Source organism: Rhamphochromis sp. 'chilingali', assembly GCF_963969265.1.
Source record: "Rhamphochromis sp. 'chilingali' genome assembly, chromosome: 2".
Classification (NCBI taxonomy): domain Eukaryota; kingdom Metazoa; phylum Chordata; class Actinopteri; order Cichliformes; family Cichlidae; genus Rhamphochromis; species Rhamphochromis sp. 'chilingali'.
This window is the reverse complement of record NC_137930.1, coordinates 5,487,085-5,548,944: the sequence shown is the minus strand read 5'-3', so window position 1 is coordinate 5,548,944 and position 61,860 is coordinate 5,487,085. Positions and strand designations below refer to the sequence as shown.

Genomic DNA, 61,860 nt, shown 5'->3' with positions numbered 1-61,860 from the left:
TTTTGCCTGTCCCGTTTGGCTCTTTTGCCATCAGAATTGTTGTCTAAAGGCAAAGAAAGATGCCCAACGGATTTACTTTACCAAATTGACCATCCCAGCCTTGCCATAATGGTCCATTTGATTCACCTTTTATTGTTTATTTTATTTTCACTTACTGAACATGGGACAGACTTGACTGGGGGAAAGAAGGGGAGAAAGAAAGAGGGAAAGAGAAACAGCTGAGAAGAGGGACGGGGGAGAAGGGCAAAAACCAAAAACCAACAGAATGAGCAGAAAAAGAAAAAAAAGAAGAAAAAAAGAAAAAAATGCATATATCAATCACCTGGGTCACCTGCTGAGAAAGAAAAAAGAAAACAAGCAGAAGAGAACAAGAGTAATAGAATAAACAACATCACAATGATATATGGGAATATGACAGTAAATACTAAATATTAAACATTATTGTGCAGCACATAAGATCAACAGAACACAGTGTGCTTTGAGGTAGGAGCCAAAAAGGGTGTAGTTTGTGGGTGTGATCAACCGTGTGTACACCTGTGAGCATGGACGCACTTGTTTTTTGTTTTTTAAAAGGTTCCTTCATGTAATGATCTGCTAGAGGGTGTGGGGGGGCCACAGCCCCATCCTCCAGGGCATGAAGCAGGTATGGAGCTGATCAAAACTCCAGACATCCAGAGGCCCCCAGAACACAAGAGACCAAGGAAGACCAACAGAGGGGCAGCCGCGCCACTGTCCCAGAAAGAGCTGAGGAGAGTCCCAGATGAGGGCTCACTCAGCAGCTGCGGAGCAGAAGCCAGGGGGAGTTGCAGTGACGCGCCAAATTAAGTCCAAATTTAGAAGAAAGTACACCAACTGACAATTTTAAGATTTTGCATATCAGGAAATGTTAAATAATAATAATAATAATAATAATAATAATAATAATAATAATAATAATAATAATCCTCACCAGGTCTTACAACTGCAGGAGAACATCAACACATGACTTACTACACAATATCATTATTTATTTACCCCAGAAACAATGTCAGAAGCAGCTTGTAAAAACGCGCCATCGTTCACAGTTCATAGATTCACCTTTAGCATTAATAACTTGGAGAAATAACTTTGCGTATAACTTCTGTCTGTCACGTGGTTGTGGGAGATTTCAGCCCACTCTTCTTTACAGTGTTGCTTCATTTCATTGAGGTTTGTGGGCATTTATTTATGCACACCTCTCATAACGTCCCACCATAGAATTTGAGGTTGAGGTCTGGACTTGGCCATTGAAACACCTTGATTCTTTTCCTTTCCCCCCCCAGTCATCCTGTTATATACTTGCTGCTGTGTTTGGGGTCATTGTCCTGTCGTATGACCCAGTTGGGCCTTTGGGCTTCACATTTGACTCTGAGTTTATGGTCGACTGTGTGGCTGGTAGGAGCCCAGGCCCCCATGGCTGGAAAATAAGCCCAAATCATCACTCCTCCATCACCCTGCTTAATACTTGGCAGGAGGTGTTTGTGCCTAGAAGCTGAATTTGGTTTTCTCCAATTTCTCCAAATTCCACTGTACACCGTTCACTTTGGTCTCATCAGTCCAGAGGAAATTCATCCAGAGGTTTTGTGGTGTTTTTAGATGCAAATTTGGAAATTATTTACAAAACTACTTTCGGCTGCTCCGTTGTTCACAAGGTGGTCGTCACAGTGGGTAGCTCTGCATGTTGGATTTGGCAGATGTTATAAGGATTTGTCCTTCCTGATGGAGCTCTGAAGGGATTTGTGTCTCTACCTGAGATCAAACAAGGTATCTTTCACTTGTTAGGCGAATTTGTAAACCACTACATGCCAGAGCCATTAAAAAAAGGATTATTTGATATTGAAAAAATCAGGATTTTCAAGTGAATTTTAAACAATTTTAAAACAACCCAGGGTGTTTAATGTCAAAACTGTGAGATTTTAAGTCACATTTTGACTGAGGATGTCGATATGTTGTATTTTAACTGGTTTTAAGTTACATTTTTATTTTATTTTGAATGAACTAATATTAACAATAATAATATTCATGACAAATAATTAAATAATAAATAACCAAGAATTAAAAAAAAGTTTTACTTTTTAAAATCCAAATTTAGTTACCAGTCATTTGCAGTCTAATTTCTGACTTACTAGGTCAAAATTACAGCTTAAGTTTGTGTGAGAGAAACATCTGACAAAAAATTCAAAATTTTACTAGAAGTACAGAATATAAGATAGTTAATATTTTCACTTTGAAAAGTCCAAAGTCAGTTTTCAGTTATTGTTTGGGAGCATTTGGAGCCAATATGAAAGATAAAAATATTTAAATTAATTGCATGAATTATGTAAATATAAAAAAAATATAAGCCACTGAAGACAAAACTTGTAAAACAGTTTAAACTTGTCATGATAATAAAGGTGTCCTGAAACCCAGAGCCTTCATTAGGTGGACCACATACTTGAACGCTTTTATTCTGAAAGTATAATCACCCACCTTCCTCTTTTAGTCCCCATAAAGCAGCTTGGACTCATGCGGCTTGTCAGAGTAAACTCAGAGCTGGATGACAGGCACACGCAGCCAATGGACACGTAGACCTGTAGATTATTTATTCATGATGGCAGAGGCGGGGAGTCCATAAAGCCATTATGGATCCACTGAGTAGTGGGGACAAAGCCTTCTTAAGTTCACTCACTGCGGTGACTCTATTAATGGATCCTGCTGCCTAATGTCTACTTTGATAGTCCCAGTACTACCTCACATAGTCAGATAGCCGTAACTACAGGAGCAAAAATATAGCTAAGTTATATAAACTCCAACACCAATAAATAATATGCATCAAAACCTGATATATGTTTTTATTTATATTTGATTAATAAAATACAGGAATGTCTCTCTGTTCACTATGAATGTGGCATGGGTGTTGATGCCAGAGATTTTTCCACTTCACCATCTCTGGAGTTTACAGAGAATGGTCTAAAAAAGAGAAAATATCCAGTGAGCAGCAGTTCACGTTGATGCCAGAGGTCAGAGGAGAATGTCCACACAGGAAGGCAACAGTGAGTCAAATAACTACTTGTTACAACCAAGGTATGCAGAAGAGCATCCCCGAAGACACAACATGTCAAACCTTGATAGGAGATGGCTACAGAAACAGAAGACCACACCAGGTTCCTCTCCTGTCAGCTGAGAACAGGAAACTGAGGCTACGGTTCCCACAGATTCAGAATACTTTATTAATCCATTAATTTAATTATTTTTTAAAAAGCACTCTGTTTATTATTATTAAAATTAGACTGTGGTAAGATCATCATTTTATCTTGATAGCTACTTTTGTCATTTATAATCTGCTGTTTTATCCGTAATCTGAACCAAAGTGGGTTCCACATTAGAGCATCATTAGTTTCCATTATAAAGACATTTTTAATGCGCTGTGGAGGAAAAACCTTTTGTTCCTCATGTTCCATATCCACATCACTTGTGATCACAGTATGATAAGTCATCATTATTATTTTAACTGTTCTCATTATTGCCCTCTGGCCTGATGGAGATCAGTGATAGTATGACAGGATTCTTAACGTTTGTACATTAAAGACATTTTCCTTTTACAGCAGCTAATCCGGTTACTGTAATCAGATGTTCCTGGTTATTAAGATAATCACAAATTACATGAGGTTTCCCAGTTGTTAGCAGAGGCTGGACTAAGTGTAGGTAAATACAAAAATATTTGTGTTGGTGAGACCTACAGTGTCACAACATGACTTCTCCACCCTTGTGTCTGTGCTCTTTGCCACCGGCAGAGTCACATCTGTGACTTGATTTACCTTCATCAATTTTGAATGAAAGAAGCTCAGCTGCTACATCAGTCATGTTTCCATAGATCTTTCTGTGTGTAGATAAAACAACAATACGCTCGCTTTCAAAAAAGGGTTCAACATTATAACCGTCATGAAGGCAGGGTTTATTGTAGGACTGCTGCACCGACCGCCTTCAGGCATGTTATTCTATTCAAGTGAGATCTCCGCAGTTAGCAGGTGGGTTGTTCAGCGGTTCCAGTCTTTAAGTAATACTAAAGTTGTTAATTTGAATTTTGGATTTACTTTTGTCTTACATAGAAAATGTTTTCTGGTAAGGTTTTTAGAGCTTCGAGTCTCTGCAACTTTCCCGAGACACTCCACCTGTGGACTGAAGGTTTGAAGGTGAAGTCCCAGGTTGTCCAATCCCAAAGCTGGATCCAAACCATGCCAGAACAATCCTCCCACAGCATGACAGTCACCGGATCTGGCCTGTGCTGTCCTCAGGAAGTACACCTCACATGCACTTGCCCGCTTGTTTAGAATATAGCGAAGGATAACTCAGCTGACTCTGTCAGTTTTTCCACATCTGTAAAGAGCAGTGATTGTTCTACAGCATCTGAGGAAGAGCCGCCCATCTGTTTTCCCTTACATGTTCCAAGCTGGAGCGTCAAAGTCGTGAAACAAGCTGTTTCCTCATTTCTGTCCCATAGATCCACACGGCCGTGTCACATTATTCACATTGTCCTATTGAAACCGCATCAAACTGCTTCACCCGTCCTCTGTTACCCCAACAGTGATTCTTCTGCCACAATTCCAGCTTTTCCTCGTGACTTCTGAGAGAATAATCAGACAAATGCACTGCAGTCTGAGAGTTGGTGCACTTTAAGGCCAGCATTTACATGTATGTACTGTAAACAGCTGAGCATCATGAGCAGGTGAAAGAAAACTGTGAGAAAAAATGGAAAACTACCTGCCACAATGGAACCCTTATTTTTTTTCTTTCCTTTGTAGCTGGCATTTGTTTGTTGTAGAGTTTAACTTTGGAGCACATCTGCCAGCCAGTCTGCCTGCATCTGCGCTGGTTTCTTCCCACAGTCTCAAAACACTCATGGTGTGGATGTGACTGTGAATGGATTGAAGTGGATGACCGGTTAGATAAATTGATACTTAAGTATTATCAAAGTAACTCCATCCATGTGACGTTTACTGCTTTACAGGGACATGTTCAGGTCACATGACAGGACGGTGAAGTTGCTCACACGATTTCTGTGATTCTGTGATCTTTATTAATTCCTCAGAGTAGCAATTTTAGTCCACTAAATGGGTTCAAATTAAATTTCTTGAAAGCACTACTTGAACATAAAAGGGTTAGTTCACACTGACGATGTGTGTTTGGATGCGTTTACAAGCTGGTGATGCAGTCCTGAGTACCTGCACCTCAGCAGAGTGTGTGTATTCTCTCTATTACATAAATGTAGTGTGTATCTGTGGTCCCACTCATTTATTCAGAATCTTCCGTTAACTTGTAGTGAAATAATCTCTACCTGCCTGCTTATTCCTTTCACGTACTGCATTAGAACCACAGATGTGTCAATTTTTAATTTTTTAAAGTATAAATGATCCGTCAACAAGGTCTTTTACCCACCTGCTGCTCAAGAACAGGCACTTTACTCCTGAATTATGAAGCAGCGTGTTGTGTTTATTCGTGAAGCTCGGGTCTACTGAACACGTCAAACAGAAAAACTCGGAGCTGGTCGTGTTTGTCGTTAGATTTTATTGCAGCCGAGGTTTTCTTAGTGTTTACAAAACCAGAGCAGATTGCAAGCGTCCACGGGGAGTGAAGGGGGGCGGGAGTTTCACATGAGCATCGTCACGCTGCGTCAGTTAAGGGTGCAGCCTGCAGCTTCACCCCGTTACATTCACAGTGTCGCCGCTGTCGAAGCCTCATCCAGCTGGAACGGGAACTTTTTGGATGATTATACATAAACGCTGAGGGTCGTGTACAAGCTTTAAATTTACAATTCTGTTTCTCTAAGTTACATTCAAAACAAAAAACAAGGCAACCACAGAGCGCTAAAATGAGATGCTGACTCTCTGCTGTGCAGCTTTCAACCTCACCTCCACCCTCTCTCTTTTCTCTTACAGCACCCCCCTCCCCCCGGCACTCTCCCGATCTGCCCTCTCCTCAGTCTGCAGCTGTGAGCGTCGGGGAGTGTCGTAGTGCTGTTGATAAGGCAGAAACAGAGAGAGCTACTCACTCAAACCTTAAAAGGTCAAGAGCTCTGTGCATGTGTGCATTTGTGATGGGTAAGATAAGGAAGATAATGCAGCTGTGTGACGGGTGAGGCGGTGGTGTGTTGGAGTCTCTAGTTTCTTACTAAAAAGGCTCGAGATACAGCCCGAGAAAATTTGTTTTTTAAGCTTTATATATCATAGCACAACCATTCAACCCAGTAATATTTAAAGAACCTTGAAGCACCTCACTGGATCGAGTGTTCTCATTACGATTTATTGGAGCCAATCAGATGGCTCGCTGAGTCGTTACTGCTGTGCATGAACCCACTAGAAGCCTAGTTTGTCTGTGAATGTGTGCACAGTGTCCATCAGTCTGCTCATTGGCTTGCATTGTTGATCGTCTCGGCGTGGTGGAGCTGCTCTTAATGTTGGGAGTGGGGAGGGAGACACTGTGGCTGAGGGAAAGGTGGAGGGTGAGAGTTTGCTTGAGGGAACGCCTCGACTTGGGACTGGCGTTGCAGCTGTGGTCTCTGAGCAGCAGCAGCAGCAGCTGCAGCAGCAGCTTTGGCCTCCCTCTTGGGAGTATTGTTGAGGATGTCCAGGCTCCGGCGACTGGAGGAAATGACATCGGCGACGAATTTGGTGCATTCAGCACAGACGTCCCGCAGTGTGCAGCCGTGAGCGTACAGGTGGGGGAACTCCTCCTCCACTGAGCGGCGGGATAAGCTGCGCAGCGACCTGCAGAAAAGGGTGGAACAGTTTTATTAGAGCAGACGTGAGGCATTCAAAGAAAGCCGAATATAAAACTAAGGGAGATTTCCATAATGACTACATGGTTCTTTAACAATAATTTAACTCAGGGGTGTCCAACTCCAGGCCTCGAGGGCCGGTGTCCTGCAGGTTTTAGCTCTCACCCTGGATCAACACACCTGAATCACATGATTGGTTCATTACCAGGCCTCTGGAGAACTTCAAGACATGTTGAGGAGGTAATTTAGCCATTTAAATCAGCTGTGGTGGATCAAGGACACCTAAAACCTGCAGGACACCGGTCCTCGAGGCCTGGAGTTGGACACCCCTGATTTAACTGCACATCCAATAAGCACTCAGGGCCATCCCTCACACCCCCAAAACAAAAATGTTTTAGTTCACAAGCCATAAAAAACTGAGGGCTGACCCCCCCTCCCTTATGACTTACAAAAATAAAATGCTTTTTTAGATATTTAATAAACCACACATGTTGTGGAAAAGCTACAGTACTACTTTAAGTTTTTCTTCTTCAGAAAAAGCCACTAATTTATTTCTCTTTTTATTTATCTATTTATTGGCAGCACTTTTAAAACCAAACTGACAACAATGACTGCTCAGCAGAGACACATCAGCTGAACATCTGGAAAGACGGAGCTACACTAGATCTTTCCAAGCTTATCCAAAGTGGCTGAAATATAAACACAGACATGCAGCAGCGCTGGGGCATCACAGTCACTAACGAGGAGATTAAGGTCAGCTTCTCTGATTGAAAAAAACCAAAACAAAACAACTCGCTGTTACAAAACTCTGTGTGTTTCTGTGCACGGAGCCGCATGGTCGGGTCTTGGTGACAGGTGTTAGAGAGCGGCTCAGCACAGCACCACGCCAGTGGCCCATTTCTCTCGTCAGCTCGCTGTTTGGCTCTCTCTGTCCACTCTCTCTTCCACTTCTGTCTTCACAGGGCCAAAAACAGCGAGGATTTTGATGACAGCTGGGTAATTATTACATAATGGCTGCTTAGAGGCCCTGGAAGAGGCACTGCACTGATTACATAACTAAAGAGAGAGAGAGAGAGAGGGGGAGGTAGGTGGAAGTTGGTGATTGGATTGAGTAGGCAATCTGCGATTGGTTGAGGTAAGCACAGAGGCTGGTGCTGCTTAGGCTCGAGAAGGTTAGCAGTCATTGGCTTGAGTTAGAGGCAGACTTAAATAGATTTGACCTGTTTTTCCGTCTAGGTGTCCACTGTCTCGGGATTGAACCTGAGCAGTGAGCGGATGACAACACTGTGGGGAAACTGGTGTGTTGGAGTCCAAATGTCAGGTTGGCCTCAGGTTTGGAAACAAAAAGGTGTGCAGCTCAGAAGGTAGTACTTAACCTAGCTTAGCTACGCCAGGTGTTTCATATTTGCTACATGGCTTTTTGAGACCCATGTATCTGTCTGTGCAATAAGTTGCACAAAAATGCCAGAAGTAGCAGATATGATACAAATTAAACCTCAGATATTTAAATTAATATTTAATTTATTTTTTAAAAATTTGAATTTTGGGGCAATTGTTTCAGGGTCCAGGCCTTACAGGGATTAAACCTTTGAACTTCCTTATCAGCTTTGACGAGCTTAAACTAAGGCTGTAAACATGTTAAAAAGGACCTGTTCTGCTTCTTTAGTATTCTATGTAGCACTGCATTATTCACATTTAAAAATAAAACAAAACCTGAAAACATTTTTCTCTTCTGCCAGCTCCTCATTTGAATCTGGGCTTTCTTTCCTTTCTTTCCTGAAGCCTGCAGAGGGGCAGCAGGCATTGCCTGGGAGAGTGGGAGCCTTGAAGTTCCAATTCTAAGTTAATGTTATCAGAAAATGGCAACCAGAGTTATTATAGTTTTCTCATTAGTTTTTATTTAGAATTTTTGTTTTAACCCTCTCGAGGCAGGCGTTGCCGATTTGCACCAGTTAAAAACTAACAACCTGATTACCCCACATACATATTTTATGAGTTTTTTTTACTCAGAAGGACTGCATGTTACTGCAGGACTTGGTTGTGCATTAGCAACACAAAGTTTAATTTGAGCCTGAGAGGGTTAAGTTCAGTTTGTCTGCCACAGCAGATTTTCTTGTTTCAGTTAGTTTTAGTCTTTTTAATTATACATGTATAGAGGGCAAATCAGTGCAGGTATCACAATCAAAACAAAGAGCATATATATAATATATATAATCATGTATAGACATCCAGAGTCTATATTAACACATTGATCATCAGACAGATACTAAAACATTTCCTTGGTATATTTTTTATTTTAGTTTAGTCAGTTTTCAAAGTTAACAAAATAAAACAAACTGGAATGATCTTGTTAAGTCTAGTTTTTATTTTTTATTTTTGTTTTTCACATCCAGTTTTAGTTTTTGGTTTATTTTTTGTTTACTGAAATCATCTTGATGCTACTTTTTGAAATGAAAGATGTGGAAGGCTGTGACAGCTGCAAACATCTGCAGCAGCTGCAAACATCTGCAGCAGCTGCAAACATCTGCAGCAGCTGCAAACATCTGCAGCAGCTGCAAACATCTGCAGCAGCTGCAAACATCTGCAGCAGCAGACACTCCAACAGGAACTTTACGTTTAACACCTGCTTATTTTGAGCCACACCACTCAAACATATTTTAGTTGCTTTCTAAAACACAAAAGTGTTTGAAGAGAATAAGCCTCTGTGCTAACAAAGGAGAAACAGTGACTTGCTATTTTGAGTATTTTAAGTTCCTGAGAGGTTCCTGTGGTTCTTCTCCCCACATGGTGTGACTGTCAGCGGGTCTGTCTGAACTGCCATTCCAAAAAAAAAAATATATATATATATAATAAAATAATAAAAGAGCAGATCAGGGCACTGCCAGTGAAAGGTGCCAGACACCAAAGATGTGAGATCGACATCTAGGGACATTTTAGAGAGTTTGATGTTAGAAAAACGAAGCTTTTAATTAAAAAAGGCCATGTCTGGCAGAGATCGAGGCGGTGTGTGCCCCTGCCAGGCCTCTACTGCTTGGCTATCATAGCCGTTCCCAAATCCCCCTCTCATGTAGATTTTAGGGGATAGTGGTTGTCGCCGGTGCAAACTGCACCCCTTTTTTAAGAGCTCTGCAACAGGCACAGCCTCCATAGGAAACTCATCAGTTAGATTTGGAAAGGAAGGTATGTTAGGTATGCTTTTCACATTTCTTTTGATCTTTCTCCTGGTCCTCAGTGCATACTTCAGAAGAAAACTGTCGTTTTATTTTCAGCCAGCTTTATAATCTTCTCTACAATAAACAGACTCAGCTATTGAAGACAAACACAGACTCACTTGTAGACTTGGCTTTTTTGTCCATGGCTCTTTGGAGTGCTGTGAAAGCCCACAGTGTACACAGGAATGTGGGCCATCTTCTTTGAGGGAATCTTCATCTGGAGCACAGAAGAGGCAGACCAAGAGGAAAAACAATCAGGCAGAGGAAATAGAACCGAGAGAGCCTGTGGTGGGAGGCACTGCAGATGACTTTCACATTACAAGTATTTCTAGCCTCTACGACAATAGAGATTCAAAACACATGAACATCAAGGCCACGAGCCGTACAGTCACAGAGCAACAATAAGCAAATGCACATATTTCAATAAAAACGAACCACAACTGTAAAAAACAACACACACAAATTAGCCACAGCACACAAATCACACAAAATCCAAACCTACAGAGCACAGAACCACACATCCAACACGGCCCGGGACTGAGGCAACAAATCAAAACCAGCAAACGAACAAAAGAAGAAGAAGTGACGTCAATAGAAATGACAACCAGGCTCAAATAATGCGTTAATAAGCACTAAAACATGTCATTTAACCCCTTTCTGCAGCAGCTCCAGCAGCCTCTTTCTTTCTCTTTTTACATGTAAAAGCTCCACATAGCTTTACTTAACAGGTCAACCTGAAGCATAAATGACTTCATATGTTTATTCTCATTCAAATGTAGCCCTTTAAATGCAAGTTCTTTGTTGTAACAATGCTTCTTGGCAATAAATCTTATACCATTACCAAAGCCTGCTTATTTCCCCTTAAATGGCCTTTTCATCCTCTCCACTCCCCTAACAGAGGTAGCCTCTGATGAACCCCCGCTCTGTAGAGCATAGAGTCCCAGACATCATAGACGTTGCAGAATCTCATCTAGATATCTCTGTGAACTGAGATCGCCTGCAGTGATGACAAGCCTTGTATTTCCAGTGAGGGAGATACCACCCCACAGCAGTGCGCTGCCTCCATTAAAAGCTGTTACTCTATCAGTCCACTCCACACTCTGATGATCCAGTGGCCATAGGCAGAGTCTGAACTCAATGCTGAACGAAGCTAATCAGGCGTCAGTCAGACATCTGACGGTCTCCAGAAGCTCAAAACAAGAGCTAATGGCAGAATAAGCAGTTTGGCATTGGCAGAGAAGATTTAGCGAGTTTCTCATAGGTCCAACGCACATACTCTACTCTGCTACTCGACCTACAATCGTGTTTCCAACAGTTTTAAGACTTAAGACATAAGATTTGCCAAGAAGAAGCATACAACCAAGAGTGTAATCGACCAAACTAACATTGCCTTTCTTTTTGTGTTTATATGAAAAAAAATTACAACAAATTTTATTATGAATATAATGGTGACACTCACTGCACACAGCTCTGTCTGTGAGTGCAGAAGCTCCACCCACTCCGTGCCAAAACCTTCTGTTTATGAGGAGCAGCCAATAAGAAGAAAGTTGACTAGAACGGCTTTAAAGGGAGTCCAGATGCCAGAGTCCTCACATCAGAGTGATGCTGAGAGCGGTTAAATCTATATCTATTACACTGTTTTATGTTAAAAATAAAATTAGTTTTTCATTTTTTGTAGAAATATTTTTTAACTTAACAATTCACAGTGTGTAAGAATGACAGTTCAGATGTGAAAACATTATATAACTTTATATACTTTAATTAAAAAGACCTGGTATTAAATGACATAACATGTATGAACAGAAAAATTTAAAACTACAGCAGTAAAAGTAATGACATGAAAAGCGAGGCTAAAAAGGCTGAGTACAAAGTCATACACAGCTGAATAAAAACAGAGCCAAAAGAAAAGATTTGAAAGTTAGAAAGTTACCTTTGCACTGCAGGAGCTGCAGACAGATCTGGGAGAAAAAGAAAAGATTTTACTACTACAGCACACATGTCTGCACACTTTCCTACTGCTTAAGCGGGAACAGGCCGCTCTGATGGCTATAAACCCCCCACCCCGGTAAGACCTGTTCTCATGCTACTTGTTCTAATAATCCTTAATTGTAGCATTTGGAGGTGCAGCACAGTCACAGCACGGTCCCTGGTTCCAATCTCTTGCATGAAAACCTTTGAATTCAGTAGTGATTAGTGGGAGCATAAATGTGAAGGGTACAGAAAAAAATCAGTGGCACTGAAGGTCGTAGTAAGCACAGTGGTGTCCATTGTGGCAGGAAGCAGGAACTGGGAGAGTAGAGAAAAATAAATGCAAGAATGAGCAGCTCCAGAGCACTCTGGACCTCAGGCTGGGACAAAGCTTCATGTTCTGACAGGAAAACCACCCTAAACACACAGCCAAGACAAAGAAGTGGCCTCAGGGCCACTGTGTGAATGTCCTTGAGTGACCCGGTCAGAGCCCAGGCTTGAAGCCAATTGAACATCGTTGGCAAGATCTGAAAATGGCTGCGCACCGACGTGCCCCATCCAGCCTGATGGAGCACGAGAGGCTCTGCAAAGCAGAATGGAAGAAACTGCCCACATATATGTCTGCTAAGCGTGTAACTGAGTACCACAAAGGCTGAATGCTTATGCACATGTTATATTTAGTTCTTTTATTTTCATACATCACAGCAAACTTTGTTCACTTTGTCTTTATGAGATATTGTGAGTAGATTTCTGAGGTAAAAAATGAATCGCACTTTGGAATAAGCCCGTAATTTGACAAAATGTGGAACAAGTGAAGTGCCGTGAATACTTTCCGCATGGACTGTAAATATGCCCGGGTATTGATTTGTGGAGACTCATGTTTCAGCTGCAACCTTGGAACAAACGTTTAAACATCAACAAGAGAATGAAAGACTTCCTTCATACCTTTTGCACAGTAAGCAGGTAGACGGCCACGAGAAGAGGGGGAATTTCACTCTGCAGCAGCAGCAAACCTGAGAACACACACTCACAGTCAGTGAATCCCGTTAGTGTCAACAGCACAAAGAAACACTGCACTGAGAGAAGTTCTGCACTGTTACCTTTCCCCGCTTCAGGTTATTGTAGAGCTCTTTGCTCTGGAGAAACTTTTCCATCTCCGCTTTGACCAGTACTCGCCGCACGTTGATGACCTCGTCCACGGTTAAGGCGAGGCTCTCAACAGGGTGGCTGAACTCATCCTGAACACAACCGAGAGCAGTTAAAGAGAGGAAACCCATCATTCTGAGCTCCTGTCCACGGTTTATTTTAAAGAAAAAGCTATAGATAAGAGATTACAGAGGAAAACTACAAACCGGCTGAGGTCAAAGCCAAAATGTTATCATCTGCAGTTTTGTTTGTGTGAAACAGTCAAAGAAAAGTTTAAGCTCCTGAACACAAGTCTTTTCATACACATGAAAGACTTGTGTTCAAAAGATTAACTAAACCTTGCAGGAAATTGCCAGAAATTTAACATTTCAACACAACAGTATGTACTACTCCTTTTACAAAACTGAACTATCTGCCAGTCTCGTGTCCTCCTGCACAGTTTCGCACCTGAGCCTCCAACTTCCCTTTCTACTGCACGGATACATGTTGTGCATATCTGTGAAGGGAGCAGTACACACCCATGCAAAGGTTTTTTGGGGCGGGCATTTTTCTGCAAGGATTAGCCTTCATTTGAAAAATAATATGGCAACTTTCAAAATAAAGTCATTGCTGTTGATTTAGATCAATATTATCGATACTGCAGCACTTTATACAGTAAAAAAATGGAGATATAACCCCGCCAATCTAAGCTCAGTAACAGATAAAATTGGCTTGACAGGATGAATATTTCTGCAGTGATGTCACATGAAGCCGAGGACCATCCTCCAGTGTTTTCATCTCACCATCCACTGGTGCTCGTCTCCAGCTCTGGACTCAAACGCGGTCTCGGATCCCTCTGTAGTCTCATCGACTGAGCTCAGAGACAGGCGGGCCGGAGAGGGCGGCACCCAGCCGTGAACCGGGAAGGAGGCTGGCACGTGGACATGAATGAAAAGTGAATGAGACAGAGAGGGAATGATGAGCTGAGGACAGTAGAAAGTGAATGAGAGAAAGCCACGAGTCGCGGTCTGAAGAATCCATGAATTACACATCAGCCTCTTTCATTCAGGCCCGTCTCGGATCTCAGGCCTTCAGAGAGTTTGTCGATCCGACTGGAACGCCGTCATCTATTATTAATCTGATTTCAGTGGAGCGATTGGCCCATGCTGCTACATCTGTAACTCAGATCACGGTGAGAGGTCTGCTCTTAACACAGCAGACCTCACACAGTTTAAACTGGGTGCCTCTTCGATCCTGCAAATGGAAGGTGTCAATTTGTCTCTAATGGAAAGTAAACAGGGCAATGGGAGGGCTGGAACAGGCCAGTAAACATGATCAGCACATATAATTTGGATCAGCTGCCGATGACAGCCGGTTTATAGGCTTACCTCCTCTCACTGGCACACTTGAGGCTGGAGAGTCCTCTATTGGCAGAGCTGTGCACTGCAAATTAAAAATCCTGCTATTGTCCAGCTGAGTGTAATGTTTATGGCACATAAGCACTGTGGATGGCTTTGCAGAGTGGATCAAAGTCAGGATCGTTTTTCAAACAATTACCTCTGGATATGGACACCGAGGCTGCTAATGCACGAATCATGGCTATCAAACACATAACATCCTTCCCGGGGCTTTCATGCAGCACACAATTCAAAGCCATTAGCTTCTACCCTCCTTCACCCAATCACTTGATTTGATTACAATCCATCTCTGAGCCGTTCCACGGCCGACGTGAATCCAAGTCAAGGCTGCAGCGCGGTGAACTGACACAGCTGTTCTGTGAGGTAACGGTGGTTCAGCGAGGTTGGAGATTGGAAGCAGTGGTGACATAATGTCTCCCAAACCATTAAATCATTTCATTACCCCGAGGGTTGGGAATCGAATAAACATTTCTTCCTAGAGTTTTGGTTTTGTAGCCGTAACGGTAATTAGTAGATGCTGAGTTTTGTCATGACTGTTTACTGCTGCTTTCCTTCCAGGCCTCGAGGCAGAAGAGGTGGAAACTTAAAAAAAGACTTCAGTATCCCCTGCACTCAGTATGGTGGGTCTGATGTCTGTTTGGAGGCATTCTTCATTCAAATACAGTGATGAAGAGAAAGCCATCAGGAGGCTCATCAACACACATCTCTTTGTGGCTCTTCATATGTCTGTGAATGTACTGACAGCTATTACTGTCTGTACATTCACATTAAAAGAAACATTAAAAATGTCCAAGTTTTAAACTTTTTTAATGATAGAAGGTGATCAAGGGAGGTTTGTGGTTTTGGCTTGGTTTGTCCTTCTGAATTCACATATCTATTACAGACCAGGGTCTCGGGGTCTTTTATAAAGACAAACTTGATGCAAGAATGTACAGTACAACAAATCTGACCCATGCACAGAGACGTTTGAAACCTGCTGACACAGATGTTGAGGCGGTGAATCAAAGCCAAACTAATAATTGAATACAAGCTATCAATATATCCGATACCATCTGATACATTTATATTAACTTCAGACAACACACATCCTCCCACGATGTGAAGTAGAGACTTAGAAGGACAGACTCTACGGTGACCAACAGCAGTAGAGCCCATGTATAAATTACAGGGAGTGCAGAATTATTAGGCAAGTTGTATTTTTGAGGAATAATTTTATTATTGAACAACAACCATGTTCTCAATGAACCCAAAAAACTCATTAATATCAAAGCTGAATGTTTTTGGAAGTAGTTTTTAGTTTGTTTGTAGTTTTAGCTATTTTAGGGGGATATCTGTGTGTGCAGGTGACTATTACTGTGCATAATTATTAGGCAACTTAACAAAAAACAAATATATACCCATTTCAATTATTTATTTTTACCAGTGAAACCAATATAACATCTCCACATTCACAAATATACATTTCTGACATTCAAAAACAAAACAAAAACAAATCAGTGACCAATATAGCCACCTTTCTTTGCAAGAACACTCAAAAGCCTGCCATCCATGGATTCTGTCAGTGTTTTGATCTGTTCACCATCAACATTGCGTGCAGCAGCAACCACAGCCTCCCAGACACTGTTCAGAGAGGTGTACTGTTTTCCCTCCTTGTAAATCTCACATTTGATGATGGACCACAGGTTCTCAATGGGGTTCAGATCAGATGAACAAGGAGGCCATGTCATTAGTTTTTCTTCTTTTATACCCTTTCTTGCCAGCCACGCTGTGGAGTACTTGGACGCGTGTGATGGAGCATTGTCCTGCATGAAAATCATGTTTTTCTTGAAGGATGCAGACTTCTTCCTGTACCACTGCTTGAAGAAGGTGTCTTCCAGAAACTGGCAGTAGGACTGGGAGTTGAGCTTGACTCCATCCTCAACCCGAAAAGGCCCCACAAGCTCATCTTTGATGATACCAGCCCAAACCAGTACTCCACCTCCACCTGAGTCGGACTGGAGCTCTCTGCCCTTTACCAATCCAGCCACGGGCCCATCCATCTGGCCCATCAAGACTCACTCTCATTTCATCAGTCCATAAAACCTTAGAAAAACCAGTCTTGAGATATTTCTTGGCCCAGTCTTGACGTTTCAGCTTGTGTGTCTTGTTCAGTGGTGGTCGTCTTTCAGCCTTTCTTACCTTGGCCATGTCTCTGAGTATTGCACACCTTGTGCTTTTGGGCACTCCAGTGATGTTGCAGCTCTGAAATATGACCAAACTGGTGGCAAGTGGCATCTTGGCAGCTGCACGCTTGACTTTTCTCAGTTCATGGGCAGTTATTTTGCGCCTTGGTTTTTCCACACGCTTCTTGTGACCCTGTTGACTATTTTGAATGAAACGCTTGATTGTTCGATGATCACGCTTCAGAAGCTTTGCAATTTTGAGACTGCTGCATCCCTCTGCAAGATATCTCACTATTTTTGACTTTTCTGAGCCTGTCAAGTCCTTCTTCTGACCCATTTTGCCAAAGGAAAGGACGTTGCCTAATAATTATGCACACCTGATATAATGTGTTGATGTCATTAGACCACACCCCTTCTCATTACAGAGATGCACATCACCTAATATGTTTAATTGGTAGTAGGCTTTCGAGCCTATACAGCTTGGAGTAAGACAACATGCATGAAGAGGATGATGAGGACAAAATACTCATTTGCCTAATAATTCTGCACTCCCTGTAATGTGTGTATACAGATACGTTAGGCAGGCCTGATATATCTCAGGTTTCAACCACACTGTGCAATGCGCTAAACTCTGTCGTGCTTGTTAACCGCTGAACTACGCAATATTACATCTTATTTTGTACTGCTTTACTCATATTTCTTGTATGGTGTACACGTTCCCTATTGTTGAATATAGTATTATTGTTATAATACAGAGAGGTGAGCCAGATATTGAGCAGACAAAGCCACATTAAGTTTCCAGGGCTGATAAACTCTTTCAGATTTGTGTCACGGTTAAGGTTTTGGTCAGAACTTTTTTTCCGAGTATCAATATCATGGGATTTGTTGTCATTTTCAACAGCAGGACTGCACAGATTTTATGCAGGTGACGAAGAGTAACAGAAACAAACACAGCTTCCTTGGACGCGTTCTGTTTCCTGATGATTCACTGCAGAAAAATGTTTTCAGTTTGAGAATTTCATATAGTATAACCTGTTTTGATGAGCCACCTATCCCACATGATGACATTAAGTGTTTAGCCAATAAGAAAACAGATAAAAGATCCAGGTAACCAGTGCTTGTTGTAGTTCAAAATCCTAGAAGTTTAGTTGGTGATGTTTTGCTACTAAAACTATGATATATCGTATATTCCATCTTAATGACGGACCCCACAAAAAAAGGAGCTGATCGGACTGCATGCTCTCCACATCATGTAGCTCACAGCAGGTGAAACGATGGCAGGATTCAGGGAAGTCTGGCAGCTTGACATGTCAATACACAGAGTGCTTTTCACCTCAAGTCAACAATTACCTTCACTGGTTAAATGCAAGATAACATCGCGCAACTTTAAAGTATTTTAGAGTGATTTAGAATGACTCAAAGATTTTCCATTCAGCTTCAGTAACAAAACTCTGCAGGCGATGTGACTGCCCACAGACCCACAGGACCGAGTGGAGACTGGCCATCCTCACCTGGCTCATCATCAGCACGTCACATATGCACAGTCTGAAAATAAAGCCAGTGGCAGTTCTTGCACATCATTACACTGCACGTCCTCATTATGAGTAACGTAGGCTAAGTTTACAGTTAAACCAAACATGAATAAATCACATTTACAAATGATGATTTTGATCACATGATATCGTGGGTGGGTGAGTGCCAGAGGTCAGTGTGATTTTAAGAACCAATCAGCGGCCTCATTTTTACGTATTAAAAGTCATGAGGTGTTTATGGTTGAATGTAGGTGTTTAGAGGGTGGGATACAAAGCTGATCCACGTGCACACATTTGCCTGAATGTATCCACGTATCTGATTTTTGTATGCTTTTAATCTGGATACTAATTCACTCTTTTATAAATGAGACCCCAGGACTTGTCCTCTGTCACGTTTAGAAACTTGCTGCTTAATCCCACTTTTTTTTCTCCTTGAAGGCTCAAAAACTGGCCCTGTGTCTCCCCCTATGGGAGGAGACTTAGCATTGCAGACAGGTGAATCATCAGCCACGGCTGGATCAGAGTCTGAAGACTTTCATAACAAGGAGACTCTTAAAACAGCTTATATCACTAGTGATTTTATTTCAAACAGGAAGCTCTAACCCCCTAAAATGAGCTGCTGCAGTGCTTGGCTGGGATTAATTCACAGACAACTTCTGAATGGTGGTGATTGTGAAGCACTGCCACACTGCTCAGTGCAGGCTGAATACACAACAAGCTGTGGTCCTGCACTGAAAACTGATTGCAGCTTCTTTTCAGTCCTCTGAATGAGACAGCACAGCTCGTCAGGGTCTATCGTTATATGGTAACAGTTCAGTACCTGTCAACTCAGACGCACCTGTTCATTTAAAGTTTAATTTCAATTAGTGTTTTTCTAGAGAGTAGTGTGTAACCAACATAGTTTGGAAAAAAAAAAACCCAGAGAGCACCTAGATACATAAAGAATTACGCATTTGAGTACTAGCATAGAGGACATTCTGACCTCTGTGATGAGGAGGAGCACCGGCGCTGGTTAGAGTCCTGGATCGAGGCCTGTCGACCCTCAGCTTGACCACCCCGCTCAGCTGGGCCGACTCAGAGAGCGAAGGAAGCATTTCCCCACGGAGCACAGCCAGGTCGTGCTCCGAGAAGGACCGATCTCTTTTCAGAGGAATCGGGGAGCTCTCAGTCCTCCGCAGCTCCCCATTATCTGGAGACTCCTCCTCCTTTGGTGGAAAGGTGGTGGGTGAGGAAAGATTCGGGGTGGGGAGGAAAAGTGAGGGACCAGGGAGATGAGCAGGAAGAAAGTAAAGAGAAGTCACCAGATAATAATGATCTATCAGCTTTAATTCTCAATTTTCTTCACAGTTTAGGATGCATCTATCCTGAGCAGTGTTTTCCAGCTCTTCCTGCAGGATCCTGTGTGTTCCCAGGACAGAATAAATCCAGTACCTTGCAAAACTAAGCTAACTAATATGTTATTTGCTGTTTTTAGGAAACTGAATTTGATATGTGGCTGGAAAACGCCAAAAAGGAAGCAGCTGACACGGAGGAACAGCAGATTCACTCCGAAAACCTTCAAACATTCAATTTAATTATGAAGCTTTTAGTCTTCCTCAAAGCTTCTCAACCTAAAGGTCAGGACCCCATTTGGGTCCAAGCAATATACAGTCTGCGAAGTTTTATAGACGCACCACAAGGGCGGGTTATTAACTTAGTACTGGTTTACTTCACCAATTCGTTAAGCTCAGATGGATATTGTATGGGAATATGGGAGACTCCTCAGTAGCAATTCCACCTGAAATGACCTTCTTTTTCTTTCTTTGTTTTTTTTTTAAGCAGGAGGATCCCTTTTTATTCTCCTGCATTTTATCAGTTCAGTGTGACATTTAGCTTTTGAGTGAAAATGGAGGAAGTGAAAATTAGTTTTTGCCTGTCAAACAGAAATTTAACACCACTATGCAGGCCTGTCTGGGAAATTTACCCCAGAGTGGGAAGAAAGATGTGAGGAGAGCTGCACCCTAAAGTTTGACAACAGGTTACTAAAAACACGTTTTTAAATATATTTAAGGAGATTTAATAACATAGTGTTGCTCTCTGAATCTGAGTATCAATTACAGACCATAAGAGAGCCTGCCAGCATTGGGTCCAGTTTTGTGGGATTAAATAAGCATTCTGATATTAATGTATGAGCTGACACACCTTATATACACACACTTGATAAATTAAAGCAAAATCCTACAATGCCATAAGTCTATGGGAGTCTTAAAGAGGGAAAACTACTATTATTACAAAACATATTCTGACAGTTGGTGCTTTGATTGGGTTAGGATCTCGTGTGCTTGTACCCTGTGGGCGTCAGTGGTCTCTTCCACTTTCATCAGGACAAAATATTTAATTATAGGATGATGGATTGTATTGATGTAATTGGATGGAAGTGTCATGTGGACATTTCTGCTCTCAGGTTTTAAAGCCAAACAAGCATGATACTTTAAGAAAACAATGCCACAAAAATGCGTTTATAGAGGTATTGCAGACTAGATCTCACTGCTAAAGGAGGAGCTCTAAACACAACTGCTTAAATAGACAGTAAATGGGATGTGTGGCACTGGCAGATCGTGTGGACACTTGTGAGTCTTCCCTCTAAGGCACACGTGTCGAACTCCAGGCCTCGAGGACCGGTGTCCTGCAGGTTTTAGATGCGTCTTTGATCCAACACAGCTGATTTAATGGCTAAATGAGCTCCTCAACTTGTCTTGAAGTTCTCCAGAGGCCTGGTAATGAGCTAATCATTTTATTCAGGTGTGTTGACCCAGGGTGAGATCTAAAACCTGCAGGACACCGGCCCTCGAGGCCTGGAGTCCGACACCCCTGCTCTAAGGGCAGGGTGCTCAAACTGGTGGCCTCCACCAGGGGGCTGGTGGAGGCCCTTTGTTCTGAATTTCTGTTCAGGTTCTACTCATTTGTCAGAGCCACAGGGAGAAACTGGAAATGAGCAAAATAGCTGCATGAACCTCTGGAGGCCCCTCCTCTGAAGCACATCCTGTAGTTTTAAATGAAAATCCTATTTGGACAAAAAGTCAAATTTCCAGGAATCCTAGAATCCCGGGCTAATGTTAATCCCATCCAAACTGACTCATTTTCCTGGTCAATTCAAACAGAGTAACATTGAAAACATCACCCCTGTGGAAATGTTTGCACAGCTTAAACTATAATCTACTTTAAATTAGTTTGGAACAGCTGAGATATTACAGTAAGTAGTTGCTGTCTGCAGTGCCTTACAGGATGGCCACAGACGAGGTTTAAAACGCTTGAGAGACTCGTTAAACCGTCACAGATGTACTCGGTGCAAGGAAAGAAGCAGGAGAGAGATTGTGACATATACCCAATGCCTCATTTCCTAACCAAAAACTTGCAGCACGTAGCAGTAGTATAATATGAAATGTGAAAGCAAGGTGAAAATGAAAGAAAGGACTGAGGAGGCAGACTGTAAACATGTCATTCCCTCTGGATTAAGCAGCAGTCAGTTTTGACCTGCAGATATCTCCCCCCATGCACATGTGAGGATAGTTTTTAAAGTGCTAAAGCGTAGGGGAGCTTGAATGTTTGATGTAACACAGCAAGAGCAAGAAGAGAGAAAGAAAGAATTTCCCAAGTTGCTGAGTCTTTGTGCAAAAGAGAAAGCGATTCTTCCCAGTCACTGTTTCATTTTCCTCCTCAGAGAGGAATCTTAACCCACTTAGATTGGGAAACGGAGCGTGTGCTGCTGTTAAAAACAACACTAAGCCCACTTTCCTATTCCCCTTCAAGATCACAGAGTTCCAGCTCACCTCTGATATGTTCATCTCCTCCATCTCGGCCAGGGTCGGGGCCTTGAGCAGGATGCGAGGACGGGTTGGTGGCCGGGGTCCGAGCTCCGACATGGATAGGTCGATGCATGAAGTGGATTTGACATTGCAGGGACACGTCTGAGCCAGACAGGGCAGAGAGCCAAATGCTGAGGGAAGAGAAACCAGAAACCAGAAAATCTCAGGTGTGCTGAGATCAGAAGGGAGTAATCAGACGCACCCTGTGTACCACTTTGGAGTCAGTGCAATGAAGCAGCTCCGCCTTATTCCATAAGTTGCAGAAAGGTTCTGTTTTCAGTTTTGTTCATATTGTCAGAAAGGGTTAATACTCATAGGCATCACGACCTTCCAAGAACAGCAAATTCTTGGTGAGGACTCAGTGAAAAGCTCCAGGCCGGAGCAAAAGCCTTGGCACCAAACTCATAACTTTGACAGTCCCCCCGAGCCAATTCTGAAATTGCTCTTCCTTCATTAAAAATACAAAAAAACCCAAAAAACAACAAAATTTAAAAAAAAAACAAAAAACAGCCAGTGGATACAAACAATGACATGAGACGTGCTGTTCTGATGTAATATTATGGCTCAATTTGTCCTAAACCACCTGCCACAAACCTCAGTGAATCATGTTAACTGTGATTAATTTAAATTTTAGCCCTATCCAAATTTATTCACACTGAAATTCCTACAAATACACTATATGGACCTCACCTCTTAATCTTTAAATTCAGGTGTTTTCAGCCTCATTGGCACAGGCATATAAGATCAAACACCTCACCTGGAGTCTGCCTTTGAATAACATTTGTGAAAGAATGGGTTATTAAAAAGAGTTCAGTGAATACTATAACAGCACGTCACACTTGCAACAGATTTATTCCCTCATAGATTCCTCCTGTGGCATTAACATCAGCACAAAAGCTGTCCACTGGGAGCTTCACGACATGGATTTTATGTCCAAACAGCTCCGGTAGGTCTAATGCGTAGGTGTCATAGCACTTTGGTCCATTTAAGGTAAATATACAATAAAGCAAGCTAAAACAATTAACAGCATCAACACCTTTCTGTCACAAAACTGAGAGTACAACTTCTTTATAAAGTCCCTGCAGAAGCAGACCACTATTAAATGGCTGAAAAAATCCTGTAGGAGTTTGAGGAGACCAAAAAAAAAGGATAAAAATAACACAAATACTGGACTTTTCCAAGTAGCCAGTCAATCCATGCTTCCATAAACTTTTAAGGTGGTATAAGTAAAAACTAAAGGAAAAAAATAATAATAAATGTGTGTGGATCAGCCAAAACCTGCTAAATTCATTGGTTTGATGGTTGATGGTTTCGAAAATAACTCTAAAGTCTGCATTTACACAGCAGTAATTGGAAGTCCTCTAAAAGCACAAAGCAAGTGATTGACTTTAATTCTTAAATTGTATTTTACCCACAGACATATCAGCATAAAAAACTCCCTTCAGATACAAGTCAAGACATTCGATTCCTCTTTCTGAATAAAAGCATGCCAGTCCCAGTTGACTAATTTCAGTCTCTGCAAGGCAGCTTGCTTTATAAACAGTCCGCACACTAAAACACGCTGACCTTGATCTGAAAATAGCAGGTCAATATTTATGAAACGTGAGATGACCTTCATGTGTACTGCAGCTCTAAATAGAAAAGTATTGTTGTGACTCTCAAAAGCTACAGTACAGAATGTCCAGACTCACTATGATGCAATTATTTCATCAGTTTAATGCAACTGTATTCACCTCTGAAAGGGCAACTGCATGCAGCTGCAAGCCAACTAGATCAACAAACACACGCTGTAGACAGGCTTAAATTTAAATATAATATTCATTATAATGAGAACATTATTGAGCACTTGCAAGGACTGATGAGGTTTCTGACAATATAAATAAACTTTCATTACTTAATCTATATACAAACAATAGATTAGGCAGTAGTTTAATATGTACTTGTGAGTGCTTTATTCTGCAAGTGCATCCAGTCAGAACAACAAAACACAATATGCAACCACTTTATCAAAGAAGTACTTTGTAGGTCTTTCTATCCAGCAGCTTGCAGCTTGCATGGTACAGCTGGACTCTACACAAGCGAGCTCAGTTTTTAGGTCATTGACAGGGTTTAAAAACCATTACAGAGTCCCAACTCTCGTCCCCTGTGATGGTCCTTATAACGAAAATAGGGCCAGCTTGACAGAGAAGCTGATACTTGCTCGGTGCCTTGGTTTTAGGCTCATGGTGACACTCAGGGAGTGACCCAACAATAGCAGCAGGTTATTAAAGCCCTGTCCAAGGAGACTATGAATATGTTTGTTTGTTTTTTGACTCAATGTTAAAGTTAACTTAATGATCACACTTTACATGGTAAAAACGATCTGTGTTTTATCTTTACTGCTGGAATGACCCAGTCACAGGTCCCTGATGCCTAATAAAATACCTGACCGTACATTCTCTCCATGATATTTACATTCTTGTTAAAGACTATTAGCAGTGTACTGCTTCTAAAATATGGTCTAAAAAATTAAACCATGTGTTTGTTTGCTGGGATATGGATTGCAGAGTGGGAGAAGGGTTATTTTTAAAAAAAATATTTTTGCCTTTATTAAACAGTGCAGTGGTGGAGTGTGAAATATAAAGTTGGGAAAGACCTGCAGAAGGCCTTGGGTCGGTACAGGCATTTTTGGCAGGAGTGCCTTAAACCTGCATTCTTTCTAATGGTCAGCAGGGGGCGACTCATGTGGCCATAAAAAGAACTAGAGAATATGCAGGCGTCCGTGAGGAAAGGAAAAAATGCTCACTTGATCATTGACCTATTTCCTGTAAGCACTTTCCTGGTCGGTTTGTGACCTCAGTCACTACTTTTACGTCTTAATTATAACAACATGGATTTCCCTCTTCAAATAACTGTAATTGCTGTCTTTGTGACTATCAGTCTCTTACACCATTGAGGGAGAATTTTGGCCCAATCTTCTTTACAGCATTGCTCACTGAGGTTTTTATGCGCAGCTCTCTGTGGTATTTCAGTCAGGTCGAGGTTTAGACTTTGACTGGGTCACCGCAGCACTTTGATTCTTTACTTTTAGAGTACCCGGGCAAAATGTGGATGCAAAATGAGCACAAATCATCCCGTGCTTGAAGTTGGTTTGAGGTATTTGTGCTGATGGCGTGTGTTTGGTTTTCGCCAAACATCAAACTGAAAATAAAAGTTTATTTAATCACCCAGTTCTTGGTACCTGGTATCTCTTTTGGGCAAAAGCAAATGCTATGGTGAAATGTGCAATATGAAACCTGTCCAAACTCTCTTTTCCCAGCTTATCCAAACTGAGTAGAGGGATACCAAACAGCAGAAATTAGGTTTACTTGTGTCACACGCTTTAAGCCTGTGAACCAGGACTCGCAGGTCTCCTTTGGCACTTTGTGTCTTAACAACAATCTCTAAATGCAAATCTATGCAGAGCTTTTGAACCTCCTTTTGATTAGTGGCATTCTTTGTTCTGTTTATTTTGTTTTATCTATCAACACCAACATCAAAGATTGTTCCCGTACGTCTCGAGCTGGGTGGAACTACTGGTCTAAGCTTCCTCTCCTGCTTGATCTCAGCCAGGACCCGGTCATGGAGGGACTGCTGCTGTGGGGGAGGAGGAGGGAGGCTGCGCTCTGAAACCTAAAGAAGAGAGGCAATTAGGTCACATCCACGAGTGAGAAATAAATATAAGTATATTACTTTTGTACTTTGAAGAGAGATTTTGATTACTCAGTACAGGTTATGCAGTCCATGTCCAGATGTTGAAATTTAAAAACCATGACACAACCACACAGAAGAAAACAGCACTGTGCTATGATATCAGTGAATGTTAGAAATGAGGCTTAATAAACTTCCAAACAAAAATAAGACATTTACTGGACATCTAAGTATTATTTATTAGCATGTATCAAAGAGGGCAGCATTAAGAAAAAAAACCTAAACTAAACATTGTCCACTGGAGGTAGTTTTTATTTTTATTGCACAAAAACACGAGCGCACGATGGTAAAGTGGAGACTGCATCCATGACAGAAGCATTACACTGCTAACATAACTTCAGCTCTCTGCAAGCACCTGCACAGACAGCGTGCTAACACTAAGCTAGCCAAGAACGCAGAGAGAGGAAAAAACCCCTAAACCCACTTACTGGTTTAAGTGGAGGTCTTGATCTGATGAAATCCAGGATCAGTTCATGAGCATTTCTCTTCACTCTAGTAGGAATATCACCGTCCACCTGAATAAGCCAGGAAACAATGCAGAGCTTACTTCCTAAGTCTAACTTTTGTCAAGATAGACAGAAGGCTAAGATGGATAGCAGCGACTCTTTTTTGGCCTCTTGATCAAAGTACATTGCAACATGTTATAAACATCACATAGTCAAAGCAGATAAAACAGACTCCACACATCCAGGAGCATATTCTGGAATCCAAAGCTGCCTATAAACTATAACAGAACATTAGAAATATCCGACTCTCTCACCATACTATACTCATTATAATGTATAGAAGTTAAATAGAAATTGTAATCACAATCACAGCACATGCTGTAATCTGCTGGTATTTTCAAAAAACTGCAGCTGCTGCCAAAACAGCAGAAGGCTGAGAAAGGCCTTTATTAATATTTGCATTGTAAAGCTGAATTATGCATCTGCCTGTGGAGAAGGCCTCGAGATGATTCACTGCCACATGCATGCCTCCCATACAACATTTTCTTTCTGCAGTGAAGCCAATTTACAATACATGCATGATGCAGTAAGGTGCCTGAAAAAGGCCTCTAGTCTGATTCCTGTCTGCCCTGAGATGACTCCTATCAAGTTTCCAGTGAAAACATTTCAGAGCTTTAAGTGCTTACTCTGCAAAAACACCTCCACTGATTTCAGCTTCTTTACATCATGTCTGAACTCTCACCATAACTTTGCGTAGCTGGAACTTGCGAGCTCGTATGTCCTGCATGAGCATCTCGAACGGCGTGAGGCTGAACTCGGTGGGCAGCGGGTTGAACGGCTGCTCCTGCACCTTCTTCAGCTTCACTCCCTGCCTGAGCTCCTTCATCAGCTGCACCCACAGACGGGCCTGGCATTAAGCAATACGCAAACAACAACACCACTCATGTGCATGTGTCAGAGCAACAACACTGCTGTCCTCCCTGTCACAGACTGAATTCTCCCCTCACCCAGTCTCTGTGTTTCAGAGTGTCCAGTTCAGCCGTAGATCTGTCTTCCAGAGATTCCTCTGATGAGATCTTCTTCAGCATCTGGGCAACAAAAACATTTTTTTGTAGACAGCAGCAGTTGTCCATGACGACTGATTTTTACCTCTAAAACATGCCCACATCCACCTATAGTAAGTAAAGCAGGTCTGTGCTTCAACATAATATTCCCGTATTGTGTGTGTATAACCTCTTTTTAAGTTTTGTGGATATTATACATGGTTATGCTCAGGATATGTCGACGAGTTTCCACTGGAAATGCCTTTTGGTTAAACTGTCAGCAAGGAATTTGCATTTGCACTGTTAATTTTTTATATAACTTTAATGCACATAAAAAACAGCTGCTTGTTTAAGTGAAAATACATTGATGGGTTTTTTTTTGCACTAATAAAGTTGTGGAGTTGTATTTTGTCTCGCGTCAATTATATTGTCAGTTATATTGTTATTGCAAATTTTCAAATGTATATCGTGATAAATATTTTTGGCCATATAGCCCTGCCCTAACATAAATTACTGCAGAGATTCTGTTGACTTTACAAATTTAGAAAAGGTATAAAGTGGTTAAATATGACACTGGAGACAAATCCAGTTACCCAAAGCTTATTTACAGAAATTCATTTTTAAAGGCCATGAAAACCAAACGTTCCAGCTCATCCTGCTTCTTCCCCCCCTGAATTCTTTGAATAACTTTAACTTATTTTAAAAGCATCCACAAATCAATTTGTCAGTGTTTTGTCAGAAGTGTTTACACTTCAGCTGCTGATGTGACATTTTAATTGCTTTCAACATCTGCAAGTCCACTAATACTTCAACTGTTTTAGCACCTAATAAGTGTACATGAAAGTATCAATTGAAGTATTTGTGATAGAGATGCTTCGGGAATTTTTCAGAAAACCTATCAAGATGTAAGCAAGTCAAAAACTTGATAATATATCAAGTTGTGGAAACCAGAATTACAGCATATTGCACTGACTGACTCGGAATAAAGTCTACATTCATTAGTCTTCCCATATGTTCTTGATGGGACAGCTGTGAGCGTGTCATTTTGGGTGAATGCTAATTAATAAACCATCACTAATGTTAGTTGCTAACAATACATATGAAGCCATTCATATCATTTTTGTTGCCCCGCCTGAGTAAATTATTCAGACAGTTGTCTTCTTCTTCTTCATTTGGCTGCTCCCTTTAGGGGTTGCAACATCTGCCTCCATCTTGTTCTAGCATCGCTCACATCGCCCTTGGGCACACCAACCCTCTGCATGTTCTCCTTCTCTACATTCATGAATCTCCTCTGAGGTTTATTTTCCCCCTGCCTGGAAGCTCCAATTTTAACACCCTTTTAAAATTATTTTATTTTCACTCTTGCTCATATCCCTCTGTCACAAGTCATCCCTGACACTCCACCAAATCCACCCGTCTCATGCTCTCTTCTTCTCCTCTTTTGTGCACTGTCCATTGCTTTGGATGGTCGACCTCAAGTGTTTAAACTCATCTAAACTTCACCATCTCTGCGCCTTGTACCCTGCTCTCACTACAGATCACAATGTCATCTGCAAAAGTCTCAGCTCAAGGAGACTCCTGCCTGACTCCTGTCTCCTGCCTTTTTAAAAATTTTTGGGTTGGGTTGGAGGGTAAAATCAGGTGGAGATACAGCTGCTGAAACAGAAAGGTATTAACTAACAACGACTCTGGACTGAAGGCTCTCTGCCTCATCTGGATCTGCTAGAATGACACAGTGTCAGTCTACCATCTGCATGTACTCATGTAAACAGCTTTCTGCACCATGTTTCTGCTAAATATCGACCAAAAAGCAGAAACACTGCAGTGACACGCCGCAAGTCAGATTTAAGGTTGAGTAGTTGGAGGAAACTGTGGAGGCGGCTTCTTCAGTCATTTATCAGTCTGCAGGATGTAAACAGGAATATTAATGGAGAAAGGCTGTAAGAATTTCACATTTAGAGGGCACACACAAACACTACACCACTGAAGCAGCAGCTGTGGCGTGTCAGTTATTCTTGTTTACACCTGTTTACAGGTGGCACACACCTGATGCTTTCAAGGACAGCTGAAACCTGAGATTGCATTACGCTGCTGAGTCAACTCTTTATTGTTTTTCTTCTTTTTAACATTCCAGTCTATCCTATGAATACAAAAAACAAAACATAAAATGACGAGATGATAACAAACTCAGCGTACCTCCTTTGCATCTCTGATCTTGACGAGGAAGGTCTGCAGCTCCAGGGTCTCAACAAACAGAGCCCTGCAGACGGCCTGGTAGTGCTCCGGAGCCAGACTTGGGTTTGCCAGTCGAGATGCACACAGCGCCATCACCTGGCGGAACGTACACACCGGCCTGATTATGTCCTCCCGGTCCTCCTCTTCCTCTACCTCCTCCTCCTCCTCTTCCTGTCCACTGTACCCCTCATCTGTTGTTGCGTTTCCGGCGGTGCTGTAGCCCCCTCCGCTTTGATCCCCTGCCGCCATGCGTTCGATGAGGCGCTCCAGCTGTGGGCTGAGCTCGCGCTCCTCAGTGTCATCCAGCCCCCAATCCAGGGCTCGGTAGATAGCCACGCCGAGCAGGTGGACCAGCTGGAGGGATGAATGAGGAGGAACACAGAAAGTCAGTTAAAAGTATTGCTAATAACTGTTTTACAGGTCCAGATAAATATAATCTAATTCACATAAAAGACTCCCTTTTAAGCATTCTTCACCCATGTTGCTGTTGCGAAGCTGGGATGTCAAACATAAGGCCCAGAGGCCAGAAGCAGCACCGCAAACACTCAATCTGGCCCACTGGATGACTTTGGAAAATGTGAAAAGGGACGTCAATTTTGGACTTTTCACTGAATTTTTACAGTTTTTAAAGTTTTACAGTTTTCGTGGTAAAGACATCCCCCACTAGTATTAAATAAACAATTAATGACAATAAAATTTCCTTTTTTCCCCACCAACTACTATAGATTTGTAATTATTATCATTATCATCTATTTATTTAATTTTTACAGTGGGTCCACTGTAAAATTGTGATTACAACTTAACCTGAAGGTGGCGATGTTGTCTCACTGTCCTAATCCCTGCCTTCCTGTTGAAAGGGATTTTTCCCTTCCACTGTCGCCAAATGCTTGCCCATAACATTCAGACAGCCTGATAGGATTTCTTTTTAACTTTGTAGAGTCTTTACCTTGGAATATGAAAGTGCCTTGAGGTGACTGTTGTTGTGATTTGGCGCTATATAATAAAACTGATTTGAACTGAATCTACCATTGTTTTCAGTAACAGCAACTTTGACCCCAAGGACAAGGGACAAAAAAGTACTACACACCTTTGAAAAGCCTGACAGTAACTTATGTCTAGAGTTTCTTTCTCACCTGGCACTCTGTAGCAGGAGAACGAGGAGGCCCATCAGTGTCATCTAAAGAGACAAAAACAAAAAGATGAAACCAATAAAACCAATCTGCAAAGGTTAAGATTTTGCAATATTTTACACCTACTCCTTTTCAATCTCTAAAGAACAGAGAAAAAATGCAATATTGATTTATACACTTCACCCATCTAAAAAGTTTCATTTCCAATATGATTAAAAAAAATGCTAATAAATTGTATAAAGTAAATCCTTTGTACAATATTTTAATATACAGCAAACTAAATAAAAATATCACCTCATATACCACCTAAATGTAAAACAAATAAAGCAGTCTCCACGTGCAAAACACGAGATGTTGATTTTCTCAACAAGTAAACCCACATTAAGGCGTTCTGTCCTAATTCTCCTCTGCGTCGTGGATCTGGCTCATTTGTTGATTTGATTTTATGCTATTACAAACTTTTTTCCCCACCTCTCTTCTGTGGTGCTGCCCCATTATTTAGCTTTAATGACTGAGCTTAACTTTTGAAACTTGAATCCAAACTAAGATTTGTTCTGAGCAGTTCGCATCTCACTTTTTTAATACACCCCTCAGGTTCCCCCCCTTGCCGATGTAGCCTCGTTAAAATGTCCCAAAGCACAGATTTTATCATTTAAATTAGTTTTACATAAATTTGAGTATTCTGGAACATCCTTCAGGCAGGAAAAAAGGACAAAACCAGTCTCACTTATTATTTGTAATTTTTGAGTTTTTCCCTTTCCAGTATAAATATTTAAAAGCACTCTGCTGTACGATTATGGAGATGGATAGGACTCTTTTCTGCAGCAGCCGTTTTTCACCCCGATTCACTTCCATTTAATGCTCGTCACTTGTCATATAACACACCAGAGACATGGTTAATGGGCACATGAAGCAATTTGCACCTGTCCCTGCTTCACTTTGCTCAAACTACAACGTCACAAAGATTGATTACGAAAAAGCACAATTTTAAGGTCCAGCTGCTTCTCAGACTACATAAATGTGGAGAAGCCTGAGAAAATATCTATCAAGGTTTAAAAAAATTATATATTAATCAAAAATGTGAATGAAAATATTAAGAAATGTCCACTTTCTACTGAAGAGGTGATGCTGTTAACTGCTGCATTTATCAAGGCATCCAGTGTCTTTGAGTAAAATTAATGATTCTGAAATCTGGAAATACAAAAATTAAGACAAGAAATGAAATCTGACTTCCACTAGAGCTTGATTTTTTTTTCTAATGATCTTTATTTACAGAAAATACATAAGACCACTCCCACTCTTCACACGAGGGAACAAGTAACATAGTGGAAATATTACCATGTGTGTTTATCAAGTTTTTCAAAGTTTAGTGATGGTTTCAAACAAGGTGGGAAATACAGCAGCAGAGCAGTTTGCATGATGAGCTGCATAAAAGATTGCATGGCTTTATTGCTTTTCCTCTGATAAAGGATGGTGAAGCACCCCCCTTGCTGAAGGAGGCAATAAAGGAAACATTGAAGCACCTTTCTTTAGTACTTAGAGACACAAATTCAGTTAAGAGCTTTCTTAAGCAGGGTCAGTTTGACTGAGAGTACTGTAGCGTCACATTTCTGATTAGGAAATACAAAAATAGTTTACCCCAAGAGCTTTTTGAGCAGGTGACTGGAGTTCCCTAACATTATTTGTGCCTCGGCCCTGCTGAGGACAGCATGAAGAGTGAATGTGCTAAAATGATATAATAGTCGAGCACATTAGTAATTTTTGAAAACTACAAACAAAGAAGACTTTGAGTTTGTAACAAAATAATTGAAAGCTGTAAACACTTCCCAATAAGCTTTTGTTTTCCATGCAGGTACGATGGCAAAAGCATGAAAGGTTTTTTAGCTTCCAGCGCCAATGATTCCTGAACCAATAAGGATAGAGTATAACTGGGACCACTCAGGCTGGGCAGTTTGGAGACACAAAGCTGAGATTTTTTAGACACGTGCAGAGGAAGATGCTGAAGATGAAGCTTCCAGGCAGGAGGAAAAGAGGAAGGCCACAGAGGAGGTTCATGGATGTAGTGAAGGAGGACATGCAGAGGGCTGGTGTGACAGAGGAGGACGATGGAGATAGCGTGAGGTGGAAGCAAATGAGCCACTGTGGTAACTTCTAAATGGAGCAGATGAAAGATGATGAAGCTGGTAATGGAACCCACAGTTCCCATTATCCAAATGGATTCAGTTAGACTACAGTTAGACTCCTTTCCACGGAGCTTGTTTTTATTCATCTCAGGTTGAGGAATAAATTCCACTGGTTTTCTTTAAACTGTGAGTGAGAGCATGTTATACCTGAAGATATTTTGTTAAAGAGCAAAATTAGGTTAAAGTTCACCAAAAAATTTTGAAAGAAAAATGTTTATGAGCCTAAATGTCGGAGAAAGTGGCTTGTATGTTTTTTATTTCAAAGTCTTTTGATGGCTTTATTTTCAACATGTAAATAAAAATAAGCAACAAAAGTGCATTGTAAACAGGTTAAGTAGGAAACGGATGGCAAATTGCCACCAATAGCACTACACCACCTAGCCATTGCTTAACCTAATGGGTTGAAAGGAGCACATTGTAGTAGTGCTCACAATAGTTTTTGTTGTTTCTGATTTAACAAGCCCTGCTTTCTTCCCAGTGAATGTTTATTAAATCATGTTTCAAGTCAAGGTTGCAAGTTATTATTTTGTTATAAAATATTAAAACCAACTTTTCAGCTTTTTATTTTATGGCACGACGCATCCTGGTTAGCAGGATGTGTTGTGCCGTTTCCTTTCAGGGATGTTTTTGCAGTATTGGTATCGATGCGTGGGAGGGGCGAGTCAGCATGCCACAGCATTCACTGATGTCAACAACAAAGAGCCCTTAGAGCGTGATGTGAACCTTAGACAAACAGAGAGTTTCTCTGTTCCTTTGAGCAGACATAGATGCTGCTTCCATTTGGCGACAAAAGAAACTCTCCATTGTGATGCACACCCCACACCACCGCCTATCTGCAGGGGTGAGACGATAGCACGAAGCCCAGTAAACCTGTCAGACAGGTTTGCATAATACTTGACCGGGGTCACACAGTGTAACCAATGATACCTTCATCTGTTTCCCACAGTTACAACCCAATAAACACAAAAGGGGAGATAATTGTGCATTGAAATCGCTTCCAAGAGCCCTCCAGCTTAGATTCAGGGAAATGCAATAACCCAGTTAGCCATATGCATATATAGCAGAGACGGGGCATTACAAATTCTTGGCTCTGGGGCTTGGTTATGGTTAGCATCAGCTTTAGCCATAACAATATGTTATGCAATAGGTTCTTGCTCTTGCTCTTGATGAAGGCAGTCGCACTTCTCTCCTCTCCTCCTCTTCCTCTCCCTTAGCTTCCCTGCTTAGCCTATGTCCTTGTCTAGTCTCGTGTTTTTTGTATTACTTTTCCCTGGAACACTCTCTCACAGTCTGTTCTCTAAAACCTAAAAGAGAATTATGGATTTGATCAACTGGTCTCTGAATGCAATTGACACCCCTTTCTCAATGAGAAGTTTGGGCTTGGGTGAGCCTGAGTGCTGAAGATATCTACCTATTCGGAACCATGATAACAGGGTTCTTGCTGATAACGACTGTGTTTAGACTGTTCTTCCCATTCCATGCAAGGCCACCTGGGTTGGCTGGAAGACTGTTTACTTAGCCTGGCAGGGCGAAGGACACTGTCTCAGCTGAACTCTGGACACATACACACACACGCACACAGACATATATACACATGCAGACATACACTCATCCCCCCTCCAAACGCCTTCGACGCTTATTCCCTTCCGATGCTGGCGGTGGATCAAGGAGACCAGCACACAGGCTGTGGGCCATGTACTGTCTAATTGGGCTGTCTCTCACCCTTTACCCACCCCTGTTGCTTGTCATGTGTTTCTTTGGTGTATTAAGGGTTTTTTCATGATCTTTGTGCAGAGGTGTTTTTTTCTGTTCTCAAACTGATCTCCCTGTTGGAGCTCAGTCTGGGGGGAGTTATTTTTTCTCTCCTTATTTTTCCTCATGTGGTGCATTTTCCATTGTTATACCTCTCTGACCTGTCTTCCCCATGTGACGTTTTTGTGTAATGTATGTATGGTCGGAGGGTAAGATGGCGCCGCCATTGCGTGCAATAGGTCGGCAGCCTTATGAAATTTCCCCTTGTGGGACTAATAAAGGAATATTAAATCAAATCAAATCAAATAACCAGTTGCTTCCCATGTTTACCTGAACAGCTTTAGCTACAAGTTCATGTTAGTTAATGGCCACATCATGACAGCTGAAACTCAGACCATCAGTCTTCAGCAATGCTACTGGATTTGTAAGCTTGTTCAAATGCTCGTGGTCAAGGAAAACAAACTTTGATTCATGCACACACACTCGCATTCTGATGGATGAATCGGGGGATGCTGGGGATTTTCCTTTGGCACTGGTAATCTTTCGTAGACCATCTCGACCACCTGAGCCACAGCCTCAAAACAAGTACATGACTGATACATATATATATATATATACACACACTCTCTCGGAAATGAGATTTTTAATCTCAATGACATTTTTACCTGGATAAATTAAAGGCTAAATATAGTTAGTGAAAGCACATGAAATCAATAATTAGATGTTAAACAAACAGATATACTTACACACAACATCCTAGACATTTCCATTTAACTACCACAACTATTAGATCATGTTATTGTGGTGTCTAACTGCCATAAGGTGAACCCACAGTGTTCCTTCTCATTAGCTGTAAGTCACACATGGTCTCATAGCTAATGATGGAAAATGTTTCCTAAAAAAAAAAAAAAAAAAGGCCTGATACCCACACTCCCAGTCACATACAAACAGAGACATGCACTCACACACAAACACACACACTCTGCAAAGATGGACTTTGCCATCTGTTGCCATAGAAATAAGGTCTGAGAGACCAAATTCAAAAGAAACCATAAAATGACAGAAAGACAGCTGGGTTAGGAAGAGCAGGGCTTATTATAAATGCATAAAGTACATTTGAAATATGAAATTTACAGATGCAGCCTAAAATTTGCTTTTGGAAAACAGACAGCAAAAAAAACCCCAAAACAAAAAAACAACACTACGCGCACCACATACCTGTTATCCAATGTGTAAAGATAATATAGCAAAACTGCATAAAGACTACAATATCTATACACATGTTTGGCATTAATAAATCTTATCTTTTGCACAACTGATAACTGACGCTGATCAGCTGGTCACCTCAGGAGTAAAGCTGCTAGCTTATTGACCAGTCCTCACATGTTTATCACCTGGTCCTCATGCAGCTCTGAATCATTGTCGAGATATTTAATGTAGAACTGTTTACGTTAGACGTGAATCTTTTCCAAGATTGCTACTAGACATAAAACAGACTGTATATTAAAGACGGATGCCATCACCAATACCTAATGTTTCTGTACACATCAGCTGAGTTAGTGTTTTACTGTCATAGTTTCAGTTTTTTCATATTTGGAATAATTAATTAAATCTGACAATTGTTAATTAAAATTGAAAAACAAAATAAATAATAAATATAAATAAATTCGATAATTATTCATCCATTCTCTTCCGCTTATCTTTGTCAGGGTAGTGGGCTCCCACTACCAGCATGTCTTTGGACTGTGGGAGGAAGGCGGAGTACCTGGAGAGAACCGATGCAAACATGGGGAGAACTTGGGTAATTATGCATTTCAAATTTTAATTAATTAATGACACATTTGATTATTCACATTTTAATTATTACCGTAAATGTCGGGCTATAAGCCGCTACTTTTTGCACCAGCTTTGAACCCTGCGGCTTTTAGTCAGGTGCGGCTTTTCTATGGATTGTCCATGATTTTGTCATATCGTAAGACAATTTGTTTTGTTTGTTCCGCTGTTGTACGGCACTACGTTGCCTGGCGGAAGGGCATGTGATCAGACACACAGTATCGGGGTTCAAGAGTGGTATGTTGGTCACATGTCCATCCGCCAGGCAACATAGTGCCGTACAAGTAGCGCGAAAAACAAACTCAAAGTAGCGTTCAGCGGGAGGTGTGGATGATAAACTTGCGAAAAGCAAGTTATGCTCAACTCCACCGGTGGAATCTGACAGCGTGGAAAAGTGTGAAAACATCCATGATCACCAACGGATTTCGAAGGGCTGGACTGCTGCATGATGAAGAGGAGGACACCGCCACGGCCCTTCTGAGGGTGTTCGACTCTGACACTGACAACGAGGATTTCTTTGGTTTTGAAAGTGACAACGAAGGAAAGGAGCTGAGAGTGGATGACGAAGTGATCCTGAGCCTGTTCGTTTCGACACTGGAGAAGAGGACTTTGGTGGTTTTAGTGCGCAGGAAGATGGTGGTGAATGACTGACTTTTCTTCTTGTTAAAGCCGTGTCACTGCACCTGAGCCTAAAAGGTAGGCCGAATCTATTTTTCTGATGTGCTGTAGGTTATTGTTATGTACTACATTTGTTACTCGTTTATGAAGCACAGTACATGTTTCGTACTTGTAATTACTGCTACTTTTACATATACCTAAAAAGTTGTGCAAATATGTACCCATAACTTGTTTTTCAAAATATTAATAAAAGGGGTGTGTCTCCAAACAGCCATCTCTTTCCTGACAATTCCTTTTGTGCATATTCTCTTATATATGATAAGTCAACATTGAAACACCTGCGGCTTTTAGTCAGGTGCGGCTAATGTATGTACAAAACAGGATTTTCCCCTGATTTTAGCTTGTGCGGCTAATATTCAGGTGCGCTTTGTAGTCTGGGAAATACGGTACATGGTTCCTGTATTGTACGGAGGGCTACTATGGAGCGCCAAAACACTTGTCAAATTTTATTAGATTATAACTTTTATGACCAACATTGCACCCTTTTTTATGGTGATGATTTTATACTGTATATCATAAATAGGGATATTCCTGGCGACTAATTTCTTATTCAACTAAATAAGTGGGGGGGAAAATAGACTAACTGACTAGTCTAAAGCTAAGAAGTACTTAGATATCAAGTTAAATTTGAGAACCGCTTAATGAACAACATCAAAAACTAATAACACACCTCTGTAATAACAAATATATTTATTTTCTTACTTCTTTTATATCTATTTATTAGGTTTTTTTGCACTGATGTAACCGGAGCCTCGTCGTCTTGTCTCTCTATATGCTGCATTGGATATAGCGGAGATAACAATAAAGTTTACTTTGACTTTGACCAAAGGCACTGGAACCATTAATTACATTCTTCAATAATGAATCATGCCTCACCTCGCATCGTGCATTATGAACATACTCCAGACAGACAGCGAAGAAGAAGAAAAACACTTAAAATAAACTGATGTTAAATATCATAACAAAACAAGCCACTACAAAAGATGTTCACGCATAACTAAAATATGACAAAAAATAACTTTAGAAAAACGACTAAATCGTGACTGAAAAGTGTGGTGCATTGTGTCTTGCATTATGAATGATGCACGTTGCTTGAAAATGAATGAAACGATTTCAATAAAAGTTAAAATATAATATTAAAAATAATAAATCATCCAGCTGATAAATGTAATCTCTCCTGGGTCTACACTGAGGCCTCCTCCCAGTAGGACATACCTGACTGGAACACCTTACCCAGAAGGTGACGGCCTCATCTGTCTCCTTTTGATGTGAAGGACTAGCGGTCTCTACTCTGAGCCCCTCCCAAATCACTGAATTCCTCACCTTATCGCTAAGGAAAAGCCTGCCCACCCCTCATACTAAGCTCATTTCTTTTGCTTGTATCCGCAATCTCATTCTAACAGTGTTAACTGTTAAAAGACGAGGCCTAGATTAACAGATTTATGGCATTTAAGACCACTAAAAGACTATCTAAAAGATCTATCTCCTCTGGTCTTAAAATGTGTTCGTGGGACTACCAACAGCCTTAGATGTTCTCATGGTTCCAGAGAGGGGCGTGGGGTTCTAAAAGATCAGAAATGTAGGCAGGAGCATCATGATTCAGAGCTTTAAAAGTCAATGCTAAGATTTTGAATTCTAAAATTTACTGGAAGCTAGAGCTGGGCGATAGAACGATAACGATATGTATCGCGATATAACTTTTACTCGATAGAGAAATTAAGCTATCACGATAGACCTCGCCGCTCTTGTCCTCTTAAAAAAAAAAAAAAAAAAAAAAAAGGTCAGCCGATCCAAATTCAGTAGCGCAGAGCTGAACCAATCACAGCCGCAGCGTCACGTCGCGTGACTTGCTACGTACAGCACAAGTGCCAAGCCGCACGTGTGTTTGTTTGGGAAGCAGCCAGCGGGTAATGGAGCCAGCGCATAATGGAGGAAATGAGTGTGCCGACTAGAAAAATCAACCGAGCGTGACCGAAGAGAAAACAGATGATGGTTCCAATGCCGGAGAGATTGTCGAACGGAAGAGCCAAAGAAGTTCCGTAGTGTGAAGGTATTTCGGCTATTTCAAGTCTGACAAAAAACAGAGTAGCGTGCACTGTAAATTGTGCCGAAAGCAAGTCTGGAAATACAATAAACTGGTGCATGCGTCACACTGTGCGCCGCGTTATTGTTTCGGTGAAATGAATTTCTACAATACTGTTACTGTTAATTCTACTCTCTGCAGTGTTTAAATGCTTACATATACACACAGTTACTGTCCCTCCACACATACGACTCGGTTCTGCTTCTATGCCCCAGCTTTGTTTACTTTTTCCCACCGAGGCTTCTAGACTTCTGATTGGCCAACATTTCTGCACGGTTAGGAATCTAGCGCCACCTGCTGCTTTGGCATGTTCATAGCAGCGTTTTCCTTCATTTCTGCCTTTATGTGTGGACGGGATTATTTTTTAAAACGAAAACGGAAAATCTCAGTTTTCAAAAATACCCATGTACGTGTGGACGTAGCCTCAGTCTCTGACTGGAAGCGCTAATTCGTCATTCGGCTTTTGTCAGACTAAAGTAACTGTTAAAACTGTTTGAAAAGCTAAGCTATACAACAAGGAGAGATTGAGAATTTCCTTTTAGTTCTCAGTTTATTTGATATTGACAAAAGTTAGTCAGTTTTGTCTGTTCTTCTGTAAAACAAACTAAGATTTATTTTTAGAATTAATATTTTGTTTCTAAGTGGAATTGACAATTTAGTCTGTTTCATTTGTTCTATTTTGAAACTTAAACGCTTTAGCGGCTGCCTTTTGTGTAGTTTGCAATATTTGCCTTTATTTATCTGAAAAAGTCTCATGTTCCTTAAGTACATCTACCCTGTTGAACTTATTATGGGAAATAAATATTTAAAAACAAGCTGCTGATTATTTCACATTTTACTTGTGAGCAACGGCACATTTAAATCTTACAAATATAGTTATTTGGCTTATATCGTGATAGCTATCGTTATCGCCTGAAATGAAAAAAACATATCGTGATATGAAAAAATCTCATATCGCCCAGCTCTACTGGAAGCCAATGTAATGGGCATAAAACTGGTGTAATGTACTCTCTTTTTCGTGTCTTTGTTTAGAGCTTTGCAGCAGCATTCTGGACTGACTGGAAACGATCAAGATTATTTTTGCTCAAAGAGACAAAAAGACTGTTACAGTAATCTAAGCATAAAATAAAAGCATGAATAACCATTTCTAACTCTGATTTAGACAACAAAGTTCGTAGTTTGGAGATAGTTCTTAGCTGAAAAAGGCAGTTCCTAATTAACTGACGAGAGTGTTGCTCTAGGGACTTGGCGGAATAAAAAAATAACACCAAAATACCTGAGACTCGGCTGGACAGAGGAGCCAAGAGAACCAAGATGCTGTTTGATTATAGCTATTTGGCTGTCGGGGGCAATAATGAATGTTTCTGACTTCTCAGAGTTCAGCTGCAAGTAGTTGTCTCCAAGCCACTGTTCAATGGAAGCTAAACATTTTATTAAAGAGAAAAGTTTTTGGACTTCCATCGGCTTAAAAGAGCAGTAGAGCTGAATATCATCAGCATAGAAGTGATAAGGGGAACTGCCTAATTATAAGTCCTAGAGGTAACATGTACAAGAGAAAAAGAATAAGTCCCAGAACTGAACCCTGCGGCACCCCATATGCCAGGTCCTTAGAGTATGACATAAACTGATTTTCAAAAACACTAAAATTTCTATTGGAAAGGTATAACTGAAACCACTCCAGAGCCAGACCAGACACACCGACTACATCCCGGAGCCTGGTAACCAGATGGTATAGTCCTAACTTTGATAAGGACCAGCAGTCTTCAAGGACTACCAACTATAATGCTGTCAGGTAGGGTGTAGCACTCGGTTGTCCTTTGTACTTTTCAAATCATTAAAAGTGGATTTATTATAGTACAATAACCACCACGGGAAAATCACGTCAGTGCAACTCTGTTTTATTTATAAAGCCCCTTTATGAATCACTGAAGTAACTCTACATGTGTACAAAGAACTGAGGTAATATCAGGTGCATGCTCTAAAGCATGAAGAACAGAGTGAGCACTATAATGGGAGGACTGCGTGTTTCATGTTTCAGCAGCGCATGGTCAGAAAGCTGAAAAACTGCCTTATGTTTCACTTCTTGAAAAGTGTAGTTAAACATTTGAGTGGTGCAACCTTTTTATCTGACAAGAGCAATATGCGGACTTTGACTATGAGCTGGCCTTAAGTACACTTAGTGAATCCCTCTTAATCTCACCCTGTAGCCTGACCCTTGAATGTCTTTCAGCAGCCATTATATGAAGACCTTCTGACTATATATATATACATACACACACACACACACACACACACACACACACACACACACACACACACACACACACACACACACATATGCACACACACACGCACATATATACAGTGGCTTGCAAAAGTATTCGGCCCCCTTGAACTTTTCCACATTTTGTCACATTACAGCCATAAACATGAATCAATTTTATTGGAATCCTGCTGTTCACAAACGCTGTCCATCTAATCTGACTGAGCTGGAGCTGTTTTGCAAAGAAGAATGGGCAAGAATTTCAGTCTCTAGATGTGCAAAGCTGGTAGAGACATACCCTAAAAGACTGGCAGCTGGAATTGCATCAAAAGGTGGTTCTACAAAGTATTGACTCAGGGGCTGAATAATTATGCACACCCCACTTTTCAGTTATTTATTTGTAAAAAAATGTTTGGAATCATGTATGATTTTCGTTCCACTTCTCACGTGTACACCACTTTGTATTGGTCTTTCACGTGGAATTCCAATAAAATTGATTCATGTTTGTGGCTGTAATGTACGGTGGCCCCTAGAGACAAAGCATGTACAAACTCCAAAACACTTACAAATTCCAAATAGCACGCACAAACTTCAAAACACGTACAAAATCCAAAACACGTGCAAACTCCAAAACATGTGCAAACTCCAAAACACATACAAACTCCAAAACACATGCAAACTGCAAAACACATGCAAACTCCAAAACACATGCAAACTCCAAAACACATGCAAAATCCAAAACGCGTACAAACTCCAAAACACATGCAAACTCCAAAACACATGCAAACTCCAAAACACATGCAAACTCCAAAACACGTACAAAATCTAAAACACATGCAAACTGCAAAACACATGCAAACTGCAAAACACATGCAAACTCCAAAACACATGGAAACTCCAAAACACATGCAAAATCCAAAACACGTACAAACTCCAAAACACATGCAAACTCCAAAACACGTACAAACTCCAAAACACATGCAAACTCCAAAACACATGCAAAATCCAAAACACATGCAAACTCCAAATCACAACGGAAGTGCTCCAGGATGCTAGGGGCAGTGTTGAGCTCGATATGCAAAATAAACGGCAAGTTTGTTGCAAACACATGGGCTGTATGGGACGGTCTAGTCTCCGTCGCGCTTTCCAGGTTGCCTAGCAACCATGATACTAACCGCTGCAAACGTGTCATACAACTTTGTTTGACAGAAATGAAGGAGAACATATTTTTTTCATTTGTTTGTTTGTTTCTACAAGAGCTTTGTGTGATTTGATAAGTATCTGAGGCTGAGACCACAGGACAGTAAAACATAATTTTTGGGCTTCATTTCTGTACTGAACAGTCATTTAAGATTAGCTAGTAAATAACAATTAGCTCCCCTCCTTGAATCGCTACCTTATCGTGGTGGAGGGGTTTGTGTGTCACAGGGATCCCAGGGGCTATGTTGTCTGGGGGCTTTTGCCCCCTGGTAGGGTCTCCCATGGCAAATTGGCCCTGGGTGAGGGACCAGACAAAGAGCGATTCATAAGACCCTTATGAAAAGGACACCGAGGGAACAGTTTACCCTGCCCGGGATAGGGTTACCGGGGCCCCGCCCTGGAGCCAGGCCCGGGGAGGGTGCCCGAGGGCGAGCGTCTGGTGGACGGGCCTTAGTCCATGGGGCCCGGCCGGGCACAGCCCGAAGAGGAGACATGGGCCCATCCTCCCGCAGGCCCACCACCCGCAGGAGGCGCCATAGGGGTCGGGTGCATTGTGTGCCGGGTGGCGGCCAGGAGCGGAGGCCCTGGCGGACTGACCCCCGGCTGCCAAGACTGGCAATAGGGACATGGAATGTCACCTCTCTGGTGGGGAAGGAGCCTGAGTTAGTGCGTGAGGTTGAGAGGTACCGGCTAGATATAGTCGGGTTCACCTCTACGCATGGCTTGGGCTCTGGAACCAGTCTCCTGGAGAGGGGCTGGACTCTGTCTCAGTCTGGAGTTGCCCCTGGTGAGAGGCGGCGGGCTGGGGTGGGTATCCTAATATCCCCTCGGCTTGCTGCCGGTACGTTGGGGTTTTTCCCGGTGGACGAGAGGGTTTGTTCCCTGCGCCTTAGGGTCGGGGAACGGGTCCTGACTGGGGGGGGGTGCTGGAGGGTGCTCCACCTGGAGACTCTGTTGTCCTGCTGGGAGACTTCAATGCTCACGTGGGTAACGACAGCGAGACCTGGAGGGGCGTGATTGGGAGGAACGGCCTCCCTGATCTGAACCCGGGCGGTGCTCTGTTATTGGACTTCTGTGCTAACCACAGTTTGGCCATAACAAACACCCTGTTCGAACATAAGAGTGTCCATAAGTGCACGTGGCACCAGGACGCTCTAGGCCGTAGGTCGATGATCGATTTTGTAATTGTATCAGCAGACCTGCGACCATATGTTCTGGACACTCGGGTAAAGAGAGGGGCTGAACTGTCAACTGATCACCACCTGGTGGTGAGTTGGATCAGGTGGCGGGGGAGGACGCTGGACAGACCTGGTGCACCTAAACGCGTAGTGAGGGTGTGCTGGGAACGTCTAGCAGAGGCCCCAGTCCGCGAGATCTTCAACGCACACCTCTGGCAGAGCTTCAACAGCATTCCGAGGGAGACTGGGGACATTGAGTCCGAATGGACCATGTTCAGCGTCTCCATTGCCGAAGCTGCTGCATTGAGCTGCGGCCGCAAGGTGGTTGGTGCCTGCCGTGGTGGTAATCCCTGAACCAAATGGTGGACTCCAGAGGTGAAGGGAGCCACCAGGCTGAAGAAGGAGTCCTATCGGGCTTGGTTAGCCTGTGGGACTCCGGAGGCAGCCGACAGGTATCGACAGGCCAAGCGGAATGCGGCTCGGGCAGTGGCTGAAGCAAAAACTCGGGTGTGGGAGGAGTTCGGAGAGGCCATGGAAAAAGACTTTCGGACTGCCTCGAAGAGATTCTGGCAAACCGTCAGATGTCTCAGGAGGGGAAAGCGGTGCTCTACCTGCACTGTGTATAGTGCTGGCGGAGCGCTGCTGACGTCGACTGAGAAAATTGTCAGGCGGTGGAAGGAATACTTCGAGGACCTCCTTAATCCCACTGACACGTCTTCCGAGGAGGAAGCAGAGTCTGGGGATGAGGGGAATGACCCGCCAATTTCCGGGGGCGAGGTCACTGAGGCAGTTAAACAACTCCTTGGTGGCAGAGCCCCTGGTGTTGATGAGGTCCGCCCCGAGTTCCTGAAGGCTCTGGACGTTGTAGGGCTGTCCTGGTTGACACGCCTCTGCAATGTTGCGTGGAGATCAGGGGCAGTACCTGTGGACTGGCAGACCGGGGTGGTGGTCCCCATCTTTAAGAAAGGGGACCGGAGGGTGTGTTCCAACTACAGGGGGATCACACTCCTCAGCCTCCCTGGGAAAGTCTATGCCAGGGTGCTGGAAAGGAGAGTTCGTCCGTTAGTCGAACCTCGGATACAGGAGGAACAATGCGGTTTTCGTCCTGGTCGCGGAACACTGGACCAGCTCTTTATCCTCTCCAGGATACTTGAGGGTGCATGGGAGTTTGCCCAACCAGTCTACATGTGTTTTGTGGACTTGGAGAAGGCATTCGACCGTGTCCCTCGGGGTGTCCTGTGGGAGGTGTTGCGGGAATATGGGGTGTCTGGCCCATTGCTACGGGCCATTCGATCCCTATACAACCGTTGCAAGAGCTTGGTTCGCATTGCCGGCAATAAGTCGGACTCGTTCCTGGTGGGTGATGGGCTCCGCCAGGGCTGCCCTTTGTCTCCGGTTCTGTTCATAATTTTTATGGACAGGATTTCTAGGCGCAGCCAAGTGGCGGAGGGCTTTCGCTTTGGTGGCCTCAGAATCTCATCTCTGATTTTTGCAGATGATGTGGTTCTGTTGGCTTCATCGGGTGAGGGCCTCCAGCTCGCACTGGAACGGTTCGCAGCCGAGTGTGAAGCAGCGGGAATGAGGATCAGCACCTCCAAATCTGAGGCCATGGTTCTCAGCCGGAAAAGGGTGGAGTGCCCACTCCGGGTCGGGGATGAGTTCCTGCCCCAAGTGGAGGAGTTCAAGTATCTCGGGGTCTTGTTCGCGAGTGATGGGAGAAGGGAGCCGGAGATCGACAGACGGATTGGGGCTGCAGCTGCAGTAATGCGGACGCTGCACCGGTCCGTCGTGGTGAAGAGGGAGCTGAGTGTAAAAGCGAAGCTCTCAATTTACCGGTCGATCTACGTCCCTACCCTCACCTATGGCCACGAGCTGTGGGTAGTGACCGAAAGAACGAGATCGCGGATACAAGCGGCAGAAATGAGCTTCCTCCGAAGGGTGGCTGGCCTCTCCCTTAGAGATAGGGTGAGAAGTTCGGCCATCCGGGAGGGGCTCAGAGTAGAGCAGCTGCTGCTCCACATCGAAAGGAGCCAGCTGAGGTGGTTCGGGCATCTGACAAGGATGCCCCCTGGGCGCCTCCTGGGTGAGGTGTTCCAGGCATGTCCCACATGGCCCCGGGGCAGACCCAGGACACGCTGGAGAGATTATATCTCTCGGCTGGCCTGGGAACGCCTTGGTATTCCCCCGGATAAGCTGGAGGAGGTGGCTGGGGAGAGGGAGGTCTGGGCCTCTTTGCTTAGGCTGCTGCCCCCGCGACCCGGCCCCGGACAAAGCGGATGAAGATGGATGGATGGATGGATAACAATTAGCTAATGTTGTTCATGAGACTAAAGTCATATCACTTTGGTAATGTAAATATAATATGGCCAATATTATAGTTATTATATTAGTCATTATTAGCTATTACAGCAGTGAACATGAACTCTGTGTCAAATACTGAGCTTCAGTACAGATTCAAGTTGCAGTTATTTACATGTCTTATCACCTTAAATCTTCACTCAAAGACAAGTATATACGAATGACTGCCAAATTTATTTGCCACTGAAGCAGAAGGATGGCATCTGAATAAAACCTCTCTTGACATGCCTAGATGACATTAAAGCTTGGTTGGCTCCAAACTTTTTAAATTTGAATGAAAAGAAAACAGATTTGTTGGTGTTTGGACCCAGTGGCCCCTGTGAGTCTTCTTCTTTTGATTTGGAACCCCTGGAAGTTTATTTTAAACCTGTTGTTACTGCCCTTGGTTTTAAGTTGGACCAGTCCAGTTTTTATCATTTAAGGCGACTGGCAAGAGTAAAATCTTTTCTTTCTAGGCAGCACTTTGAAACCGTGATCCATGCTTTTATTTCTTCCCCTGTGGACTACTGTTAAGCACTTTATGTGGGGGTCAGTCAGGTGTTACTCTGACGTCTGCAGCTGGTTCAAAATGTATATTGACAGTGCATATATAGGTGTATCATATATAAGAGACAAATGTTGTTCCTTCAGTATGTTGGCATTACTAAATTTGGCTCAATGCTTACATACATGTGTAAAAAGAAAATGTACAAGCTGTGATAACTGTTTCTGATAAAATGAAGAGTAGACTGATACATTAAATATTCCTTTATTGGGTGAGAAAATCAGACCATGTCATAACTGCTTTAAGTCATACAGAATAGATATCAGAGCCTTAAACAGGCGGACTTCTACTAAATGGGTCAAACTGGACAGAAGGTATACAAACACATAACATCCTTATAGAATATGATGTAACACTACAGATCAACTTACCTCAGAATATATAAAGCAAATAAACAATTACAGCAATATGATGCAACAAACACAGCAGTGCTACTAATCCAAAATACTCAAAGCTTCATAGAAGTGAAACAAACATTTATTTTTAGCTCTATTCTGCTGCTGATACATACTTTATTTTTCTGAACATTAAACTTGTTGCTGCCTTTCATAGTGTGTAACTTAAAGGCCCTGAGTACTTTCTCCCACACTGAAAACACTGGAATGATAAAATTATTTGAACATTACCTAATTAGACTGTTTCAGGACAGACAATAAGTTATGTTAAACTTTTTTATCAGTCCTTCACAAACAGGGAACAGTCTGTCTATTCTCTCCATCTGTCAGCTGCTGCTGGTTCTTCCTCCTCCTCTTCCTCACACACTGCTGAGTTTGTCCTGGTGGATCATCAGGGGTGCAAAGCCTCACAGATGATGTGCAGCAGTGGGTCCCTCAGTCTGTCCTCACTCTGGACACTTGCAGGTGTCACACATAGAAATCAAATGTGTGATAAGCTGCAGGATTCAAACACAAGTGTAACTTATAAATACATGTTCTTCCTTTTTTACACAATCAACAGAGAGAGAGTGCAGGACAGACAGACAGGTGACAGTCTCAGGTGTACACACTGCTACAAAACAGCACAAAAGAAGGAGGATTTAGTTTGTGTTATTACGAAACAAAAAGAGTTCCCAGATGGTACAGTGGACACATGTGTGACTCCTGTGATTAAAGCATCTTTCTTTCAGCTTAACGAGTGAACTGTCAGCTCGTTCAAACACACGTTAAAGTCCGTTTGGCTCGACACCACTGAACAGAGGCAGCAATATAACATAGCTACCATTAACAGTGCAGTGAATCCTGCTTGTGCCGTGATATTCAGGACTGCAAACCGAGCAGCATTCACTGACTTTCAGCTTGTTGTGTTTGTGGATATATGACTGACTTTAATTATCCATAAAATCATCACAATCTCTGTAAGATTAAAGTCAACTATTGAACGGCGTATATTTTGAAGTAAAGGCTTTAAAACCAAGTTAGTACAAACGTCGCTAATGTCACATAACTTTCCTGACATGTGGCCAACACTAATGTTTTAATGTTCTTCATTATAAAAACATTTGCGCATAAATAAGTGACATAATATTCACGACTTACTTCTGAAAGTTTACTCTTCGTCCGCTCCGCTTCCGCCGTTTTTTTTCGGCAAAATTATCCACACCACCGCTGCGCTATGAAGTCTGGGATATGTTGGGCCATGAAGGCTACACCGACCAATCCTTAAAATTCAGGGAAATTAAGGACGCATTTGAGGGCCGCATTTCGAGCAGCCTTTGAATTGGGACAGCCTTCGTCGTGTCATTGTGACGTAATCGGCCTTAAAATGCAGCCTTTAAGGCTGCAGACCCCAAATCCGGTCATTGGTACTTCCTGGCTTGTGTAGTTACTAGGTAACAAAAGCTCAACACTGCCCCTAGCGTCCTGGAGCACTTCCGTTGTGTTTTGGAATTTGCATGTGTTTTGGGGTTTGCATGTGTTTTGGATTTTGCAAGTGTTTTGGAGTTTGTACGTGTTTTGGAGTTTGTACGTGTTTTGGAATTTGCATGTGTTTTGGGGTTTGCATGTGTTTTGGATTTTGCAAGTGTTTTGGAGTTTGCACGTGTTTTGGAGTTTGCACGTGTTTTGGAGTTTGCAAGTGTTTTGTCTCTAGGGGCCACCGTAGTAATGTGACAAAATGTGGAAATGTTCAAGGGGGCCGAATACTTTTGCAAGCCACTGTATATACATATATATATACACATATATATAGTTATGAGATTAGGGCTGCCACGATTAGTCGACTACTCACGATTACGTCGACTATCAAAATCGTAGACGACTAATTTAATAGTCAACGCGTCGTTTGAAGCTTCGTAAGATCCAGACCCAGGAATATGTAGCAGGATTTAAGAGTGTAATAACAGACTGAAACAGAAGATGGCAGCAATGCATCTACAAGGATGCCAGCTGCCGTTAAACGCCAAAGAAGAAGAAGAAGAAGTAGAAGAAGCAGTCTCCGATATAATAGCTGTGTCCAAATTCAGGGTTCGCATCCTTTGGAGGAGCGACGCGACAAAGGCTGTCCAAATTCAAAGACTCCTCCAAATGCATCCTTCATTTGCCCAGATTTGAAGGATGGGTCGGGTGTGTTCTTCATGGCCCAACCTATCCTAGAATTCAGAGTGCGACCCAGCCAATTCCAGTTTCCAACAATGGCGACTGCTACTTAGTTTTAACATTACTCTTTCTGGGTCACAAAATAAACTTTTCAGGTATTTTCAGGCAAAATGTAGCTGTGTAAACTTCAAATATCTGCTCGATTTATCAAGACATTACATATTTGCAAAAGTGCTTCAACGTTTACGGAGACGTCTGTTACCCACCAGCTCAACAGCTGACCAGGTGGTCAAGGCTCACTAGAGCCCGTGAGAACAGCAAATACCCGGCACATTGTTTTCAAAACCCCTGCGGTCTTTCACTACTCAGGTTAAACATGATATATAAGTCACTTAGATAACTTAAAAATGTTATAGTTTGGCTTTTTTTCAGAATTTTATTTGTTCCTGAGTAAATCGATTTGGCTGAGATTAAAGTTATTGTTTTCACACAGCTGAATAAACGTCAAACAGAAAACTGATTAAACAGAAGTATGAGATGGTCGAGAATTTACTCCAGTGTCCTGTTATATTTTAGATAGCAAAGAGCAGACGGCTGCGTTTATTAAATTCCACCGAGACAATCGGCAAATTTCATTAAAAGTTCAATAAACTATAATCTGCTCTTTATTTTTAGTTGGCACATACCTTAAGCACTTCGAGTTGTAAGCTAATGATAGTTATATGGAGATCGACAGACCATGTGACTTTCGTGCATTGCATTGTAGGTACGAGTGGCAGCAAAATCAAAACACTGCATCGAGTGCTAGCATTTCCAGCACCGGTAATCATTAATTCTGCGGTTTTAATCCCTACTTGCATTTTATTTGCCCCCAAAACAGTTCTGTACAAAACGAAGGAGAACACAGCAAGTCCGTAAAAAGGCAAAAAAAAAGGTACGAGGAAAAAAATCTAAGGAGTGAAAGGGTCAGACCCATACGAGCATACAGAGTGGACTAAAGACGTTAGCGTGCTGCCCAACTTTCATCACGCTCATATTTATAATGATATGGTCCTAAGTGTGAGTGTTGGGCTCACGAAATGTTTAGTAACTTCCCTGCAAAGAGCCCAGGTCCAGTTTACTTTGGTGTATCTATTTTCTGATTTAGACTATTTCATTTCACAGCTGTTGTTAAAATTTTTTCTTTGTCTCCTGTACAGGCCAACGCAATCTATTTGTCTTTTCAGGTTGTAGTATTACACAACATTAATAATTCATTAAATTTATTGTCTTTATATATAACTGGCATTATTGTTTCATTTTATTATAGAATCTTAAAAGAAAGAGGCAAAATTGTATTCCATTATGCTTTATTAGCTGCTTTGGTGAAAAACAAATCAGCACTGCAAAAGAAACAAAGAAAACCATTTCAAAACAACATACTGGAAAACAGTTATTCATCACTTGATTGCTTCTTAACCGATCAAATCTCGCTGTGGTAGTGCTTTAAACTCGGTATGACCCAGGTTGATAGAGGGTGCCCGGTCTGGATTGCATTCCAGCATTTTGTAGGCTGGTTTGCCTACAAAACACAACAAACATTAGCCCGCAAAGCCACAGTGAACAAAGCAGCATAGCGCAACGAATTCAGTTCAAATCAATATAAGACTTATTTGTAACCTACAGCAACAATTATGTTATGATAAATTACGTATTAATTACAACAAAAGACTTACCTTCGTGGAAATGCTTGGAGCAGACTAACATGTGAGTTGGAGTGTTCTGGAACATTATATTTGGTCTTCGAATAGTTGCAATCCAGGCCATCCATCACCTCTTTGTGACTTCGGAAACATGACCTGAACAATTTGTCTTCCACGACGGAATCTGATAAAAACCGATCTCTTTACCCGTCGGCTTCCCGCGTCTCTCATGCTACCGGCTATGGCAGTAAATAAAAAAACAACTTATTGCCATTCTTTGTGTTTCTGTTTATCTCTGTGTGACTGTTGTCTTGTAATAATCCATGCGCGCTAGTACCACTGCCACTTGTACCAACAATCCTTTGCGGTTTTACCCCGGAAATGACGTCACATTTTCTATCTCTATAAGGGCAGATGCATGCTGGTGCAATAAGCGATACGTTTCACGTCCAATGGATGCATGATCTGACTAGTCGACTAATCGTAAAAATAATTGGTGACTAGTCAACTATCAAAATAATCATTCGTGGCAGCCTTATTTGAGACACTCACAAACAAACAAAATCACAGTTTAGTGAAGCGGTAACGGAGCCTGCTTATGGGAAACCGTGATCTAATTAGTTTTTTTGCAATAGTAAGTAATCGGATTACAGTAATGCGTTACTTTTAACGCGTTACTGCCCATCTCTGTATAAATATACATGTGTGTGTGTTAAACTACAATTAAAATTAAAATTGACATTAAAACTACCTTAAATGTTAAAAATACACTGTGTGTTTAGAAAAAACTACACCGTTAAACCGTTAAGCACAGTGGTGGTAGCATCATGCTCTGGGGCTGTGTTGCCTCCAGAGGAAATTATGCCCATTTGATTCCTGTCGATTGGGCAATGGATATGGACTACGAGTCCATGACAAGAGTGCAGAAGCTTTTGACCAGAATCAGATGCAGAAGTTACCAAAAACATACTTATATTCTTACAATCTCACACTCTTGCTACTCAATTCAAAAGAACTTCAAGCTGTAACTAAGATATCTGCCAGCACAATTATAATAAGCCAAACAAGAATTTTCCACCCAAACTGCAGAGCTCTCCCCAACATGTCAGCAATAACTGCGTTCCAGATGGCAGCTGGTTCATGAACACTCCTCATGCATTTGGAAAAGAACATTTCAGTCTGACATCAGCTTGCTGCAGTACCATGAGTCAGTTCATCTTCTGGGTGTTTCACTTTAGATTTGTGCTTCTGCAGGGATAGTAGGTGCAACAGCTCATCTCACCAACAGGAGCCATCAATGACGTTTCAACTAAAGGTCGAGGTCAGGAGAGGGAAGCAGGTTTTAATTTTCCTCTCACTGTTCGTATCAGATGTCAGAACTGAATTTGATAAACAGAGTGAATTTGCAGCATATCAGCGAGGATGTTTTCCTCCGTTGCAGTCTCACTGTCTCAGGTTTTTTTTTTACATCAGGTGTGTGTTTACATTAAAATGCTGTGTAGCACAACATCAGTCTGAGTTCATATCAGGATTCACATTAACCTCCTCCTCTGCAGATTGCCGCACTACCTGATGGGGTTTAGATTTCCAGGAAATTGTTATTTGAGACAGCTGAGGCCATGTGCCGTGAATGCTAACGTTACTGTGCATTTATATTTCCAGCACACAGAAGCAGGTAAAACAGTCAGACTATCAAAGCAGATCAGTTCAGAGACAATGTTCTTTAGCTCAACTATTTTTTCTTGTGTCTGGCAGGCATCGGATTCATCAAATCCAAATAGCTTTCTATTGGATTTCACCAGTTTTCCCTGTCTCAAGGTGAATCAGCTCGTTCTGGAAAGAGAGTTTGACTAATGAAGATAAAAATCTCCCGAACAGCTACTAAACTGACATTCCTGTTTTTAAGTGATTGAGTTTAAGGTCAAGAACAAACCTCAAGTTTTCAAGGCAACACAGAGAAGATGACAAAATCACAATTTCCATTTACTGGGGCCAAATATTTGAAGGCAGTGGTTCTTAAGTCCAGGTGTAATTTTAGGTCCCAGAGTGGGGTGTGGGGTTAGTTGAAAGGAATGCAGAGTATTTCAACTACAAACTACAAGAAGTTGGGGTGATGATCACATATGAGCTGCTGAAAGAGGTATTTTATTGGTTTCTTTTCTTCCTAAATACACTACTCATAATAAATTGAATCCAGTGATAGGTTTCAGAAAAGGTAGGAAAGGAAAGAACACTGGAAAAGTAGTTTAATGTTAGAAAAAGAAACTGACAAACAAGCAAACTTTGTTGTTTCCAGATAGACTGCATCTTTGACAGGTAAGGAATAGGAAGGGTTTGGGATCGGGAAGACTGTGTGAGTAAATAGTGCCACATTTTAGTTGTAATGTGTCTCAATGTACAACTGCAAACAATTTGAGGATTGTATAATTTATTTAATTATGTCCCATTCAACTATAGGGAATGCAGACAAGGTTGGGCCCTCGGATAGCACTGCACAAAAAATATACATAATTCTTCAAGGAAATCATCACATAGGCACAATAATGCCTCTGAAAACCATTCAGTGATCAGTGTTCTTCACTGTTCCATCCATGGTTATCCAAGTATAATTCGCAAGGGCTGCAGTCTTAGCAGAGATGTCCACACCTCTCCTCTCCCCAGTCACCGCCTGTAGTTCCTCTGGGGAACACCGAGGCCATAAAAGCCAGCCAGAGACATAATCTCTCAAGTGAACCCTCTGTCTCCCTTGTAGTCTGCTCTTAGCTGGGCATGCCCAAATCACCTCACCTAGGAGGCATCCCAGTCACTGCTTCTCAAAATGTATTTCAAAAGATAAATGTAAATGATATATAGAGCTGAATATCAAAGTATATATCAAATATATCAAATATCTGATATCAAAGTATAAAATGACATTTACACACAACTTACTCAACGAGCAAATAACAGGCTGACATTTACCCGAAAGAAATAAAATGGAAACAATTTGACAGTGCTAAAAGCAAAGAGGTAGATTACTTAAATTACGCCCACATAAATTACCCATCAAATTAAAACCAAACACTTTTCACAGTCAAGGAATCAGGTGACTATTGAAATACATAAAACAAACTAAACCTCTCAGAAATCAAAGCAGTTTGTTTTTGACATTTTCTTGTATATTGCAGAAAGAAAAAAAAAAGAATATCAAGTAAATTTTGTCATCTAAATTTTGACAGAAGAGTTAATAGTGGAACAGATTAGATGTCAGAGGCCTCATTACATCTGGAGTAAAACAAAAGCAGCAGCAACAACAACATGACAGTAATTGCCAAGCATGGAGATGGGACTATAATGTAGTCAGGATGCTTTGCTGCAGCTTTCCACGTCTGAAGGGCAGTATTACAAAGTAAAGTTTGGACTTCAGATGGTGTAGTATGCTGTTCTGGGTGAATACGGCCACATAAAGAAAGGAAAATGTCCCTGTAGCCAACGAACTGCATTAATAATGCAGACAGACTATAATAAACTCACCACCTCATGCTGGTTTAGGGATTTGCATCACTGCTTTGATTTGGACCGTTTACTTATGGACTAGCAGAGCGTAAACCAACACAGGCTGCAAGGATAGCCAGCTCTCAGTTAATGGGAGCTAAACATCTGAGGGTTCATGATGCCAAAGTTTGAACTGCTGTTGTGTAAAATAAAAACAAAATAAAGTGATGTGCAGATCTCATAAACTCATATTTTTATTAAAAGAAACAGAACATAGAAAACATAAGTTTAAACCGAAAAATTCCCCATTTCAAGAAAAGAAAAGAAAAAACTCTAAAAAGTCAAGTTTACCACTGTGCAGCAAATCGAGCGCACCTCTCTGCGTTTCGAACACGCGTCACAACAATTAAGAGGACCCGAGGGAAGCTCGGAAAGCTAAGCAGAAGTTATTTGGAGAGGAGAGTGACTGCCGTTGGTTGAAAAGAGAGGTAAAAAAAACTTCAGTGGTGTGGAAACATTATGGGTTCGCGGAGTCAGACGTGGATCAAGTAGACATAGTGTACACTTTGCTACGGTGTCATAGCTGCACCACAGAGCAACACTGCAAAGTTCACTAAACATAGATCTTTACATTTTTCATTTATTCCTTATACTGCAAACATTTGCACTGTTATCAGTATTTGCACACTATTTTATATTATTTTTTAAAGTCGTTATTCAATACATTGTTATTGTTAACCCTTTAAAGCCGGTCAGAGCAGCACGCTCCGTTTTGTGTAACTATTTTTAAATCCCTGTAGAACCTGAACCGCGTAAGCTAGCGCAATAATTTTTTTTGCATATGAAACCAGAGGAGTTGTACTTACATCTTATGCCATCAGCTTATCCTCGGTCACGGTTTCCTTCCACATAAAGCTTTGCAAAAATTGCATAAAAAGCGCTTGCAGGAACAAAAACATAATACTCCAGAAACACGCTTTGCCGATCTGATCAGCTGTTCGTAACACTTCCGACATTGAAAAAGACGTCAACGCGAACTATCGCATGTCCGCCATTTCCTGCCCGAAACCGGAAGTGACGTCATTTTCGCGGAAAATGTAGTTTTTTACTTGTAGGCCTTAAAATCCTATACTGGTGTTTTTATAAGTCATGTTTGACTTTTCTGAATAGTTTCTGGGATGCTTAGGACTCATATTGCACTGCTGGAAATAGTTTATTTTGATGCACATGCTGTTTTCTTTGCAAATTTGTATCACAGGATTGTTTTTCGTTTTTCCTGCAGTATATAAAAATTGCTCTATCTCCAAAATAAAACTATGAAGACACTCAAAATAAATTTCCTGTTGTTGTAAACTATTTTTTGCAATTTTTTTGTATTTAAAGTTTTGAGGGATAAACCTCTTAAATTTCTCCAAGTAGAAATATATGTAAAAAAAACCCAAAAACGATTTATTGCACTTTTTTGCTATTAATGTAGTTACTTTGGACTTAATGCATACATATTATTAAAATATGGGCTATAACAGTTGTATTTATGTATAACAACTTGAAATGCTCCCAAAAATGGCACTACAGCATGTAAAAAAAATAATATAAGCTCTGGCGGACTTGGTTCTATGGTAGGTCTTAAAGGGTTAAATAAATATCGTCAAATAATCGAGATCTCAATTTCAGTGAAAATAATCGTGATTATCATTTTTGCCATAATCGAGCAGCCCTACCTGACATCATCTAGATGGGAGCACATGTTGCTCTAAAATGTGTTTATATCTTTCAGGATTGATGATGGCTATCCAGATATGCAAGCTGACAATTCTATAGGCACTAATGCACTTTTGAAATGATTGTTGATAACAAGCCGGATGGCCTTTCTCCCTTTAGTCTGGAGAATGTGGTATCCATGTTTTCCAAAGAGAATTTCAAATTTTGTCTCACCGCAGAATGTCCATTTTAAACAACATGATCCAGACAAGACACTTCATGTTCCCATATGGCTTCTTCTTTGCATGGCAGAAACCTAACCTGCATTGTACACAGCTTGGTGAACCATGTTCATGGTCAGTGATTTCTGTAAGTGTTCATGAGCCGATGCAGTGATTTTCATGACAGAATCACGCCTGCTTTTGATGCAGTGTTGGCCTCAAGGATCATATCCAATACTGATTTTCAGCTTTGTCCTTTGCAGACATAGATTTTTATCTATTTGTATTTATATAGCGTCATATCACAACAACAGTTAACAATCTTCTAGACTCACTAGTGTTGCCACAGGTCGTCTTTAGTTTCTAAAACAGCCCCACCTTGAGATTCGATTAGCTGGTCTATCCTGAAGCCAAAAAGCTGCACCGTCATATGAGTCAAGCAGTGAGAGGTGGCCAAAAGACTCCTTATTCCCTTATTCTGATTAAAAACATAGTTTTCCTCCTCAGTGAACTATTGTAAATATAACTGTGTATTGCTAAATAACAATATTGAAAAGTCATGTGCTTATTGTAGATTAGAGATGTAAAACAATGCATTATATGCCTATCAGTAGTTTGGTCCACTGCCTGCCAAATCCTGTACTTTGCAACATCAAACTTAAAACTAACGATGGGTCAGACATAGGGCTGGGCGATGTGACCCAAAATTCATATCTCGATATTTTTTAGCTGGATGGCGATATACGATATATATCTCGATATTTTTTTAAGCCGTAAGGTAAGAACAAAAAAAGAGTTCTTAGTCAAAGCTGTGTCCCAGATGTCACACAGGCACTTTTATTAATATACAGCGCAGATCAGGGGTGTCAAACTCAAATACACAGTGGGCCAAAATTCAAAACTGGAACAAAGTCGCGGGCTAACGTTAATATTTATTGAAATATATTTATTCCTCCAGATATAAGAATGAATCTTTTCTTATGGACTAAAACACGTTTTGCTGAAAAACTGAATATGGAACTAGCAAAGCTTAATACTAAACAATATATATATATTAGCTGCATAATACCAGTAGGCCAGCTCTAATAGTAATTTGGTATGGCTTCGCGGGCCAAATAATTAGGCTCCGGGCCAAATTTGGCCCGCGGGCCAGAGTTTGACACCTATGGCACAGATGTACATGAAGAAATTACTGAAAAATAAATTATCAGCATTTATTAAATAATAATGCTCCATAAATAAAAGAAAACAATGTTGTTTTTGTGCATAACAAAAAGCTCACAATTGTGCAGTCAAAATGTAAACTAACAGACCCTGACCATAATAACAAAGACAGATTTCGCAGCTGCTCTGTTCCCAAGTTCTACTGCGTGACTGACAGCCTGGAGTTTGAAATCTGCTTCGTAACCGTGTCTCTTATGGTCCTTATACACACACAATACGGTAATATTACGTTGAAGCACTGTACGTATTACTCTGCGACGCTCCGGACTACGGTAGCCGTAATGCTCTGACAATCCATCAAGCGGTGCAGCTCCGTAGCTCACCAAAGTCTAACTAAAACATTCACTGACAGATTGCTGAGCGCCGTGTACCACCTAAAATCGGTTCGCGGTCAGTAAGCACAACCAGAATTCATACATAAGGCAAACAGTCGATTTTTGAGAAAATGAAAGGATTTTAGGCCATGCATGTCGTTAGCGCGGTTAGCTCGCTAACACGTTGATGCAGTCCAGCCCCACGCACGGGGGCGATTCGCGGTAACTCGTTAACAGAGATTTGCCGTGTCCATCTTGTCGTTGCCTGCAGGTGAAGCGATGGGGGAGGAGGGGGAGTTGTGTTCAGTGAAGGAGAGGCGAGGCCGAGTAAAGTTGCATAGAGACAAAAGTGGACAAAAGAGAGGCAAACTTGCGGCTCCACAAGTATAATTATAACGTAACATAGACTATATCGATATAAACGATATTGTCACATCTTATATCTCGTATGAAAATATATCGATATTTTTTAAAAACTCGATATATCGCCCAGTCCTAGTCAGACACTCTACCTTCCCCCTTCTTTACTGTTGTAACCACGCTGCATTTTGTTAGCTCCATTACCAACAGAAGGAATCTTGTCTTAAAAAGTTTTCTCCCTTATTGTTTTACTGCAGTCACATCTTCTAATGCCTCGTCATCAAGATCTGTCCACAGTAACAATCATTAGAAGTCAATTTTCAACCAGTTCAAGGGGTTTGGCTTGCTATTTATTATTTATGACACATTCCGCTGATTGCCCGTTCCCCACACCTGTATGACAGCTTCTAAATCTAAAGCAGTTCACTCCAACAGCACTGCCATAACATCTGATAAAAAAAAGCGATAATCCTACTTTATGTTTATTATTGAGGTCACAGTTCAGGATGATGGTGTAATGAGCTCATATTTAAAAGGTGTTCCTTGAAACAGTGTAACCATTTTATGCAAATTAATGCTGTGTTTTTCAAAAAGGTTACATTAACTTTACTTTTTCTTTATGATCATTTCTCATGTAAACATCAGAACCATGACTGACCCATGATTAACTAATAAGCATGTTATATGACATTTGAACAAATGGCAGAAAGAAAAGTAAAGTGCCATCCTCAAACATGCACACAGACCCTCCCTGTTTGATCTCTGAACAGCTGTTACAACAGCTGCTACTGTATATTCACCTGGAGACTTTATCAAAAAAGGAACTCAGCATTTCACAGTTTTTCCTGAGATTTGATATCCAATATTCTTTTCTTTTGCCCACATTTCTCAGTCATATGTTAAAATGTAAAAGTATCTTCTCTCAGGGCTGCTGGCAAGAAATATCCTTGCTGTATTTTGCCTAATTGCAAAATAAACAGGTTACAGACATGACTTTAAGCACAAAATATGAATTTCTGGAGATATTGTGTTGCCATTGCCTAAGATAAGATTTTTGGAGTGAGAGGTGAAAAAAGTTTGAGCACAAATTTGCCTATTTCGGATTAAATTGAGTTTTGACTTAAGTGTCTCCGTGCAGCCTCCTCTTGAGCTGCAGTGAGGACATAAATACTTTACATGCAGCAGGTTGGTATGCAGGTACGGGCTAATTTCAGCACGGAGGGGACAAGAGGAAGGCTGCCTAAAATCCTCTGGGCTTCTAGCCACCCTTTGATGTCTCCAAAACAGTCTTTGCATAAGGAGATGCTAGGGGAAAGCGGTGCTCCATGAATAATTTATCATTTACCGGCATAATACGAGTCATCCTTGCTGGCACGAGTAGTGCGACAAAATCTAGATGGTGTAAAATATAAAAACACAAAGGCAGTTTAAGTAAGTGAAGCTCGGGGTTGCGCAAATGACCAAATAATCCAGCTGAGGGTCAGCAGTGTAGGGATTGATGCTGTTTGAGACGGGACAGGTTAGCACCGCGGCGTCCGTTACTGAGCAAGACGTTGTGAGCCAAACTCTGTATTAAATGCGAATAACTTAGGACAAAATGCTTTAGATTTGTGTTCCTGGTAGATAAAATACTACATAATGATACTATATGAAACAATATTAGACACTCTTCAGTTCCGCGTTATTATTGTGAACAAAGCATGGAGCACTTTAGTACACTTCTGGATATAAACACAAGCGCTGCTCACTGAGGCGGAGTAGTTTACTGGGAGAAATCATTGCGGTGCGGATGAAAAAAAGCGGTTATTTATTTATTTATTAATTTTTTTACAAAAATGGAAATTAAACTACGCCGAATTCAAAAGTGGGTTTTAATATTTAAAACTAACGACAGGTAAACCTGCAAAGGCCATGCTGCTTCTGGCAACTGGTCTATCCTGTTAAAATGCACTTTTTCCCCACTTGCTTTTAGTTATCAAGATAGCGGAAAGTTGGGAGTAACCGCGGCCGCCTCTCCTACCGTCATATCCTTGCTCCCGCTGTAACGATACGGTTCCGTCCCTGTGGAGGAGGATGGAGGACGGGTCCTTCACCCGGCTGACTCTCCCTGCCGGCGGGCGGGGCACCCTGAGCCCGCTGCAGCACTGGTAGCACGCCGCCCATGCCTGCTCCTCGTTGATGGGCTGCTCGTAGGACTTCAGCACCTCCTCCAGAGACAGTTCCCGGGGCTCCGCCAGGTCCCGGGAAGCGTCGCGGTCCGTGGGGGCGGTCACCCGTGGGTCCCCATCCTCGCCGCTTCTGTTAGTGGATCTGGCCATGGCTGCGATGCCGTGGAGCCCATTCTTTACTCCGCAAGCACCGGAGCCATTGATGCTGACCGTCTCACGGCCCAGTCTGCTGTGCAGTCCGCGGCTCAGACGTCTTCAAGTACCGCAGCTGCGCCTCGTTATCGCAGTGATGCCGTCAACTTCGCCACCGGAAGCGCAGCGTTTCCGGATCACGTTTTCAAACAATAATAACTTTTCAAAGTAAAATATTTTGGAACCGGTGTTTCAAAGGGTTTTTGTTTTGTTTTGTAAAAAGCCAATCAGAAGACCTATGCGCATAAAGTAAAAAGAAAATAAGCAATACAATTAAGATCTGTTAGTTTTTAGTTATTTTCTTCTGTACAATATTGTATAAACGTCTATAGTCACATCTCATTTTGTTTTATTTTGCTTCCAAGAATGTCTATGCATTGCATCTGGCCCTTCAGCAGATCCATCTACTCTTCAATGAAATCTCATCTGAAATAGTCTAAGTGGGAGTCAAGAAGCTCTTCTTAAGGAAGGGAAATAGCTGAGGTATTCCAGATTACCCAGAACTGGACTAAAAATGAGTGGCAGGTCTGATGGAGTGATGAAATTGTGAGGCAGCATTTTAGTCAATGGTGTTGGAGATCTTGTTAAAACTGATGGAATTTTGAACACAGAAATGTACCATTAGATTTTAATATCCCATGCAATTCCATGTGGAAAGCAGATTGGTAATGATTGGTAATGCCATAAAAGACATCTACAGGAAGCGGTGTCTGAAAAGGGCTGGGAAAATCATCAAAGACCCCAGTCACCCATCACATGGATGCTTCACCCTCCTGCCCTCTGGGAGGCGCCACAGGAGCCTCCGGACTAAGACCACCAGGTACCGGAACAGCTTCTTCCCCACAGCTGTCAGACTCCTGAACTCTGCCTCCTGACATCTGACCCACGTTAACTCATGGACTGAACATACACACACCCACAATGGACAACTGTACCCTCAAACACAATAATAACATGGACTGAACCACCACTCACAACCACTAGCACTTTATATAGCCTCTGTAGAAACTATCTACACCCTCACTTATCTTAACTGCACTACTGTATAGCTCTGTGTAAATAATCATTCTGTACATATGATAATTTTTAACCCTACAACTGTTTACAACTTGCATAGTTCCCATTTCTGTATAGCTGTATATCCCAGATTCTGTAAAGTTATTTATTTCATTTCATATTCTGTATAGTTTTTCATATTTATATCCTGTTCATATCCTGTACATAGCTTGTACTCACTACAGCCTGTACATACTTATAGTTATAGAATATTCACAACATACTTCATACCGTGTACATTATAA

The 61,860-nt window shown here is 41.7% G+C and overlaps 1 protein-coding gene across 1 annotated transcript; it reads right to left on the bottom strand.

Moving 5' to 3' along the window:
* Window positions 1-6,306: 6,306 nt before the first annotated feature.
* On the bottom strand, window positions 6,307-60,667 carry spire2 (spire-type actin nucleation factor 2). Its single transcript, XM_080875149.1, has 15 exons — window positions 60,220-60,667; window positions 30,621-30,664; window positions 29,449-29,841; window positions 27,217-27,297; window positions 26,952-27,116; window positions 26,192-26,278; window positions 25,568-25,685; window positions 21,999-22,165; window positions 19,172-19,394; window positions 13,881-14,008; window positions 13,053-13,190; window positions 12,898-12,965; window positions 11,915-11,942; window positions 10,104-10,201; window positions 6,307-6,761 (listed from the first exon to the last, which is right to left on the bottom strand). The coding sequence occupies exons 1-15, from the start codon at window positions 60,515-60,517 to the stop codon at window positions 6,446-6,448; spliced, it is 2,352 nt and encodes a 783-aa protein (XP_080731275.1). The 5' UTR covers window positions 60,518-60,667; the 3' UTR covers window positions 6,307-6,445.
* Between the last annotated feature and the right edge of the window lie 1,193 nt (window positions 60,668-61,860).

Bases quoted from the DNA above. Each gene is read 5' to 3' on its own strand.
- spire2 (XM_080875149.1), bottom strand. From the start codon at position 60,517: ATGGCCAGATCCACTAACAGAAGCGGCGAGGATGGGGACCCACGGGTG. The intron at 30,665-60,219 runs GTAGGAGAGGCG...TTGTCTCTTTAG, and splicing joins GCGGGAGCAAGGATATGACG to ATGACACTGATGGGCCTCCT. The intron at 27,298-29,448 runs GTACGCTGAGTT...TTTGTTGCCCAG, and splicing joins AGATCAGAGATGCAAAGGAG to ATGCTGAAGAAGATCTCATC.